We start from the raw sequence: 57743 nt of genomic DNA, 5'->3' as shown, positions 1-57743 counted from the left end.
GGAAAGAGTATTTTGAAACAGGGCAGTTCCTATTAAAAAATACAGGTGATAAACCCCCATCAAAATTATCATTTGTTGTATTGGAAATTTGTAAAGTGTGCACCGTTAAAGTACTTTGTAAAGCATTTAAAATAAAAAGGTTCCATATGAGTTCTGAAATTTATTCAAGGACTCATGCTTAATTGAGCAGAGCTTTTGAACTCACCAATCTTACTGTGAGTTCTCGAGTTTTTTTGTGTTTAATGGACTACTTGAGTGTCTGTTTCAGGTAGGAAAAGGATTTCAAACTGATGAATCAAGAGTGTATTTTTTCTCCTGGTGGCATTGATGCGGGTTCAGAGCTAGAGCAGGTCTAGTGAAGGATATTTGGTGCGTAGGAGTGACCACAGCGAGCTCTTGATCCAAAGAAGATGGCACATGAGAGAGGGGTGTAAAGCAGTGAATGGTTATAAAGAGGTTAAAGCAAGGTTTGCTTTTCATATTTTGTCATAATAAAAGATCAAGGAGATGTTCAGTTGAAATGCAATTTAATTTAAATTAAAATTTAGAACAAATGAATATACCTTTCCAGAATGAATAATGAAGTGATCATCTTTGCTGTATGTCGGTACGAATTTTACCTGGATTTAGGCAAAGGCATTAGTGGTTATCTGAGTAAATCAGAACACACTTGAGTGTGCTTTTTTTTTTCTTTTCCTAGATAGATACGGACAAACTTATCTCGCGGACAAATGCTCTGGATCAGAGTATGAATACAACTGATGAGATAAAGGGAAAGGTCTGAACACAGTGAGAAAGCCACAAATATGCATTTGTGATGAGGGTGTGTTAGGAGCATGTAGTTTCTCATAACTGCTCTCCTTTTAGAAGCACAGCTACCCTGCGGTTCGGAATCTGACTCGCAGATTGAACCGGGGCCAGTAACTTTTCCTCTGAATTGCATTCCTGTGTGCGCGCCGGGATGGTTGCGGTTTAGTGATAGCGATCTTGTAAGTTTGTCGATGATGATCGCTGTGGTGGTTTGAAAATCCAAAGATGATGAAAGTGAGAGAAGCTATAAGATTGGGGTGGTCTTGGGAGTATCTAACGTACAGCCTTTATTGAAATTAAAGTGGAAGAGTGTTAGTGTATTGATTAAAATGTGCTTGCCTGTTCTTGAAAGTGAAGTTATGTTTGAAAACCTGGTGAATCAAGATGTAGCTTATGCTGGTGCAATTTTTTATGGTATAGTTTGTCCTGTTCCCTGTACAAACTGTTCCGTCATCAGTCTGTCACCATGCTATGTGTTGAAGTTTTGGCTTGTGTGGCTGTTTTGATTAAGATTTTTGTTTTCATATTTAAAAATGTTGAGCCAAAATTCTAAAAGCACATGAACCTAAGGTGAAACGGCAATACAGACAAAGGGAGAGTCGTAAATATAAAATTTGATCTGATAATACATTCGAGTTATTTCTTTTCATTTATGTGTAGTTTGGGAAAGAGAATATTTTTCTTTGAGTATCTCAATACTTTATCTTCCAGATTTTACCCTTGGAGGTGTGGTTTCATGAGCAGTTCCAGCCAGCATGAATTCCCTATTGCTGAGTTAAGTCTTGTCCTGTTTCTTTTCCTTGCTGATCTGCTCGTGCCGACACTTATGTGGCCATGCAGGGAACTGGACTGGGGAACTGAGCATGTCACAAGTAACGCAGCTTTTCCCTTACTTCTTCTCACCCTGCCCTCCAACAACAAAAAGTAAAAGGGGAAGAGAAATGTTGGGTGCTTTTTTTCTTTTTTTTTTTTTTTAACTAGATGAGCATCCTGGTCATCACAGAATCACAGTCATGTTGCTGTGGATCTTTCTGAGTGGCTTGTGCAGACTGAAGGAAAGAACATGTGAAAGCTGGCAGTGGGGAAGGGTGGGACTGTGTCTTTCAGCAGCAGCACCTGCTTGTAGAGGCTCAAACTGATAGTGAAACTGCACTTGGTGTGCCGGCCTCTGGAATGTGGTTGTAGCTGTTACAAGAAATGCCAAGTGCTGATTCCAAGGCTCATCCCCACAGCTCCTGAGGACAACAACCGACATTTCATGTATGATCAATATTAGCAAAGGTAGCTTTGTAGCCATTGTGGAAGGATGGTGTCTCCTAATGAGCAGCTAATGGAGATAAACACAAATGTGTGTGCTTCTAAGTGCTGCAGATGGTTAGAATGTAACAGGCTTCATTCCCATCTTTACATAACATCCTGGCCTTTTTGAGATAAAACAACCCAAATGTGCATACAGATTAGTAATGTAGTAGAAAAAGCACTGGAGCATAAAACTGAAAACCTTGAGGCTAGTTGTTGTGTGGTGGGATATCATATGCAGCGTTCAGAGGCAGCAAAGTTAGTGCTGTAAGCAGGTGGAGGTGGAGGACTGTGATTAAAGCAGCGCATCAGATGTCAGGTACGAAATCTGCACGGATTGAATGTGGGATTAATTTCGCTCCTATGTTCTTTTTGAACTACTAAGGCGTAATGTGTGTGTACTAATAAAGTTTCATCTCTGCAGTGCAAGTGTGATCAGAACCTTTTATACAGATACTACCCCACCCCTTGATTTTGCTTTACACAGCTGAGTAACCGCAAAACTGTGAGACCTTCTGCATTGTGGAAGCAACAAGAAGGATGGTAGTAGGCTTCCAAAGAGCTCTTTTGCCCTAAAAATGTCATGTAGTCAAAACTGAATTTTCCTCCATGCTTAAATGTGAAATAACGGTAATCTACTTGTGTTCACTGAGAACTGCTGATACAACATGTAGGTTCTGGTAGGGGGAAAAAAGAAAATCACCAAAACTTTTTTCTTTCCATGATTCAAGGGATAACTCCAGTAAGACAGTAACTGTCGTATCAAAGGGAGGGATGGAACAGGTGCTTTATAAGAATAATAAGAGCCTGCTTTAGTTCTGAGCTTTAGAACTAGTACTATCAGTTTTTAGGACTAGAAATAATACCTAGGTTCTTTTTGCAGCTCACAGAAGGTGCCGTGCTGGACAGGCAGTGCTGAGTGTTCCGGGAGGGCATGTACATCCACATCTTGCAGCTCTTCCAGCTGCCCTCGGGGCATTCTGACTTGAGTGAACTGAAATGGATTCTACCAAAGTTTCTTACATTCTCTGTCAGCCTTGTAAATGTCCATTTCTACAATCTTACTAGTTTATCAGCGTTAAAAACCAAACGATGGAATATGTTGCTGCAAGGTGATTGTGTGGTGCTGGGGATAGGGGGAGGAATTGGAATTCACAGCTTTTCACACTGTAATTTGAATATCCCAGTGACAGAGCTGTTCAAACAGACACTTTTTTCCCTGCTGTCTGTTCTCACCCATGTACTGTTCTCTGAATTGTGCCAGCACCATTGTGTTTTGTGGCTGCAGGATGAATGGCATTGGGAAACCAGTCTAGGAGGAGTATATTGTACTTCTGATGGGATTTTCTAACATTGTTCTGCTTCCCGGTCTGGGCGAGCTGCGCAAGTAGTGGTGTCTGTACCCAAGTGTAAATGTGTTGTGGAGCAAGGAAAGGAAGAGGAATTAATAAACTTTTTATTTAGTTCTAAGACTAGTTGGATTTTTTTTCATTGTTGATTTTGCTCATTTTGGGTAATTTATGCAGTTCTACGAAAGTCATGGGGTTTTTTTTTCTATTGGAGAATCTCCACACATTGCCCAATTCTCTTGTCCCATTTACATTTAGATATTCAAAGAAGCCATAACTGAAGGGAATATATTTCAATCCCATGGAAGGATTTGAATATTGCAGTGGGGAGCTTGAATTTGACTTGATTTAGTGAGATCTCAGTGTGAGAAGTGGGCTCTGGTGCTTTGTCAGGAGGGGTGCTACCGGACCTGCGGGCTGTGGATGGGTGCTTCTCTGCCGTGGCTTGGATTCAGGCTGCTCCCGCTTGCAAAGTCAAAGGGGTACATTTTATTACGTTGTCTTTTAATCCAGCAATGTTAGGGGGTTCTCAGGGACCCAGAGGTTGGAAAGCTGTTTTAAGTTCCTGAGCAGATGTTTCACATTGTGGATGTGCTTTAGAGGAAAACACTTTTTCCCAATACTTTCTTTCCACCCAGCTCATTGCGTTCTTCTTTGATGAGAGGTTATGCCACTCAGCATCCCTTATGTTTTGTTTTGTTCTGGAAAATTCTTTGTGCAGTTTTGACACTTACTTTAATAGAGATCTGAGAATCTTTTGAGTATGGAAATAGTAGGAGTCGAGTACTTGGGCTTCAGTTAGGTCAGGACCTGCATGTCTGAAATCCATTATAGCTGCTGTTCAGTCACAATGTAAATTTTTTATCATGTTTCTCAGATTTGCAAGTTTTCAACAGAATGGTTACCTTTTGTTGGGGGTCTGTCAACTAAAAATGGTTGTCAGACGGAGCCCTGATCTGATTTTTGCACCGGTACACAAATTATGTAGTTTTATGTGGAAACTTCCTTCTTCTGAGTTGGAGAAAATCAGAGTAGTAGTGCTGCCTTTTGTACAAGAAGGCAATGGCCTGAACTGATTTTGGAGTTTGGATATTCTGGTAAACCCCCGCAGGAGTTGACGAGTGGCCAAAGTGCAGGTGGAGTAAGGTATGTGGTCGTGTCTGTGCAGTTTATCACGTTTGTTATGTGCTCTGTGTTTATGGAAGGAGTAAAGTGATGAGGCTGAATACTCAGACAAGTTTTGGCTTTCTCGTCAGCAAGGACAGCAATTATTGGAGGAACTGACGGAAATGAACCCTCAGATCTAACCTGAGCTGTGTTGTAACAGTGGATTCTAATGGGCACGTAGTAAAATCTGCAGTAACTGCTATTCCCAAAAGCATGCGGTGCTTCAGCAGTGTTTGAATGGTAACTGCTCAACATCAGCTACACTGTGTTACTCTCTGGCGTGGCTGTTGGTGGTCTGTATGGTGAACATCACCGCGCCACACTAAGGAGTGTTTTCCCTAGTTACCTAAATGCACTGTGAAGACTCGCTCTCCAGTTCCTGTTGGTTCGCTGTCCCTCCAGCAGCTGGAAAGGTTTTACAGTTGCTTTGTAAATAATTAGAAAGCATTTCGGGTCACACCTTACAGAGTTTATAAAGCTAAGGCAATATGTCCCAGTAATGCAGTGTTTTGATACTAAAAGCAGCTTTGCCTTGCGGTGAAGGTCAGGCTGTTTGGCAAACAGAAGGAAGGTGGAGAGCAGTTCCTGTCAATGCCCAGACAAGGTGAAGCATATAGGACAGAAAGAGATTTAAAGACAGTGATAGAACGTTTTCAAATGTTGGAGTTCCACTCCCATTTAGGAAAACTGATGTTACAAGCCAGTTGTTTCAGTCTCTCGTTATCTAGAAGCGTGATTTTTTTTTTTTTTGTATGGATTCACTCAGCAGAAGAATCTGTAAGTTTTGATAGTAGCACTGCAGAGTGATAGGACAACAATAAGCTGCAGAGTTCAGTAGCTTCTATTATCTATGTCAGTTTCTGTTTTCTTGTGCGTAGGAGAACGTGACCTACTAATACAACTATTAACTGATAGTGGTCATGCGAGTGCTTTGTAAAGTGGGGCAGGAAGGTGCAAGTTGTAAGTGGCAGTGTGGCTCCGTTAAACTTCTGTTCCGCTTCCCTCAGGGCTTGTCCTTGGAGAGTGCTGGTGGCAGCAGCGTAGCAGCACAGCACATCTGTATGCTCGAGTAACACTGGTGTCGCTAGGAGTGGGACTGTGTCCAGCTGGGGACTGTCTCTGTAGATGGAGACTGGCCAACCTTTCCTATTGAATATAGCTTTTTATTTTCCTGAAATCTGTAGGAAATGTACACTGAGAGTTCGTGTTCCATTCTCAGTTCTGCTGAGGATACCTACCGGGTTCAAAACTTACTGGGAGATGTGACTGCCATGTTGCTTCCTTAAGGAAAGGGGTTATGCTTGTTTATCAAGAGCGTATTCCTTTGCAAGTGGCTTTTGGGTGATTCCTGAAGTTCTGTGCTCCAGGCACACTCGGCACGTTCAGCTGTTTTCAGCTCTTCTCAGCGTTTTTTAGTGATAGAGAGGGAGCTTCCATCACCTCTCATCTCTGAGCACATTGGTGTGAGTGTGGTCAGTGCCCTTCCCTAGCCTGTGTGCAGATTTCCTTGGGGACTAAATCTCATTTTGTTTTTCTTTCAGGGCACCTCAGTTCTAGAGAGGGCTGTCTGCCTCGCCTTGAAACTTGAACCGCACCTGGAATGGAGTTGCACTTTAATCAGTTGGGGAAATAATTTGGTTTCTTATTTTGTAGCCTGAAAGGATTCAGTTTAAGCTTCAGTAATTCAGTTATGTGCTGCCACTTCAGTAAAGAAGGTGCTTTTGGAGGTGTGGTAGCAAGGAGGGGATTATATTGCTTGGAGTAAATTGAAGTACTCCTTGCCGTGCAGGTATTTCAATACATTAATACAATAACAAAAGAGTTCATTTAGAAAAATTACTGCTTTCTGCACCTGTGCCAAGGAGTCTACGGGCTTTATTTTTACTGAGTTCAGGTTTTAGACATAGAGGAAAGACAGCTGGAGTACTCTGGGTGTTTGAAACAAACACTTTCTAGGGTGGGTACTAGTTATCTGTTGGAAGAAAATCTGAGTACAGGGTTTTTGGTTTTTTTTTCCCTTAGAAGTGCAGTAAGGAAAGACAACTTAATCAAGCTGAAGAGATCTTGAAGTATAACAGATATGACTTTTGCGAAGCTGGCCATAGCAGGCTCAGAGCTCAAGTTTACTGGGGAGTGGGGTGAGATGGTCTTGGACAAGGGATGTTGGAATCCTCAAAAGCTTTTGCCAGGTGTGCTACAGCCATCCAGACATCATCTATCTGTGCTTGCCAGTCATCCCCAGGAACTCTCAGTGGGTTTATCTGCTGTTATCTGTTGTCTTTCCTTCAATCAGTGTCAGGCTTTAGCATATACAAGGTGTTGCACAGTTTAACTGCAGATACAAATCTGAAGAGATTTGAATGAGGGGGATGGAGGAGAAAGCCATGAATGGTATAGCACAGATAAACAGGGTGTGGTTATTTATTATTTTTCATTACCTCAGAGATAGGAGACACCCGATGCAATGACAAGGCAGCGATTTAAAACGAGACTTTTTTTTCCCCTGTTTTTTTTCCTGCACGTTGTTTAATTGTGGAAACAATTGACAAATATTTTGGGTGGTAAAAGTATAAATGGTTCAAGAAGCTTTCGATTTGTAGAGGATATATCTGTTAGGGAAGCCTGTAAACTAGGGAGTTAGTCTGCAGCTGAATGTCAGAATTTGGAAGGTGTTCTAATGGCAATACTCTTCTAAACTTACTGGTTCTTGTAAACCTTTCCCTATAGTTTGCTGCTATTAGAGAAAAGATACGGGCTAATCAATATTTAGTTTGATTTGTTACAGCCATCCTTAAGTTTTACGTAACTTGGCAGTTCCAGAGCAGTTACACCACTGATTCTTTCCTTGCTGTCTCACTCCAGTTCCATTGGGGTTTTAGCTCTGTGATACAGATCAGAATCTTTTATTCCTCTTTTGCTGTTAAATGGTTTCCTTAGGTTTCCCCTTGTCTCCTGAGAGTCTTGTGTGAACGTATTTCGAGAAGAACTTGCCTAATAGTTTCAAAGCCTGTTTTTACAAACAACCTGCATCCTTATTTCCTTGAGGAGTTCCTTCCAGGTGCCGTATTTACCACGCAGGTTTGCCTGCGGTCGCGTATGCACCTCAGTAGTCGCATCTCTGCGGGCTGAGGGAGGCTCAGTGTGTGTCAGCAGCGCTGCTTGGTAGAGAGAACAAAGGGCTTGGAAGTGCTGGGATGGAACTGCAGCACCTTGGGCTTGGTGGAAGGTTGCTGTGAACAAATACTATCCATACAGCATGCTTCTGCTGTGTCATTCAGGCTCACTAAAAAGGATTTCATTTATAATATTTTTTTCCCCTTCTTTTTTTTTTTTTCCCCAATTTCTGGCACGAGTGTGTTCTGAGTAGCTGCTTGTGGTGCTAAACGTGACGGAAAGCTGAGCAGGCAGTCTGGGACTCGTGTGCCGTGCTCCGAGGTGCCTTGTGATTGTGCGAAATGAGGTTGAAGCATCCGGGCTGCCTGTCATTACTCTGTGTTCTTTAACACTGATGCAGTTTTCCTTCCTTATCTGAGATCTTGCAAGACCAGAGAGAGCAGTTGGTGAGATCCAAGAGCCTCTGGCTCCATCACTTTCACACACCATGTCTTTCACGTACCCGATGCGTTCATGGAAGTGGTGTTACAGATGTCAGGCTCTCAGCAGAGCTTGCTTTCAGCTGTGCCAAGTTTGTTTGTTCAACATTACTTCAGGTTTGTTTTTAAAAAATTATATAATCAAACATAGTAGTTGAATTATAAATAGAAACCAAAATGATGGTAAATGATGGTAGATGATGGTAAATATTTCTCAGTTTTGGGGGTGATGAAACAAAATACCTTTTAGTGTCAGTATCTTACTGAAATGAGTAAAGGGAGGGAGGTGTGAAGGTGGTTTGTGGGCTCAAGATGCTAGACATCATGCTAGGAGTCACCAGGGCATGTCAAGTCTCATGAGCGTAGCCTCGGCACGCGGGTTTATAATAAAATACTGAATCCAAGAGATGGCTGCAATCTACTGAAAGTCTGTCTAAATACCTATATGCTTTTATTCTTCATGTTAAATATCATGATACAGCCACAGAAGTGCGTGTATTTTTCATTGCTGGTGTTGCACTTGTTCTACAGCAAATGTAAGAGATGGCAATAGTAACTGTGTTGGAAAAAATTGTGCAAACCTGAAAAGGGCGAGAAATGTTGTTCAGAGACAATAGTAAATGGAGAGTCAGGGGGACTTGAGTGTGTCTCTGAATTTGGGTGGTGCCTTGTGCCTACGGAACCAGCATAACTGGCTGGAGCACTGGATTGCCGCTCTGTTTCTGGTGAACTTTGGTTGATTTTGAAACAATAGCAATGTTTTCAAGTGGTTGATAAATAGCTATTAGGGTATGACCAAAGAATATCAGGATCTGGGTTTCTCTGAGCATTTGAGAAATGAAGTCTTTGTAGGGACGGAGTGCGAAGATGGAGAGAAATCCGACTATCCTTAAAATAACAAATGGGTTGATTGATTGGTTTGTTTCCTCCCATTTTGGGTTGTTTATGAGGGAAATGTGCATCTTTAAATACTGCTCCTCCTATGTAGTAAGGCCTTTCAAAATCTTTGCTGAGGCTTTAACCGTTGAGCGGAGTGGTGCCCCGTTACGTTCAGGTACATGCAGTTCTGTCGGCCCTCGCTCGCTCTGCCTGGCCCACGGGGGCAGTTCAGGAGCATCTTTGCAGCTCTTGGGTTTACATCTGCATAGGACGGACTGTTCAGTAAGTCATTACTGGGCCATTTCTTGACGTGGCAATTACTAAATAATGTTCTCTCATTCTGAGATGTGTAAAATTGGATGCAAACACGACACAGGATTTATACTGTCTGTCTACATTTATGACAGTGCTCTGTGAGCTGTGAATGGGGATGGCTGAACCACAGCCAGCAAAGCTTTATTTGATATTTGGATGAGTGCCATAAATAGAATTCAGCTAACACATGCCTTTGTCAGTTGTTGAAATTCAACTTTAAAAGGATTAATTTCTCAACCCTACCCTGCTGTGCAGAATCCTGAATATTGAGATTAGCAGCTTTTCGGAAGGTTGGTGAAATCCTACTGTAACTGATTTTTGTTTGGTTATGAATTGCTTGCACAATTACCTTTTTAATACTAGCATTTTTGATACTAATATTTGTGCTGTAAAAAATGCAAGAAACAACTTTTAGGTGTAATTTTTGTTTTTAAGTACAAGAAATAATGATATTACAGTTGTGATAAATTTTTAATGACTTTGTGGGTTAAGAATATATTACGGGACATCTTCTCTTTAAGATAGAAGTGGCTGTCTTCCAGCAAACTCTTCTCTCTTCTTCACTGGCCTACTATAATGTGCCAGTGTTGGAGTGGCAGCATTTGCAGGCAAGATTTGGATTTTACAGTATCGAGCGCTGCATCATCAGCACAGAGCACTCAGGTCCTCTGCGGATTCTTCAGAACGGAGCTGCACCAACATAAACTTTTTAGTCACAAAGTTTTCTAGTGCAGGCAGAACCACAGCATCTGCCTTTCCCTGTGTGCTCACGGATCCTGTTGATTTAGGGTTTGCTGCTTTTGTCTGAAGCCAGAGGGAACTGGAAGGAAGATTTTCTGTTTGGCTGTGTAAAACATCCTTGTGTACACTGCAGTTTCTTTGAAAACCTGCCACTGTTGCTGTAGCAGCAATATAGCCCTGCCAGTATTGACAATAACAGGAGCGCTGGCGGGAAGAATTGCTTCCAGTCGTGGGCTGCTGTACCATCTACAGATGCTCTGAATGTGGTGTGGCAGAGGGAGGGAGGGAGAGAATAGTACTCTGGTTTGTCTCCACTGTCCTCTCTTTAGAGGTGCTACTGGGACGACAGCACCAGTGCTGTGTCAGGAAGCCTGCCAGGGGTTCATCTGAGAGCTGTGTGACAAACAGTGGTGTGGGTAGTGCTGGGGAGCTTCCTCAGCAGACCTCAGTGTGCGCAGGAGCCGGGGGAAGTAGTCTTTACATAGTTTAGGTTACACTGATAAGTTGAACTGAGTCCTGTGTTTAGTCACATTATTCCGAGCTGAACTCAGAAATCAAAGCGTTGTTTTAGGACGTGTTACCTTGTGGATGGAGCACTGGGCTGCAGCCCGGGTAAGAGAACCTCGATGGTGTCCTGCTGCTGCTGCTGGCTGGGGAGCCCTGGGAGTTATGGTCTTGCTACGGCTCAGTTTCTGCATTTGCAAAAATAGGAATAATCAGCCTGACAACTGTGTAAAATGTTTTAAGGTGTCTGCATCGAGGCTAAGTCCTGACTTGCATCTTTTTGCCTAGCTTCACCATGTATAGGCTTTCTCTTGCTCTTTGGCATTTGCCATGCAGTTATGCAACAAGTATCTCATTCTTTGAACAGTCCCTGCATTTGATCTATTCTCATGTATGCTTCGGTAGGTTCTTCCCTTTTTGCTCTGTATGAAACGTAAGCCTGTCTTCAGGGCTATTTGCCTCATTTAACTGCTGCTGAGCAAGCCTGTGCCAGGTCTACTGAAGTTGCAAGGATGTTAGGAAATAAAGAAACTATGGTAGTCCATAATATATAATGAATCCTCTTTTGACAGATAAAGAACAAAAGCTGATTTACTGTTTGTTTTCTGTTCCGTCCTTTTTCAAAATCTTTCTTGTAACTACCACACAAAATTCTGCAGCGCCTTAAGCAGAGCTGCTGCTGTCTGCAGTTGTTGTGGGTGATTCTCATTTATGCAAGTGAGAGTCTGGATCTCCTCTGGAGTACTCAAAATAGCCAACCAACCAACCAAAAAAGAAAGGAAATGGGAAAAAAAAAAACCAAACCCAAAACCCCAACAGCAACAAAACCACCACACTGCACTGGAGTAGAAAGTGGTCACAGATTCGTCTGGCTGTGCCTGTCTCGGTCTGTTTCTGTTCTGTTTTTATGCACTGGGTGCTCTGTCTTTCTTTAGTTGCCTTTCTCAGACTCTCAAAGCTTCCTCTGTTGAGCCTCTTACTGAGTCCTCGTTATCCTGCCTTGGCTGCCCGCCTGCGCAGTCCCTGTTCCCGTGCCCTGCGCCAGCCCCTTATCAGTGTGTCCTCTCATGGAGCAGCGATTCTTCAAGTGTTCCACGGGCTATGTACAAACTCTGTTTCATGGCACGAAGGTGTAGGTGTGTATTCTCAATGTACCTGTAGTGAGGTTTTGTCTTGCTAACTCAGAGACGAAAAAGCAATAGACTGTCTATGTTTTCACTGCAGAACTTTCCCCAGTGGGTCCTGATGTTACTTCTCCTGGTTTAGCCGAGACAAAGCGAGAGCAGTCACTGCGCTGAATTGGTTCTAATGCCTCTTACACTTGAGGATGGCCTCAGTTTTCTGAAACGTATCCTGTGTTCTCTGTGCTGTAGTAACCAAACGTGCTCAGTAGATGCTTTTCCTGGGATCTGCAGGAGAACCAGTTTGTCTTTGGTGGGAGGATGGCGGGAGCTGTGGGGAGGACTGAGGACTGGGGTCCTCATCATCATCAGCTGGCTCTCGCAGGTTCTTCCTGACAGGCAGAACAGTTTGCTTCAAAGAATTCCCACACCCAAGCTTTTATACACAGGAAAATCCACGAGGGTCACATGACATGAACATTTTGCAACAAAGCAAGGCTTTGATTAGGTGTTGAATATTTAGAGCTGATGTAACACTCACCCTGTTCCCCCCCCATCATTCTTTAAAAATTCTTTGTGAACTGGGCTATTGTGGTGGAGTCGGTGGCGTACAATGAACTGAACCACTAAACTATATTGTTCATTGTAGACACTGGACTTCCGAGTAGAACGGGATTTAAACAAACAAACCACAAGGTCTTCTGGCAGATTCAGAGGCCTAGATTTTTCAGGTGTAGAATAGATTTTGATTTTAGCGTCTTTTACCAACAAAAGTTTCTGAAACTTACTGGGTTGCATAGGTAGTTCTATTAAACTGCAGCTGCCTTTGGAGGGAGGAGTGGCAGTCAGGCCCTTAGCTGACATTTGGTAATAGTGGTTTAGCCCCAAACTGTGTCTTAACGTGAACTGATCAGCGTCATAGAACCTTTATACATGTGTGTGTGGGTACTCTGCACCTGAATTTGTGTGTTAGCTGGCGATGTGGTGGAATATGGACACCAGTATTTTTTCCTTTATAGAGTTTCTTTTAATTTGCTGACCATGTGTGCTCTGCTTTTCTTGCCTGCCTCCCGTGGAGCTGAGGCTACTTGCAGGTTCATGTATTTTTAATTGTTTCTTAATCTTAGTTCCATATAAACAATTCTCTTTGCCTCTTTGCTTGCTTGGTTTTTTTTTTTTTTTTTTTTTTTATCAGCTTAGAGTACATCATTAGAGGAGATTTCTGCTTGGATGCTGCCAGCTGATTAGAAGAGTACACCAAGGTTTTGTCTAATCTCTGGTGTGACTGTCATGTGCTGCAGCAAGGAAATGGCTTTGGACGAAGCAGCCAGATCTGTACGGGTATTAAAACATGTTGAGGAGACTTGTATCGGTGGGGCTCAAATGGGCAGCCGTTCAGTGCGGGGAGCTTATTAAAAGACAAGGATTAACTTTGCTGTTGTTCTTGAGGTCATGGAAGTGGTAAGGGTTTTCCAGGATGTACCTGCCCTTAAAGGCAAAAAATCCCAGCTGCAAGTGGAAAAAATGCCCTGTCTCTGCCTCTCCTGCAAAGAATTTGGCTGGTTCTCATCTTTGCTCATTTATTGATCGTGCTCTCCCTCACGATTGCCTTTGAGCAGGAAGGCTGTCGTTACCTTTTGGTCCAGTGGCGGGGATGAAAGGGGTGCTGCTGAAGAAGCCCCCAGCGTTAGAGGGGATGGAGTCCCAGGAGCAGATCACCGTGGTGGGACAGACAGACGGGCAGGCTGGGGGAGAGCTGGGGCTGTATTTCAACGACCTCCTCAAGGCTGGGTCTGGGGAACAGCCCGGAGCAGTGGCAGTGAAGTGGGAGTTGGAGCTGCAGCCAGGTTAAGTGAGGGATGACAGCTTTGTTGCTGAGAAGAAAAGAGGCTATTGCATGCACTGGAAGGACGGCTTCAGCTAAAGGCAGAAGCAGTACTTCTTTCTTGGGTTCCTTTTTTGTGTTCTTAACTATGTGCTGTCAAAAGTAAACTTGAAATAATGGGGAAATGTTGGCAGGTTGACTGGTAATTCTACTGAATTTACAGTGATTACTTAAAGAAAAAAGGGAGAGGGAGGGGGAGTTACATACCTAGGAAGCAGACAAGGCTATTTTACTGCATATTCCTCTCAATTCTGTAGCAGGCTGCTGTGAACCTGTAGCAGTGTGAGGCAGATGACCTTTTCAGATGTGGGATCAGTCTCCCTCTGTGTTAGTATGGCCTCGTTTGCGAGCAGGTCAGGGCAAAGTTCTCCAAGTTCGTAACTGGGTGTCTGCGTGTGGGAGCTCTGGGTGGCATGGCTTTGTTTCTGGCACAGAACAGCAAAGCGCAGGGAGCTCATGGGTATAGCTAAAGAACATTCCATAATGCTGAAGGCGTTTGATGGTACTGACAACATGAGGACATCTGCATTCATCATGGGTGAGCCTGCTGTTGCTTTTCACCACTGGAAATGGGTATTCTCTGCTGTTTTCCGTAGCTTCTGCACTCCCAGGGTAACTCAGTGCTTGGTGATGAGAAGCAGCACTTTGGTCAGCCTTCCAGAAGGATCTTCATGAAATTTGCTGGTAGGCTAAGAAAGCCTCCCAGAAGTTTGAGAAAGACAAGTTCTTTTCTAACATGACGAACCAGTCCTAGCACAGCGCGAGTTAATGAGGCACTAAATTACTAGAAATGGCAAATCTGTATAGCTGAAATTCCTATGTAGAGGCAACCAAAAAGTCATTCAAGATTCATTAAATGTGAGTAGCTGCAGAAAAATCTCGCAAGGGCTGCATATGAGGAAATACTGGATCCATGTGTACTTGATTTGCTGCATCAAAGCTGAACTGATCGTTTGCAACTACTTTCATTAGCTATTTTGAGGAAACTACTTTTCTTTCTTCTTCCTGCTGTCCGTTATCTTGAAGAGACAGCATCCATCTCCATTTCGATGTTAAGCTTGTGTTATTTACCAAGAGACCTTTTACTTGAAAGTGCCTGTTCTGACCATAGGAGGTTATCGGAAATTCTGAAATGGGAGTTCTCCTTTTTTGTTAGGAGGGAGAGCGCTCTCCGTGGTGAGAATACACACGCTTTGGAAAAAGCAGGGCTTGCTTTGGTCCGTGTCCAAAGCTGCAGTGTCTTCTCACAGAACCTTACAGTTGCCTTAGCACTCCCAAACAGGAAGCAGTTGTATTACATTCGCTTTGCTTCCATAAGCTTGGCTGCTGTGTTCCTAAGAAGAAAGTCCACATAGAATCCCAGGTTCCCAGTTAGTAAGGAGGAACCTAATGTTCCTGTTCACGAGGCATGGTGTGTTTCTGAACGGTCCTTTGATACCGTGATGAGGAGAATGGTTTAAAAGTTTAACTATAGTATTTTCTGTTGGTGGTGATGGGGAAAGCCTGGAGTGCTTTGATTTTGCCATAAGCCCAGATGCCTGGTTAGTCTGTGTGCAGAAATCTAAAAACATTCTTACAAAAGGGGCACAGCTGTCTGTGCACTAAGGTGAAGTGAGTAAAATAGGAGAGGGGCACTTACAAATTTCAGTTTGCCATCACGCACCTCCAGCCTTCTGCACTTCCGCTGTAATACCATCAGATCAGCTTCATCCACCATTTATTCTGCCTAAATCCTTCCCAGGCCTCTCCTCTCTCTCCCTTGAAGACAGAGCTCCTGTCGCCAGCTGCTGGGACTGATCCGGACACAGGTTGGCCCAAGGATGCAGACGGACTGTAACGCATCCAGCCCTTTCACAGATGGCTCCTGCTCTGTTCTTGCAAACAGACTGATGTCAGCTGTGTGTAGCAGGTCACGCGAGGCGAGCATCCCTTCCAGCAGTGCTGTGTATCCTTTGGTGCAGCCTCAGGATTTGCTGCTGCTCTTGCAGCTCTTTGGAAAGAGTGGCTTTGAGCAACCTGATCCTAGCAGAAGGTGTCCCTGCCCATGGCAGGTAGTTGGAACTCGATGATTATTAAGGTCCCTTCCAACCCAAACCCTCTGTGATTCTCTGAACGCTGTTCACCCGTGGCTGGATGCTGGCTCAGTTCCCGTGGAGAGCCCGGTGTACTGGGATGCTGCTTGTTTGGCTCAGGTGCACTGTTTCTGAGGCGCTACAATAACAAGCAAGTCCAGTGTCATATTACTTGGTTATTTTTCATTAATATTTAAATTCTAAATGTTTTGTGCAGTTTCAAGCAGTACACTAGCAAAATCTTGTCCTCCCCAGCTGTAAAATGTGGTGGTGTGGACACTGACCTTGCGGGTGGTGCCGTTCTGGTCAGTATGGCCACGGGGAATAGAGTTTTCTGAACTGTCAGTGTGGCTGGCAAGAAGATCAAAGCTACAAGCAGCTGATCTCAGATGAGAGATCAGAGGGGTGGGATAATTGGATAAAGGGCAGTTGAAGAAATTTGACACTTAAAATACTTTTTGTAAATCTGCCTGTCCCCATGTGTCCTTGATTTCAGTAGGAGAATTTGTGAAACCTGGGCTCATCTGATTACTCTAGTTGAGGCATTTTGAGGGAAGATAGGAGATTTGGAAGTTTATTGTAAATATGATGTCTAATGGCTGATTGCATGAACGCAGGTGGAGGTTTGTGTGTGGAAGTGCATGTGTGCGACTCTTGGCCGATTGTTAGTATTTTGTTGTTTAATTTGTTGATCTTTGTATTTCATAATAATAGTAATCCTGGAACCATGTTCCTCTCTTCCTATATGGAGAAAAGAAATGTGTTCAGGGCAGATGTTGCTTATAAATGGAGCTACTTCCAGCAAAAAACCCATGAACTTGGATCAATTAATGTAATTGTCAGGTGATTTGAAATCAGCAGTAAGTTACAAGAGTCTCTGTGCTGTCAGCTGGCTGAAACCTGACTTGTTGGTTCAACACACTGGCTGCTGGAGACAGGAATTCTGTCTGCGTATTTTTTCATTCCAGCTTCTTTTCCAAGTGTAAACCTCATCTTCAGTTTCAGGTGTGGTATCCACATGTATTGGGATAAAAACTAGGTGTCATATTTTAGACCTTATTTCAAGTAGTTTGGTCTTTTGTCAATGAAGCATGAAATTAAAGATTTGTTCTTAATGGTCTTGTGATCTTTGGGAATGTGCTTCAATTCTAATGCTAGATTTTCCCTCCCTCCCTCCCTTTATCATGTTAGAATTATTCACAAAGATTATAATCATGTTTATTGTGGATTACTACTAAAATTATTCCCTGAGAAGAAATACGCCCCAGGAGTTCTGGATCTGAGCATCCCTTTAAATCAGTAAATGTGACAGAACCTTCATCACATTTGAGAGTTAAAAATAAATTTCTTAACAACAACAAAATCCACCAACCAACCCAAAGAGAAAAGTTTGCTCTTACCTAATAACTTAGCTTTTGGAGATGAGGCTTTGTAATCAACACTAAATATCTTACATGAGTCATGCCAGCATTAATGGTGATGAGCAGCTCTCTCCTGAAAGAGGATTTATTGAGAGACAACAGAAGGAAGTGAAAATGTGTGTATATATATTCAACATACACACAAAAATAGAAAGGTTTCTGTCCTTACATGCTGTGTCATGATCCCTCATTTTGGGGCCTGTCACTGAACATTTGGCACAACAGAAATACTCGGTGAGTTGCTTCCAGTGCCTGAGGTGTAGAAGAATATTCAGCATAAGCAGAGCTGCCCGTCAAGTGACTGCGGCAGCTTTAAATATTGCTGCTACTGCGGAGCCAGCGGCCATCCTGCTCTGGCACAGCGAAGGGTGCGCGTTTCTTCGCTGGCTTCGTAGGAAGAATTTGCTGCAGGGTGTGCTTTGAGCTCTGGTCACTTGTCCCCAAAGGTGAAGGGGCATAGCTGTCCATGCCAGGGGCTGTGACAGAGCACAGCGGCTGCTCCAGTGCTCCGCAGCTGCCTGTGGCTGGGTTTTCGGCAGAGTTGGGCTTGGATTTTCCTGTCCTCCTGCAGGGAGCAGAGGCTGGGGCTGGTGTACAAACCACTGGCTGCTGGGGAAGAGACATCTGGAGGCATGGGGATGGCAAGCAGGGAGGTGCCCTCTCACCTCATAACTGTATTTTTCTTCATCTGGCATTTGTGCTTTTCATTGTTGGGACAAAATCTGAACCTTTCATTCTTCAATCTCTTGACTCAAAATACTCATATCGAAGGAAATTTGTAGTTCAGCAGAAAATAGACCCACACACATCTTATGGTTTCCAAACACCACGTTTTACTTGGAGAATTTTTAAATGTATTGTTAGCTATGCCAGCGGCCAAGCTTATAGGAGCCATTCAACTTGGAAATAAGTCAGCATTTTCTTTGAGAACTGCTTGGGATTTTGTGGTTCACGGCAGCTTTCTCAGAATGTGGCATGACAAATAACATGCGTCTGCAGAACGCAGCGCTGGCTGCGTGTCTGTGCTTGCAGCGCGTGAGGTGGCTCGGGACCATGAGTTACGTGTCTTGTTTTTAGAAAGGTGCAAACTACAGGTTTTATTCTTTAGTATAACTTCCCTGGGCTTTGGATGTGAGGACTTGACTTCACAGCTTAGGAAAGAAGGAGGAGAACTGAGACTGAGAATCCCCGATAGCAGTCAGAGTAAGTACACTAACAGGGTTCTCGTTCTGATGCTTCCTTGGATTAGAGCAGATCTGAATTTACAAAGACACCTGCTGGTGAGTGGTGGTGTTCCTATAGCGCCAGTGCCGAGCCTGCCTGGCACTGGCTACACAAAGTACTAACCGGGCTTGGCTTTGATGGTCCTGGCTTTGACGCTGTTCTCCCTGTTGGAAAAGCTGTGAATGCATCTGCAGAGTCTGAACTGATGTTGGATCTAATGTGCTCCTTTGTGCAGGCCAGGTAACACACAACGTCCCTGCACTTCTTTCCCATCCTGAAATAGAACTCTGCCTTGATAGCCCCCTTCTTGCCCCCTCGATGGCACAGCAAGCATAAGGAGGTAGTCTTTGGCTAGTAACACTTTCAAATGCAATTTAGTTTGGTTTTTAATTTTTGAATTGGATTCAGGTCTGTATGTGCATGCAACTTCAGTAAAAATTGTAAGAAAAAAAAATAAAGGCATGATTAATCTTCTTTAATAAAGATGAAAATTCAGAGTATGTTTAAACTACATAAGTGCTTATACACACAGAAAGTACACAGTACTGCTGCTTAATAACGTGTAATGCGGTTATCGTATCGCTAAAACAGAACTAACCTTTTTTGGGAAAAGTAAACGAAGTATAAAATGAGAAGCATAATTGTAACCATATTTTTACATCCCAGTTTAAAATTGGTCTGACATATTTCACTGTGAAAGACAGTTTTATGGTGTTGGAAATCACTAGTTAAGAAGAGTGAGAAACCGGGCTGTAATAGCTGAGGAAAAAGTTAACTTTGAAAGAGAACTGATCTTTGAGGGAAATGCTAATGGAGCTGCTCCTCATAGTAAAACAGAAGCAAAATATAAACAAATGTCTGTCTGTTCCCTTTCCCTTCCAGACCTTCTCAGATCTTCAGTAAGCACAAGTAATTTTTTTTCCCCCCAGATTGTTCCAAAGAATAAAGCTATGAATTTATGGTTAGTTAACTTGAGCTGTCTTAAAACGCTGTACGTGTTCATTGTCTCACTGTTACGGGTAACCCTTACAGACAGCCTCCGCAGAGATTTCTGCGTGGGATTCGGTTGGCAACCTCTGCTTGCCAATATTTTGATCATCAGTTTAAATTAAAAAAAATGTTCTGTTTATTTGTCACGGTACTGAAAAGGTAGTTCTCCAAAAGAGGGTGTAACTGGAAAAAATTGTGCCGATGGGGGGAAGGTTGAGCGGTGGAGCTGACTCCGGTCCCACCTCCCCAGCGGTTCGCAGCCCTTTGTTGGTAGCTGTTGTGATTTTGCAGGTAACAGACAAGCAGCCTCCTGTACACAGCGTTACAGTTTTCTTGGGCTATTTTTGTGCCAGTTCATGGTGGGAGTGTTTGCACTCTGGCCCAGAGCGGTAAATGTTCAGGTTTATGGCATACCCAGCGCTTGGTGTGTTTTGCTTTCAGTGCAGTTCCACCTTGCTGGGTGTGTATGTACCTGTGCGTTTGTCTTGAGGATGTTTTGGTTTTTGCAGGGCCTAGTGCAGACAAAGCTTTTTAGTGAGCAGCTCTGGGGGTTTCTAATTTTTACAGAAGAATTGCTGCACGGATATATTTTACTTTAGGATCAGTTGAGTAGAATTGTTGCTTCATAGGGGAAAAAAGAATTTTAAAAATGCACATTGAGTTTTCTGTATCTGTCTGGGACACCTAAGTAATACATATAAAGGAATTCCAGAAAGTTTTGCGGTGTAGAGTTGTTGATTCAGTTTATAGCTGTTCCTCTGGCTTATTTACGTCTCCAAATGGAGCGTTTGAAATGATGCGTCTTTGGCGTGTCCCCTCGGAGAGCTGCGTTCACCACTGCGTGCCCGAGCAGGGTGGTTGTGTCTCAGAGCAGCTGGGTGCTGTGTTCTCAGTCGTGGGGTGCTGTGAGAGCTCTCGCTAACTGACCCCGAAGCAGCTGTCTGACCACGGGCGGTGCCTTGCTTTGAGCTGTCGGTGAGCGTGGAGGAGCAGGTTGAGCGTGAGGCTGTTGACTTGACGTTTTGTCTCAGCTGCTGGAGCTCTGCCAGGTGAGCGGTGAGGTGGCCGTAGCTGTTTCACCAGAGAGGTCACAAAAAAAATTTCTTAGAGGTTGTACCGCTGCCCAGGGTCTGCCACAGTTCTGTCAAAGAGCTTTCTGTGTGAAAAGTATTGGCACCAGCCATGTCATTAGTGGAGACTGCTTTCTTTGGAGCATCTGCGTGAGTTTACAGGAGAGTTTGAGGAAAAAAAAAAAAACCCCACAACCAAAAAAAACCCCAAAAAAGCTGCAGATAAATGGAAATAAGGGATCTTGCATAACCTGACTTTTATTACATGGGAGAACTTTATAGGATGTTCTGCAGATGACAGTACTGAATTAGTCTCTCTTTGGAGGTCAGTTGCACAGTTTGAATTCGGAGAACAGGTTTGTCTTCGATTCTCACGTGAGTCTGCCCCGTCATCCTAAATAAGTACAGTTTCTGTGCAAGTTCATGAATTATTTCTTTGTTTGAACAGATTTGTTTCCTTTTGTTTCCGTCTTGAGAATGTGTATCTTAATGCTATTGTGGTTTGTTTGTTTCCTGGAATAACTTTATTGTATGATATTAAGATCTCCAAGCGCTTAACGTAACCTTTTCAAAAGGCTCTGAGAAGGTTGGATTATAGCTCATATCTTTGAGGCAGAAACATTATTTCTTTTCTCTTGCAGAACATAAATAACTTTTTGATTAAATCCTTCTTGTTCAACAGAATCTGTCTATGACCTTCTCCCAAAGGAGCTGCAGTTACCACCTTCCAGAGAAACATCTGTAGCATCCATGAGCCAAACGAGCGGTGGCGAGGCAGGTTCGCCGCCTCCAGCTGTAGTCGCTGCTGGTAAGCATTCGCATTTATTCAGTTCCTTTGTTAAGGTTTGGAACGTTCTGGCCAACATGAACAGTGCTGGCAAAGTTTTGGTTGTAAAAAAGAGCTTGTGGAGAAGTGACAGAGTTCATTCTAGGAGAATTTAGGTAATATAAACTAAACTAAACGGGGTGATCTAAACTATCAGGTATTCTGTGTTAATGACTGCTGTATTTCTCATCTATATCTTTGCAAGAAATAAGATCTCTGTTTTGCTGTTCTGTTATTCCGCAGCATGGGCCTGTCAGCTCCTAGAATGCACTCTGTCTTCAGAGGTAATACAGACCTAGTTGGAGCTAGGGCAGAATGCTGACCCACTGTAAACCAGCGCATTCTAGCTAGGATAAAAAGTGGAACGGGAGATTGCATTTTGGGCCATGAAGCTTTTACTAAACTGTGAGGAGGAAGAAGGGTCACATTTTCCTTTAAGATGCCCGAGGAAGCTTAGTATTTAAACTCCATTCACACATAGCTCTCTGTCGTAACGTATTACAAAATTCTCCAATAGATGAGAGTATAATATATGTCAGGGTGGCACTTTTATAAACTGATAAGTTTAAATTAGTTATTTTTCTAATTGACAGCATATAAAAATGAGGCATGACCTTTTTATCTTCATCTTTATCTTGCTCCCAGTCATGTTTTAGACCTTAGTCTAGAACGACTGTCATTGATCTTCATTAACTGTAAAAGAGTGAGGATTTAAGGGCAAAGTTCTGAACTGTGAGGTTAATCTTAGTGCTGCTTTGCATCTGGAATTCTTGTCAGTAGCTTTTATACATTAGTAAACATCTGTGCAATGAGGAAAAAGGGAAGATGATCATACTCATGATTGATGCATCTTTCTTCACTGAATGAGGTTTTTTGCATAATTTGATCCCCTTTTTTCTTACAAGGTCATGGTCCACTTTCCTAATTGGCCTTAAATTGTTGCTTGAAAAAAAAGTATATATTTAAGATGAGGATTCAGATAGCTGCATTATTCTTTTTTCTCTCTGAATTCATATGCATTAAATGTTTGTGTGAGAATGTTTCCCAGATTTGCACGGTCCAGGAATCCGGATCAGAAACTGAAGTGATTGTAGCCTTGTCAGAGAAACTTTACAGCACTGCTCACCATTCATGTTTTGCCAGACCTCTTCTGAGAGAACCTGTGGATTTAACTGTGCACAGTGGAACTTCAGTCATTGAAAGAATTTGATGTTTTTATTTATTATAAGAATTTGATATTTTTATACCACTTATTAAAAAAATAATTTGAACATCTATTTCTAAAATCGAGATACTTAATGATCGGTTTGCTTCAAAGACATAGCAGCAACCAAATCCTGCAGAAACATGTATCTTAAAAACAAGCTAACAAAAAAAAAATCTCACAAGCCCTGCTACACTCTAAATCCACAGATGGACATGAACTGCTAATTAATTCTGTATCTAACAGAAAAGACTTAAAAACTTGAATGGAACTAAATGTCTGTTACCTCCAGGTATTTAGTGTCTGCTAACGGCCAGTCCAGTTCCTTTGAAAAATTCTGAGAATATGTTAGCTGTGTTTGGGTTCAACTGCAGCACAATTTTCTTTAATGAAAAACTTAAAAAACCAGGAACAACCCCCCAAAGCCCCACCAGTGTTACGATTTTTTTTGTTAACACTGAAAGGAGACCTACTTATTCAATTAATACTTCTCAGTGTCAGAGATAGTGTAGTTTCCCAAAGACTTTAAGCCGATACCGCTGCCAAAGAAGAGCTGCTCATGTGTGTGCCGCAGAGCGTGTTGGATCAAGGACCTGCACCAGGTTAGAGCTGTCCCAGGTGGGTCACTGCAGGTCTGCACAAGTGCTTTTGGTGGCATGAGGAGTAATGCGGGGAGGAAGGAGCAGTCGGGAAAGGTGGAGCCAGCTTCTCACTGGATCTCAGTAGATTGTTTTATAGCCATAGTCTCCCCTCCCACAAATTCCTGGTTCGTCCCCTGAGCCATCTTGAGCTCAGCACTTCTGAGCTGGTGTTGGTATCCACAGCACACAGCTGCCTGGGAGCAGGAGTTTCTCCAGTGTTCTTCCAGTGTTCTCAGATGACTTCCAGAATCCCAGGAGCTTTTCAGGAGGTTTGCTGTGTGTTTCTGCTGCACCCGAATCTCTCCACTTTCTTGAGAGAATAGGACACAAGTGTTTCAGTGCCATTCTTGCTGTAGCTGTACCGTGTTTCTAGAAGAGAGAGTGTCCTGTGTTTTACTGTTTTCTTTAATTGTTTCAGGATTGCTTTAGTGCCTTTGAAAAGTTGCTATCGTGTTTGTAAGCCCTGTCACTCAGCCTCTTGTAGTCATGAGAAATCTGGCTGAGCTCTGATTTCTTAACAGAAAAATAAGAGGAAAATCTGCCTGGGCTTTGTGCACGTCTGTGTGCTCATGCAGGAAAACATAAAGATATCTTTCATATTTCTGTTTTAAAAGAACAAGACTGCCAATTCATTTGCATATATCAAGTCCTTAATGGCGGACTACAGGTGCTTTTTCGAGGAGCTGGCGCTGTACAGATGATAGGGTGAGGAGGAAAGATGACTTTGGCAACCCAGTGTCCCTGTAGCTGAATTCTTTCCCTTGTTTTGTGTCAGTCAGTCCATCTGTCTCTCATTTTTGTGTCAGCTCTTACTTGCTCTAAAACCCCACTTTTTTTGGAGATGATAGTTTAGTCTCCATAGTATTGTAGGTTATATGGTTTACTCTTGTTTTTAAAAGGAAGGGTGATTTGAACTGCTGCTAGTGACACGGTTTGTGGGGTCAGCTGCAGATATGATGACTCTCGATAGCGAGAGGATTGTGTCACAGCAACGATCAGAAGTGGGGAGAGCTTTACTGCTCCTCTAACAGTTAATACAGTTTGTTCTTGGCTTCCCAAAACACAGAGGAAGGTAGCGTCTGGCTGAAATTCAACTTAGTTGAGGCTTTTCTGTCCCACTTTGCTGTGGGGTTTTGTCCCACATAAATCACACTGCTGCAGTGAACTTCTCTGTTTTTTTTGGAGGAGCAGGATGGGCTGTGTTTAGCAGAGATGACCTTGCAAGGACAGACTTCTAGTTCTTCCATTTGGAAATTTGTTTTGTGATTTACAGAACAGTTTTAAGAGTATTAAAATGGAATGTTGCTGATTGGATTTTCATTAATTTGTTAATAAATGTGTATCTCATATTCATTAATCCAGACAAAAGAGGTATTACCCACTCTCTGAATATCAAACAGGCAAGTATGATTTAATAGAACTCTAGGATTTTGAGCTGTGATGTTCACAACCTGAGCTGCTGTCTCAAGCTTCTAATTCTGTTATTCTTCTGGAAAGCAGAAGGGAGTTTTACTGCTAGAAACTGTTCTCAGCACTTGCTATTTGAATTACAAGTGTCTTTGTTCAGGGGACAGGAAAAGGAGGATTTGCCTGGTGCAGTACTGTAAACACATTAAATATGAATCATCCTTTAGACTCTTGAGATGCATGAGGGTGTCATGCTGAGAAATGTCATCGTAAGCTCTGCCTGAAGAGAGGTCTCTTCTATGAAATAAACGTGCCTGAAGCTTTAATAGTGCCTTCTACACAATAATTTTAAGTTCCAATTGCAAGGAGGGAGACTTGATTCTTTTCAGTTGGTTCTTAAAGGTCGAAGAAATTTTTTGTGTTGATCAAGACACATGGAACAAGTGCTTCAAATGCTTAAAATTCACACTGCTGATTCAAGTCCTTTCTCAAAGATGTCTTTCCAGTTGGTAGGTCAGCACCTACCTGTTCTTGTCTTTTGAGGATGATTCAGGAGTATTTCTGACCATTTACTTGTTTAAAGTGTTGCCTTTTCATCTTTTATCTCCAGTAAGAGGAATACTGAACAACAGCGCAGAACACCATACGAGAACCTGCTTCTCTGCTTGTTCATTCGCTCTGTAGCAGATCTTGGAATTAGCTTCTTCAGCTTGTTGATGATCTCTTAAGCCGCTCTCCATTTTCCACAGAGGCGAATATATTTATCTTTCCATATTTTTTGTATTTTTCCCCAGGGTAGGAATTCCTGTCTCGTTTCCATTGTGACGGTTTCCAGTTCTTATCTCAAATTGAATTCTCCACAAAAAGAGCAGTGTTCTTGCTGTGACAAAAGGGGAACAGATTTTATGCCACTGAAATATGAAAACTGCAAAAAGAATTCAGCAAATATATTTGGATACAAGTAATCTGTGATGTGTTAAATTCTTCTGCCTCCCAACCATCTTTGTATCCTGGGAAGATATTTGTTAAACAATAAAACAATAAACAATAAAAGTTTTACCTTTTTGTGATCATGTCAATTTTGTGTTCCTTTGTAATTAAAGGGACAAACTACTTCTTCCAAACAGGAGTAATTGGCTTTTTTGATCAGAGTGGTTATTGAAATACTTGCTATAAGCAGTTTTGGTCATTTTAATTATGACAGTAAGGCTTTGCTTCTCAATTGCTACAGTAATTAATAAAAATATTGGAATCATCTGTGGGGTAGGGACCAGGTGCTGAAGGGTATGGGTCATGTTTGCTGCTGCCGAGATAAGGCTTTTTCATTACTCTCAAACTAAAGATTCCAATAAGGCTTCAGAATGGAGATGTTGTTTTGGTTTGGGGTTTTCTTTTTTTTTTTTTTTTTTTTTCCCCTGAGTAGCTAGAGTCAGGCTTCTTGATTTTTGTTTTTAATGAAAATATTTTGTCAATTTATCATCCTTCCTGGTGTCATTAGTCAGTTTGTCCTGCTGATACAGAAATAATTACCAGAAATTTCAAAGAGTGTATCAGTGCTGGTACTAATTCTGTTATCCTGGCCTTGTAAGTACATGTTGTAAACAAATTATCAGAAACAAAGATTCTTCTTTGTAGTTGCTCTCCAATGCCTGGAAAAACTTCCATTTCTTTGTAGGCTTTTCCCTTCCCCTTCCCACCGCCCTCCCAGTTGGAAATCCCTTCCTGTCATTTCCTGGGAGGAAGTCTTCCAGGGATTTCTGTCTGTAGCGTGCTTGTTTCAGCCATGTGTCAAATACTTCTTTCTTACAGAATTAATTTAAACCAGATCCTAATGGTCTTTAAAAGTGCATCTTCCTGTTATACTGTATGTTGCCCGCTCCTCTGCATGGAGCAGAGCTTCCTTGTCATCACCTGGAAAGGATTATTTAGGTGTACTCTAAAACATCTCTTTTTTTCTAGATTGACTTTATTTTCACTCTTCCTGAATCTCTTCTAGTTAGTAAACCCAATTTCCCAGAACTGCTCAATCAAACACAAGCTGTTGGATCATTCTGAGAGGTTTTTAACGGCAAATTCTTGCATTAGGTGGCTCCTATTCCTGCATCAGAAAGACCTGAGAACAACTTTGTGAGGAGAGAATTCCCTATTCCTTAGCGAATAATGAAGAACCAAGCGAGTGAAGGGCAAAAAGGGAACATTATTGTCCTGATCTTTGGGCACCTCCTTGCAGCAGCAGCATCAAAGACTTCACAAAAGCCAAGAGGAGCTCTTAGATAAAAACCCAACTGTGTATCTCAAGGGCCAGAGCATCTGCTTCTTAAATGTCAGTGTTCCTTGTGAGGCCCATCAATCCCGACATCGTCACGCGATCGCTCTGTAGGGCAGCGAGCTGTGGAGGTGACAGGTAGAGCTTGAAGAGAGCAGCTGAGGGTCCTGAGTTCTGACTTGCTTGTACGCAGCCAGGTATCGGTCCGAGTGGGACAGGATCTAAGATACATGGAATTGCTGTGTGGGCCACTAACAAAAGTTCTACTTAAGATACCTGGAGTGTTAATTTAATAACGGATGGCATTATAACAAAACCAGGTTGATTGTATTGACCCAGAGTATAATGCACTGCTTGGTTCAGCATGTGAATGTAAGGGGAATTTACACTGTTGGGCTTGATGTCAATTAAATTAACCTACCTGTCTTGAATCTGAGTGTTTGTAATAACTGGTGAATTGGATTGCTTTATTATATTTGCTGGGATGCTAGTTTTTTTCTCTATTAATACACTTAACTTGCATTCTAGCTTCGCCATTCAGAGACAGGCATCGAGTGGTGGGTTGTGTGACAGTGTCTGTCAATAGTGAAGACAAATAGTGCCAGAGACACTTAACCCATCCAATCTCACCCAGGGTATAGGTCGGTCTTGTTTTCAGACTTCTTCATAAGTCTCTTTTCTTTCTTTCTTTTTTTTTTTTGTTTGTTTGTTTTGTTTTATTTCTAAATAGTGGATTGATACTGATTTGAAACTAAACTTTTTGGAAAAGCTTTTGACATTACATCAGTAATACAAGAAGAAAAGTAGAAACCCGAGTTTGGCATGTGAGGTGTTGAAAGCAGGTTTGCAGCCACTTTGTAAGTTCTGGTTTTTACCTTTAAAACTTTGGCAACACAAGGGTTGATGGTGAAAATGTTGCACATAGTATCCACCTGTTTTTGTTCTGAAATTGTTCTTCTGTGTGATTTAAATAAATCAATTACCATACAAAAGTCTTATCAAGAACATGACATGTTAGATAAATCAACAAATTTAATAAATGGGTATACTTCATCTGTTAAGCTTAGACACCATCTAAACCTCGCCCTGTGTGGTGAGTTGTCATTTTTGATGCTTAATTGTTTTCTGACCATAGCATAGGGGATCCCATGGGATACAGGGTAGGTTCTGCGAACAGGGCAAGTTCCCTAATGGCTTGCTGCTGGTCCTGGATGTTCATGCACAGGTGTCTGAAAAACTTGTAAAAACAAATATCTCCAATTTATTTGTGTTTGCAATCTTAAGCTTTTCAGTCTGGGAAATTACTTGCTTTCCACTCCAGCTACTATAAATTCAAAAAAAAAAAAAAAAAAATCAGGACGCTAGTTGTTTCTTTTTGAGAACTTGGTAATCCTTGTATTTAAGGATCTCTTGGGAAAGAATGAACAAGGATTTCAGGACTGGCTCCACGTAAGTGTTATCTAAAGACAAGACTCCCTCAATGCCAACTAGTGATGTTTTTTTTTTTCTTTCTCCTGCCTTTCAGACCTTTTTTTAGAGGCTGAACGCCTTGTTTGACTTCACAAGATAATAGAATATAGAAATATATGTCATTGCCTTAGTTGCTAACTCAGGAGGTAATAAATTTTCTTTGTACAACGCTTTATGTTATCGAAAAGAAAAAGACTGCACTGATTTGCTCACAGGGATGCTCTGATGTTCCGTTAGCCTGTGAATTTGAGCAGCATGCATTTGTGCCACATGCGTGTTGTATCCCTTCTTCCACTGCCTGCTTTTTGGCTGCTTTTTGTTTAGAAAGAACCTGAATTAGTCAGTCTCTGGGTTGTGAATGTAACTCTGTTCACTGCCTGAAGGTGAGCCCAGTGTTGGGGAGCAGCAGGCACCTCGTTAGACTTTCTGGGAAGCAAACGTACCAATGACTGGTATCATGAACACCCGGAATTCCTTTGCTCCTTCTAGGAGCAGTGCGGAGTGACTGCTTATCTTTATTGCCATTCAGAACTCCAGCACTAGCCCCTTAGTTTGGTAGTTCTTGGTTGTTTTCTATCTTCCATTTACACATTGCAGAATTGCTTCTTGTGGATGTGTAAATTATGATGTCCAAACCAGAACCAGGGCTTATGCGGAACTGTTCGATGTCATTCTGCCTCTCTTAGAGGAAAAAAAAGGCTTGTAGGGCAGGCAACAAATTTTAGTTACCTGACATGTTACAGTGATGGCAATGAATAGATTCAGGAGGTTTAGTTTCAACAGTGATCAAAGGTGCTCTAATGTGGAAGTAGTTTTCTTTTCTCTCTCATTTTTTTTATTAAGAAAAAGGCAAAAAAACCCACCTGGTGATGCTAGTGCATGTTTCATTTCTAACAGTGTGGCTGCATACTTGCCATAACATGCACTTGGCTTCTGTTCAGTGTTGTTCTGAAAGCCATTTTTATTTTGGGGCTGTGTTAAAATATACTCAGTCTTATATTTCAGAATGTACATACTCGTTTAAACTATCTATTTGTCATTGCAAGCACTGTTAAATTGCAAACGAAAGAGCCACCTGTAACAATTCCCATTAATGTGTGTCTAAAGAAAATAACCTCAAATAAAAGAAATGCTTAAACTGGGAAGGGCGTCTGTATGTTTCCAATCCTAACCCGCCAGACCAGTGACCAGGTACACCCTCACCCTGCGTGTCCACTGGTTGTACTGGGTTTATTATCTGCACGTTGGGGAAAAGGTCATTCCTCAAACTCAGGACATGCCAAATGCTCTCCCCTTTAAAGCAATACCAGTCGAGTTTGAATTACTGACAACTTTAGAATAAATTCTCCCCCAAAATGCAGCATATTCAACCAAGAGATCTCCTTTGGGTATGGGATACACGTGCTGTCCCTGGCTTTAGAATCAATTGCTAAAACAAGATGGGAGGCCCTGTAAAACACACAGTGGTTCATTCAGTGTGGCAACCTTGTGCATTCTTACTGGGTTGACCTTGTTTATTTATCTGGCACTTCAAAGGAAGATCAGTTGGCTAAGGGCCTCCAGACTCTTTGAGAAAACATAAATTTTACTGTGTTCCTTAGTATTTGTGTAGCCTGAAATGTTACAAAAGCACATACCAATTTATCCCCCCAAACAGATGTTAAATGATGTATTTGATTGTTCTCATATAGCCAGTTTCTTTCATTGGCTTTCATATTTGTCATGTTTTCTTACATATTTTTCGTTATTATAGCAGAGCAGACACTGGCCTGTCCATGCTTTCAAAGCCTTGCATGTTTGCGGGTGGTGATGGCATTCTCTTGGGAAGATGTAAGGCTAAAGAGAGGTTTTCTTGCCATTACTGTGCAGCTTGATATAGTTTGGATAATCTGATCTTATTGCTACGCAGGGTTGTCTCTGGTAAACGGAGGAGAGTATAACCAATTCATAAGGGACAGTGTTTCTTTCCTTTTTAAATGTATAAAGGAAAAACATAACAGATATTCAGACACATACATGCTTTTTAACATCTAGGAAAAAAACCCTGCAGGAGAAATTGTTGGATAGCAACAACAATAGCCGCTTAAATATTGTAAAATGCTGCACCCTAAAATAACGATACTGTTACCAGCTCTTCTAGCTTTATGCTGAAAAGTGGTGTGTTTAGTGATTTACTTCTTTATTTTTCCCAGGAAAGTGAGGGGAAAAGTACAATTGTTGCATTTCTGGCCAGGATGTGCACTGGACCGTTTGCTCCGCAGGGTCGGGGCGGTGATGGGCATACCTGCGCCAGTGCAGGCCTGGGTGGCCATCGTCACTTCAAGTCTCTTAAAAGACCTTTCTAAAACATTCCCGGTATTTGCTGTAAAAAGAGAAGTCTTTGATCTTGATCTATGGGAGGAAAAGTCTTCTGACTCTAGAGCCCTGCTGCCTGGTTCAACGTACATAATCATTGGTTTGTCAAAGTCTTTGTCATGGACAGGCAAGCACAAGACCTGCACACACGGCGTTGTCCTGTGCATGATGCTCCCTTTCCTCCGTTAAGAGGAGACTTGATTTTAGATGGTGAAGGATCAGTGTTCCAGTCCTGCAGCGTTACTGCTGTGTGCTCCACGTATTCTGTTTGCAAACACCTGCATGCAGCGTGGATGCTGTATGCATGCTGCGTATTTCTTTCTGTTTGAGTGTATCGATGCTAAATGGAAACTAATTGTTTTAACAAAAAGCAAACATCCCAAGCGGCAACGATCTTTCTCAACTCAAAGTGGCTGCAAATCGGCTCCTAAATATTGTCACTGAAATGAATACCTAGATTTAATAGTTCTTGCCAATCTTATAAATGTTTTTGAAAAAAGCATTGCGTTAATGCATGATACAGAAAGGATAAATTTGCCTTTAAATTGGAATGCAGTTTAAAGTGGCTGAGTTCTCCAATTTCGGTCACTGTATTTGCCAAATAACAAACTGGAAAATGGAACTGGTATCATTCATCCGCTCCTGGTTCCCTGGGAGGTCTGGGGGAGGGACTTTCTATGAAGATACAAGCAGAGTAGTTTGTTGGTAAGCTGTAATGACCACTACATTTTACAGTCTGAAGTAGTGTACATTTAGTTTTAAATTCATTTAGCAGAGAAACGCTGTAAGAAACAATAATGGTTTAAAAATTCTTTATCGTCAGTCATTGATAGCCCTGGTAAACAGAAGCGGGCTGATTCACTGGAAGGTTTGCCAAGTTTTGCTGTTAGTTAAATATATAGATAATGGCTGAACATACTTTATTCTGTTACTATAAAATAGTTCAACTATCTTCTAAACCTTTTAGACTTGAGAGGTTAATATAATATTTTGGATTTTTAAAAAATCCCAAAGAACAAAAAGGAAAGCATCCTATTCCTCTTAGTAATAGGTATTACCTCAATGGCAGTAGTAACCAGCTGAACGAAGAGATTGTATAATTATGTGTATCTGTTATGTACAATTTGTTTCCAAAATTAGGTTAGGTCTGTGGTTCTGGTTCATTGTCTAAGGTGTGGTCAGCAGCGCAGAAATACAGAAAATAGCATCTCCCTCCTAGGAAGTTTAGATCTGGATGTAAAATTCATCCAGTTACTCCTCAGTGAGCTATGGCTGATGTAAATAAGTACATAAAGAGCTGTTTGTCCCTGCTGCTTCCTCTCAAATGTTTTAAGCTATGTTTTCAGCTGTTTTCCCCTTACGATTTTTCAGTGGAAATGATTCTGTTGTTCTCCAGAAATCTTCAGGGTTTTGCTTTAATCCTTTCGCTGTCCTTTCCTGTTTCTAGAGCAGATTGATCTGTGTGACCTCTGGAGAAGTCACAGTCGCATTGTTTAAAATATCCTGAAATTGCTGAATATGAATTTTTTAGAGGTCTGACCCAAGCTGTCTCTGTATGCGTAAGGGACTCGGCTGCTGATGTCCGAGAGAAGTCAGCCTCAGTGACTGAAGGAGTGAAATGGCAGAAATTTAATGTTTTCTTTTATTAGCACATCACCAATACAGATATTGCATCCCTGTTTTGAACCTTCAAAATAAACAGCTATGTCATAGTGACTGATACCAGTTCCATTTTGCCTACCAGCTCAGTTGATTTGATATTTTATTTCTCATTTATGATGGAATAATCAGCAGCTCTTTTTCTCATTTATTTTCTCATATTTTTATTCCAGGATTTGCCTCTGAAGCAGGGAGTGTCTGCATTAAAAATGACCTGTAGTTCTCTGCTTCATAGGTTAGAAACTTATTTTAATATTTTGTGGCTAAGCACAGTCCCGTCTTTTTCAAAAATAAAAATTTCCAACAAAAAATGGTTGAATTGGCATTGAATGTGGATTATAAGCATTTTGCATTGGGGCTTCTGTTATTTTAGATGAAATGGCTTCTACACAAATAATTAGTCCAGCTGAGGCAATGAAAGCTCTGTTTCCTTGCAGCCATTTTTATGAATTAACATTAAGTTTTTAAAAAAAAAGTTGATTACAGTGGATCATGCTAAGTCTCATTTGGACATTTCCAAAGTCCTGTACCGGTTAGGCTGTGCTGCTTTACGCATTGACCTTCTAAAACTTTCCAAATTCCAAACATTTGCTGGGGGAAAGCAATCGGTTCATAAATCACTTTATTTCAATGGGACTGCTATAGCCAGCACGCACGGAACCATGTATCTTGTATTTACTTGTGAATTATACACCGCAGATGCTTCTTCAGCTCCTTCCTCTTCCTCCATGGGCGGTGCTTGCAGCTCCTTTACCACCTCTTCCAGCCCCACCATTTACTCTACCTCAGTCACCGACAGCAAGGCTATGCAAGTGGAGAGCTGCTCCTCAGCCGTGGGGGTAAGTACCCGAGGGGTAAGTGACAAGCAGTTAACCAGTCACACAGTCCAGCAGCAGCCGTCAACGCCGAAGAGACACACAGTCCTGTACATCTCGCCACCACCTGAGGACCTGCTGGACAACAGTCGGATGTCCTGCCAGGATGAGGGGTGTGGATTGGAGTCAGAGCAGAGCTGCAGTATGTGGATGGAGGATTCACCCTCCAACTTCAGTAACATGAGTACCAGTTCCTACAATGATAACACTGAGGTGCCACGTAAATCACGCAAACGAAATCCAAAGCAGAGGCCAGGGATCAAACGCCGAGATTGTGAAGAGTCCAACATGGATATATTTGATGCCGACAGTGCCAAAGCGCCTCACTATGTCCTTTCTCAGCTCAGCACGGACAGCAAAGGCAACTCAAAAGCGGGAAATGGGTTGGTATCTGCTTTTTTTTTTTTTTTAAAGTTCTATCGCCATATGTAAACCCAAACTAATAAAACTCCCTCCACCCCCCATCAAGTGTTCTGCTCAGGTTCTCACATAAATCCCCTCCCTTCTCTGCTGTTCCCTTTTGCATCCTAGCCCATGATATGTTCTCATTAGACTCGTTAATCTTTATTCAGAAGATAAAGCTAAACTTTCCTGCAACAATTGGACGCAGCACTGATGAGCTCATCTGTATTGTTGTTTAAGTGAAATTCCTAAAAGATTGCACAATTCCATTTATAAAATGGCAGTGAAAATGTTATTGTATTTAAAAAGAAAGGCAGGAGCAGACTGGACGCACCCTAAATCTTAACGTTTTTTGCAGGATTTTGTGTGAGGATTTCAGTCTGTGCACTTTATCTGCTTCCGTTTGTTTCTTTCTCTATTTATCAAATAGAGAGAGCGATGGGAGTAGAAGCTAAGAGCTTGTTAAGATTTCTCATAATTTAAATTAACACATCTTACTTTTTTACAAAATGTTAAGATGATATGGTGAACCAACATTTTGTTTTTTCTTGTGAATTCACTTCTGTATTTGATTTTTTCAGAAATAAATCTCTAATCCTGTTTCTCTCTGTGCTTCTGGGTTGTGTGCATGTGTGTGTCTGTATGTGGGCACGCCTGGGTGGTGGTCTCTCATCTCTCCCACTTCACACTGTTCACTAAACGCATTTCAGTAGTTGCTTACAGAGGAAAATATCCATCAGTTTACAACAGTGTGTTGGTACATTTATTTTTTTTATTTCATTTTTTAGCTTCTGGCTTTAGTACTTTTAGGATGGATGGTCAAGGGGATAGGTTTGGCTTTTTTATTTTGTTTTCATTTAGGGGGGAGCATTTTGTTTCTGTTTTTACTTTTATGTATGTGCTCGCAGTACGTTCTAATGTTCATCACAGTAGTGGTGAATATTAAAACCTCACTGATGGGAAAGATTACGAACTCCTCATATTCCAAAGGGAAATAGCCTGGCGTCTGTATTCCCAGGGACATTGCAGTTCCATACTTAAAATTTCACTGGGAGAAAGTGATTCTGAGGAACTCTCCAGAGTGTGCTGGCCTGGGCAGCGTGTCGGGAGCAGCCGGGCTGGTTGGTACCCGGAGTGCCGGCTCTGCTGCTCGCTCCCGTCCGCTGCTCTCTCCTTGCGGCCACGCTAAGCTTGGCTGTGGCTGTCCAGCATCTCTTGTTTTCACCAGATAAAACTGATCATAAAGTAAAACACAAGTACCTGCTAGACCCAAAGAAGGAAATTAGCATCTGTAAAGCAGCTGCTGGAAGGAGGAAGCTGCCTCCACCCAGCACGAAGGAGGAGGGCAGGCGCTCCCGCACCTTCTGGAAAGGCAGGAACTGTGTGCCTGTAAATGCGATCTCTGGACAGAAAGGAGAGGTTTAGTGAACTCAGAAAGAATATCTGTGATCTCAATCTAACACATCACAAGACTGTAACATTCCCTAAAATATTAGGGGCTAACCAGTGAACATCTGTCAGTACTGTTAGCAACTCAGAACTCAGGGAGAGAGAAGATCCTTTTTTTCCTCGTGTGTCACATGCAGGCTGGATTGAACTGCAGCAAAACTGATGTAACAGCAGTGTCCTTTTCGGTAAAAGCTCTGGGATAAGAAATGGCCAAGATATTAGAAAACTGACTTCTGCTGTTAGAATATGGAGATTTAGCATTACAAATCTAGGTCACAGTAGTGACTGGGTTTTTTTTTCCCCTAACTTTCCAGCCTGACGGAGTTCAGCCAAGGGAGTTAATGCACTTTTGGCTTTAGGAAAAGAGCAAGGAAAGCACCTTTGCTGATCTGTGCCGGGGAACTAGCATTTGCCTCAAAAGGGGCTTCTGGTCGGTTGTCCTTAAGAGGTAGGAAGGAAAGGAATATATTCCTGGGGAAACTTAGAATTTGTGAAAGCCTTTTTAGAAACAGGATTATTGATGGTGATTTAGAGCAACGAGTCTCAGATTTCTGACCTGCTCGGTCTCACTTTCACTTTTGGGTCTTCCCTGGAAGCAGGCCCAGGGAACCTTAGGTCAGGAGATCTCTTTTAACGGAGTCATGAGGTTTGCCACTTGCATTTGTTTTTTAGAGAAGTGCTGACTTTGAGGAGACATTGTCTGGTAGCAGTTAAACTAATAAATAAATGTGTGTGTATGAAATCCTTCACCGCTTGTATGCGCATGGATATTAGTGTTATAAATGAACTAAATTAAAAAGATGTGTAAATGATATATCCTCCTAATTTGAGAGGAAAGACCCCTGAGAAGTTCTGGTGAAGCTCTACAATTGCTGTCAAGTTCAGCTACTCTGTTTGAAAGTAGTGATCTCTTTAGGTTTCTAGAGGGAAAACTTTCAAAATAGTTGTTAGGCAACGTCTCTTCGCATAAATACACGCATGTATAGAACACTAGTGTGTTGGCAATTACGGAAACTTGAGTGTGAAGAGTAAAGTAACGTCAGGAGAACATGGGGTTGCTTTGGAGAGGCCAAGGTGCTAATGTCACACTGCTGAAACTTCGCATTTTGCGTGTTAAAAGTGATGCCCTGGGTTTGCGGGAGCTGAGCGTGCCCAGCGTTCCTTCTTGTGTTCCCTGGGGGAAGCTAAGTGGTTGTAGCTGTGCCATTTAAAATCCTGAGTGAGAAAAAGAGAAGATACTCACTGAAAGTCCTTAAATTTAATCCTTTTAATTACTGGTGCCTTGGAGTCATGTCCTGGCACAAAGAGTAGAGCAAATGATTATCTAACAAGCTTGGGTTTGATTAACTTGTGCAGAAACAGAGAGTATAGTGGTGTCCATTGCAGTTTATTTAGTGTCCTGCAGGTTTGGTGTAGGCTACATTGAAGAAGAATTTTGTCCCTTTTATTTTCCTAGAAGGAGGTATGTTTTATTTTTTTAAACAGTATGTTTGGATAGACTGTGGCAGAGTAATTGGGGCTCCTGGGCAGAACGATGGTACTCTGGCAGTCCGTACCCTCTCGATCTGCCTCACTGCTGTGTGTTGGTTGAAGACGAGGGCGAGGCAGCCAGGGCTGCCCAGGGACGCGCTGGGCGTCCAGCCTGGGCTCAGCCGGGTGAGCGGGAGCCTCGCTGGGTGTTAACCATGAACAGAAAAATGTGAATGAAATTCCTGCACAGCACAGACCTCGTGTCAGCTCAGCAGTGTGCGTTCTAACCCTTTGGGACATGTGTTAAAAGGTTTGGGAACACTTAGTAGAAATAAGAGTGTGACAAGTAGGACTTTTGGGGGTAGGAGGTGTGGTGGAATCGGGGCAAAGTGCCTGAACCCTCCCCGGGCAGGAGGAGGCTGTGCTGCAGGGACAGCGCGGGGCCAGGCTGTGCAGGGGCTGGGAGCCCTTGGAAGGGTCTGGGGGCCGTGTGGCCTTGTGCTGGGTGTTGCATGGCAGGAGTGCTGGTGTGTTTGTTAGTATAAATCAGGTGGTAACTGGGATGAGAGCACTGCGGGCTACCCCAGCCTTCAGGGCAGTGATAGCTCCTGCAGCGACAGGGCACACAGTAAATGATTGTGAAGACAAAGTGTTTCTTTCACCCTTCTCCTTGAGAAGAAAAAATCTGGGATGAGTTATTTCCATATGTTGCACATTGAAACAGGATTTGTTTTTTAAACAAGTCACACCTGTCATTTTAAACTGCTTTCTTCAGAGTCATTAGCTGTTAGAAACTGCTTTTTGGTAGTAAAAGAGAATATGACATTGGCATAAATTCCTTGAGCCTTTTCCTGCCTGTCCCGTTTGCCATGCCGTGTTAAATGAGCTTATGAGACTTTGGTTCAGGTTCATTATACAAACCTGCTCTGTACAAGATCAAGAGTTATTTTTCCATTGTGCCTTAAAGCAAACACAACATCAATCACGTGATGTTATACTTTGGAGGGCTTCTTCATTCAGGTTTTAATTATGGAACTGAGCACAAGACACAGCTTACAGTACGCACCAGGGAAGGAGCAGTCCTTTTGCATACGCTGCGGATTGAAAATTGGTGCGAATATGTCAGAGCTTTTTGCAATAACTAATTTGATTTTAACGTAAATTTATCAATCTGTTTTGGCAGAAATTAGTATTTGAGTTTGCATGGATATGCAAGTTCAGGCGGAGACAGGCATGAGGCTGTTTTCCTATTTAAAGAAGTTCCATTTAACCTTAAATCCATCCCGTGTGTGTGTGTACATCTCTGTATTTGTTGCAGAAGCAAAGCAGTGTATTCAGATAATATCAGGCTGTATCACGTACTATGAAAAAGCAGGTTATGAGCCTTCTTCTGTTTGTTAACATAGTTCAATGCTAATTGCTTTTCCCTTCCTTTATGTTTGCTCTCTGAAAAGCAGTTCCTATTTGTGCTGGCTGGAGGAGGCAGGGAAGCACCGTTCCTCTTCATCCTGCAGGTTTCCTTCTCTGCCAGAAAGAGAATTCCAAAGTTTGCTCTCAGCTGTGAATCTTCTATCTGTTAATATACACTCTTTATCTTTCTAGCTTCTCTGTATTTAGTTTCTTTTTATTGGGAAGCTGCTTCTAACATCTTCTTAATGGTCTGCTTTAATTTCCCAGAGCATCAGAGACCCAGAAGGGAGCTGGAGGGAAGAAGACCCCAATGTTGTGTGGTCAGTATCCGACCAAGAGTGAGGGGAAGGAGCTGAAGATAGTGGTACAGCCGGAAACCCAGCACAGGGCTCGCTATCTGACCGAAGGCAGCCGAGGCTCAGTGAAAGACCGGACACAGCAAGGCTTTCCAACTGTGAAGGTAGGCTGGGTAGTGACAGGCGATATGGCGACTCCTTTCCAAGGGATGCTTTAGTAGAGCGGGAGCTGGGTCTGTTCAGATCTAGAATCTCTATTTTTAGAGGGAAGAGGGGAGACTTTGCAGTCTCTTTACTGTAGAAACTGTACTGTCTCTCTTCTTGCAGGTAACAAGAAGTCTTATTTGCATCACAAAGTTGTGGGAGGAAGCAAGCTTTATGTCAAGGCAATGGTATATAATCTGTGATGTGTGTCCCGTTAGACTCTAGGAACTGTGTAAATAGACACTTGAAGCATACAAAACTAGGACAGTGAAATACTCTGTTTGATTGCTGATGACATTGTGTCATCATTATGCCTTATTGGTAAGGACATAAAATTAGGTTTGGTGTAAAAAAAGAAATAAATTAGAAGTGGTTTGTTTGGTTTGGTGTGTTTTTTGTGTTTTTTTTTGGTTTGTTTTTTTTTTTAGTAAGAAGTACCTGAATCCATGTATCCGGTGTCTGTCTTTCAAGTAGAGTCACAAAGATCTAACTGGGGTCTGCTTTATGGGTCGCACTGCTCAGTACGGTCAGCAGCAGTGAAGTACCTGTGGGGCAGTAGAACTGGAGATGGGGGAAGAAGGGAGGAAGCAGTTGTATGCACGTTTCACAGACACAGCCTGTTTCCTGTGTAGACTTTGATGCCTCAGAGTTTAGGTGTTGATGGTCAATTGCTCCGAGGCAGAGATGAGTGGCACGCGGGACTGGATGGTGTCCTCAGTCCTTCTGGTCAGATGGAAGGACTGGGATAGAGCAGATGCAGTCTGGAATCCTGGCTGTGTAGCTGGTTTCTCCAGCAGGCAGTTAGTTGCTTTGTTCGCTTTGCTTCATTTGGAGGGGAGAAAAGGGCGACTGATGCAATTCACCTCACTCAAAGGTCACGATTCAGAATCGTTGGTGATGAGGCTTGCCAGCCTGCTGAGGAGGGCTTTGCTGTGAGTTTGTGAGAGGATGGGGACCAAAGCCCAGAAGGGAAGGAGGAGCTACAAATGGAGGAGGAAGACGAGGCAACAAAGAGGTCTTTCACGTTCCTGCGCAAAAGGGAGGACGTTCAGAGGCTGCTCTCCAGTGGCTGCACACCAGTGCACAGAGTGGGAATTTGCAAATCTTGTTTCTTCCCTTGTGTAGTCACAGGGCGGTGACTTGATGGGAATCGCAGAGACTTGGGGCAGCGTACATGGCTGGAATGTGCCCGTGGTGGAGGTGCAGCTGCTGTTGAGAAAGAAGAGAGCACATGCACATCGTGTGTCATAAGGAGCTCCCCAACTGCACAGACCTCCAGCATTCAGTTGGAGACTGGCCTGTTGAGATCAGAGGAGGGAGGAAGCTGCGGGATAATGTTTTGGTGTCTGTTACAGGCTGCCTGACTGAGAAGATAATAGAAGATGCTTTCTATAGGTAACTAACAGAAATCTCCTGCTCACAGACCTCGTTGTGAAAGGTTTCAGCCATCTGCAAAGATACCTGGTGGAAGCAATCCAAGAATTTAAGAACTGTACTCATGAAGGTTTCCTAGTGCAAGTGGTAGAGAGGCTTACCAGGAATAGTGCTGGACTTGACTTACACAGAGAAAACCAGAAGAACTGATGTGAAGTATCATCACAGAAGTTGCAGCGACCACAGTACGTGTGAGAGTGGACACCAAGCTGAATGCAAGCCAGCCTTGCACGCTCGTTGGAACTAAGGCGGGTGGTGTCCTGGTTATACTGGGAGGAGTGTGGGCAGGAGGTTGAGCGAGTAGACAGCTGTATTTGTTATCATACAAATAAGAAAGATAAAAGACATTTCTTTTCATACACTTTCTTAGCTATGCACTTTGAGAAAGCAGCAAAGCGGTTCTCAATCCAAACTAATTTACTAGGTCCACAAAGAAATGTTTGTTTATGATACAGCCCTTAAAATTTGTGCTGACTACTGCTGACAGAGTATAGAAGTATGCTTATCTTGAGTGTTCAACACTGTTGGAAACATCTCCCACGCTTTATTCAGTCCTCCCGAATAATGTAGAAATCCAGTAAAGTTTCATGAGAAAAGAATCCATTCATATAGTCCTGTTGCTATGGCAATGTAGTGCTCATTTATGTGAATTTTCTTAATGGGCCTTTGTTCCTCTGCATTTCCTTTTAATTTCATCCATCAGTGAAAATTCTGTTTGGAAGAGTCTCGTGTTACTGAATTCCTGGAAGCTCAAGCTTACTTAACCAGTAGGCAAACTGGTTCCTACCCTGCATAGACACTCTGCCAGGGCTGGAGTCAGTGGATCTTCAGGAAATCTGAGCTAGTGGGAAAAGATAACAAGTTTGCCTGGTTGGACCATACCATCCTTCATCCCATTCCTCCCCCGCCGTCCTCCTCATCCTGCTCTGACTCATCCAGTGCTTTTGCAAGTGTTCATCAATTTTAATCAGGTTTCACAAAGATCACAAGGTGCAGCTGGCATGAAGATGGGATCCTGGAAGCGTAGCATGCTAACTGATTGATCAGCGTGCACATACTGACCGACAAATGCTCATCAGCTTTGGAACCAGCCACAGCAAACGTTCTGTTTCTCGGCTTGTGGACATAGATGCTGGTGTGGAAGGAAGGTCCTGGGAAGAGATGGGGAAATAGTTACGGCTGGGGTGAGAGTGAGGGGTCGTAAGAGAGCTGAAAGTTGTAGTTGGGGTAGTTCTGGATGAAGATAGATAGGATTCAAGCTGGCTTAAAAATAAAATTAACAATAATAGTTAAAAAAATAATTTCACCTGTGTATTAAATGACTGACTTGTCTCTTAATGGAACAACAAATGACAAAAAATTTAAAATATTAGCTTTTTTTTGTTTTATAAACTAGGTGAAATTTTTTATTCCTGCTTCCCTTGGGATTGTTTCCAGCAACACTGGGAGCAGATTCCCTTCAAGCTCAGCTGCATAAAATGTGTCTTGTTTTAATGAAGAGGCATTGCTGGCCAGTTGCAATATTTAACTTGCGTTGCTGTGTTTCAGCTGGAAGGTCACAACGAGCCAGTGGTGCTGCAGGTATTCGTGGGGAATGACTCCGGTCGAGTGAAGCCACACGGGTTCTACCAGGCCTGCAGAGTTACTGGGAGAAACACTACCCCCTGCAAGGAGGTGGATATTGAGGGGACCACTGTTATTGAGGTTGGACTGGACCCGAGCAACAATATGACACTTGCGTAAGTAGCTCTTTTTTTTTTTTCTTTTTTTTTTTACAAAAAAATTAATCTATTAGCTTGTTTTCCGCAACTGATTTTCCTTTTTCGATTGGATTGTTTGGCAGTTAAAAGTCTGACCATCTTGGTACACACCAGGCACTTAGTGAAGCTACATGTACAAGAAAAACTTTTGAACTGCATTCCCTGTTTGTGTGTTATAATTAATGCTTTCTCTGGTCTTTCCTAAAACTTTGTCAATTAACTTTGTTATGTTAGATTCCTGTTCATTTGAATAATAACAAACATATTCAAGCACTATGTGAACTATAAATTGGTCACTGGTTGTCTTGTCTTTTAACAAGTGCAGAATTGCTAATCGGGAGAGGGAAGGAGAATATTGGCACCTTTGGATGCTGGGAGGTGTGCGTAGCGAGGCTGAACTCTGGCTTTTCTCCTCTCGTGCTTTGCTTGTTCCACTTATATCATTTCCACCGGCCAGTCCTCTACCAGGGAAGGCTCCTGCTCTGCTCTCTTCACAGAGCTGGTCTGGGCAGGTCCAGGCAGTGCTCTGGATCAGTTCCAGATGCAGGCAGGGCACGGAGGGAGGGATGTGCTCTGTCTGATGGCAGGAGCTAACTGCAGTAGGTCTTTGAGCAGGTGGCCTCACCTGCCTGTGTGGTTTAGATCTCCCAAGAAACTTTGGATAGAAGCAATTCCTTAATAAGCTTTGTACATGTCTCTTAATATACAGAAAGGGAGTGATCTTCTTTCAAAGCCTTCTTTTCAGTAGAGCATCTTTTAACACGTGTGTGGTTGAAAGCTGCCACTCTTTACTTACAGGTTTGTCTTGTGTCAAGAAACTTTTCTTCAATTGACAGTGTCTGCTTCTTAAGCAGGATAATACAGTTTACTAATAGACTGAATCAATTTGTTTTTATTAATATAAAATATATTCCCATGGTATATTTGGAAACTGCCTCTTATAGAGTGACTTTATAATTGTCCTCAAGTCTTAATGTCAAACCATGTAACTATAGAGATACCAGAAAGATGAATTTGGATTATCTAGGAAGAAAAGTTTTGCCCTGACTGTTCTCTCAAAAGATATCTTGATGTCTCAGCAGATCCTGGTACCTTTACAGTATTCTTCTTCTTAACACACCAGGCTGTGTTTGGGGTTGGTTTGTTTGTTTGTTTGATTGCTTGCAATGATTTTGCATCTAGCATGTCTTGCTGCACGTCAGCACTGCGTCACTCTCACCCTGGCCCTGTGTACGTTTCCCGTAGGACCACACTTTTGGTATGACCTATCTGTCACTCCCAAGTTCCACTGAGCATTAAAAATAATGTGACTACAGTAAGTTTCCTTCTACTACTGCTTTAAGTGAACGCAGAATGTTTTGTAGTAATAATCCTGCAAACCCAGATCTAGCCCCAGGAATGAAGAATGGAGAGCTGTGATGATAAATTGGGTGCTTACCAGAATTACTTTGTTACACTGCATTTTCTGTTTTGTTCATATGACTTTCATATTCTTTCCTCCCGTGATTCATCATCCAAATTATGTAGGGTTGAATTGAAAACCAGGCTGTATAGTGAGAAAGGTCATGTAGAGATTTAATGTAAATAAAAAAAAAAATCTAATCATATTTCAATAATTACTTCAAGAGTTTTGACTTTGTGGCTTACGTAACTACTTGAAAGATTATTAAAAATGCTGAACTTATTAAACTATTAAACTCTCAACTATTTTGTGTTGTCAGGGTTGATTGCGTGGGAATACTAAAGCTGAGAAATGCTGACGTTGAAGCTAGGATAGGGATTGCTGGTTCGAAGAAAAAAAGCACACGTGCTAGGCTGGTATTTCGTGTTAACATCACCCGCAAAGATGGTTCAACTTTGACTCTTCAGACACCTTCCTCCCCAATTTTGTGCAGTAAGTATCAAAATAAAAAGTTGGTATTAGAGGACTCTGGATTTTAGCATGATTGCCATAAAATGCCTTGAGGGGGAAGAAAGAATGTTAATGTGTGATGGTTTCAGAATTGCCGTGGCTGAGATCACGTGCATTGATCTTTATTTGGGGTGGGGTGTTAGTTAAATGACTGGCCAGTATTTAACAGGAGTTACAACTTCTATTAAATGAATTTTTGCCTTTTAAAAGATAAGAATTTTTGTCATCATTGCTTTGAAGTTATTATATGACATTTTTGGTACACATTGTAACCTCTTCTGTATGGTCATGTTCATCTGCCAGCTTTCAGTGGTGGAAGAACATCTGATAGTGAGCATGGCTCTTGATGGTCGTGGTGGTTTGTTGGACCAGAGGCTGAATCTCTTCTGGTTCAGTGCAAGAATGAAACCTTTTATAGCAGTTCATACAAATGCCCTGTTTAGCACAGGGCACAGATGGCTGCATGGGCTGGTGAGGTTACACTGAACAACGGGGAACGTGAAACCAGAGGAGGCTGCAGGACATGGGGGGCTGCCTGTGCACATGGCTTCCAGTTACAGGAAATTCTGCTCATCTGGCAAAGAGAACGGAGAGGGAGGTGTGTTTGGTACAGCTGTTGGTGGGATTACTGATCTGTCTTGATGAACAAGATGATGGCAGAGCTTTTTCTCCATGCATGGAACGTAGTATGATTATGCAAGCTCCTGCGTGCTTGTGTTGTGCTCTTGTCATTGTGTCAGAAGTTACTGGGTTTTGGTGTTTTGTGCGTTTTGTTTTTTTCCCCTTAAGCACTGTCAGTACCTATTGTGTCAGGACTCCTATTCAGCTCCTCAGAATCTGCAGCTTTGTTGCCAGCAAGGGAACAGATTGGAAGAGAAGATAATTAGAAACATGTGAGCTTCCACATCAGCTTCCACCAAGCGGTTCCAGTGCTGCAGGCAGCAGGCGGTTCGGCAGATGTGCCGTGGAGCCCGTCTCTCCTTCCGGCGTTCTGCCCTTGCAGAGACTCGGGGAGGGCAGGAGCTCTGCAAAAGCCCTGAAAAGGCTGATAACCAAAGACACGTCGCTCTCCTCCTCTCGTCAGCCGTGTTCTGTGCTCTAGGCAATGGTTTGACATCTGGGGTGCTCTTGGTTGTCTCTGTACCGCATTCCAGTCAGTCTAGCACTGTAGTACCTGATATTAATTTTCATATTTGAGAAAAAAACATTTTCTATAAAATCTCCAAAAGCTATTTCTGTATACATTTTGTTTGTATCATTAACTTACTGGTTAATGAAAATTACATAAATCATAGCAGAAATGGGAACGGAAATAATCTGGTGTTTTTTTAAACACATAACAATCCAAAACGTGCTATTGGAAGTAGAAGCTGGGACTCTGAAATCTTTTAGAGACCGAATTTAAAGTAGGGTGTTTAGCTAAAAAAGCCGTGTGTGATGCGCCTCCTGCTTAGCGTGTTGGTAAGGGCATCCCAGAGTTGGTTTGTGGGGGTTCCTGGTGGTTTCATACTCGTTGTTGAATGCATCCATTTATACCCCTAACACTAGTAGCTATGTTTGATAAGAAAATCTCCCTGATTGTGCAAGTAGCTAAGAGATTGCCCAGGAATTTTGTAGCATCTTCATTTCTGGAAGTGAAAACTGAAGAAACAAAATCCTGTGGTTAGACATGTGTCTTTGAGGAGTGATGTGGGTAAACCTGATCGTGATGTGAAGGTTGAGAGGGGAATTCCTGAGGCTCTTCCCAGGATTCTGTGCTTCTGCTCCCTTAACTTACTCCAAAGTTCTAGTGACTCACAGTGGACTTTAGCCAACCAAATACTGTTGGTACATAGATACTGGCTGATCAATGCGGTATAAAATGTTGTTGTTTATTGTTTTATATAAATCATCTCCTTCAGCACATTACATCCTGTTTGTCTGCTACATCTGGGTACCGATGTGGGCTCTACCCTCTCGTAAGGTTCCCATTTTCACTCCTCAGAGCCTGCCTATGTTGTGTTTCATAACGAATATTACTGTCAAAGCTGCAGTAATGATCCTGAAACCATAGGAAAGACATTAAGTGGATGCAGACTCTATTGAAATTCTGTTTTCAATAGAATTTGTTAACTTGCTAGCAAACCTAAATCCAGTTCCTCTTTGCCGAGGTTCATGTGCCTTGAGCACATTCGGTAGTTGCATAATGGTTGCCTGGGAACCCGTGGCAACAGTTGTAGAAAAATCCTTTCTGAAAGGTCACTAAATGATTTGGAGTGTTACAGTCTGCGTGTTCTCCTGTGTAGTAAGCCCAGAGCGTGCTGTTATTAAACACTGAAAGTGAACCACAGAAGTGCAAAGCACAAGTACAAGCTGATGCCACGAGGATTTTTTGGTGAATAGAAAAGGTGGTTGAGAAACCCTTATTAGAAACTGGAATTATTTTATAACATACTGGATGTGACCAAGTCGAAATACGTTATTTTAAAACATATGTCTGTAGTTAAATTGTCTTTGTGCTCATTTTCGTTTAACACACATGGTCTTACTTCATTTATGCTTTAGGAAGCATAGCACTAGCTTGCCACAGAGACTATTTGTGATGTTACATAAACCATCGTGTGGATCGCCGGTGGAGGGACAGAGGGTTTCAGGGACGTGTGTTTGTGAGCCGTGCTCTCGGCTAGTTTTTAGGATATAAATTGCTGTAATCCCCATCTACAGCAAGGATTTGTATTGGCTGCAGTGTAGAGGTCTAGGAAGTCATAGAATCCCAGAAGGGTTTGGCCTGGAAGGGCCCTTAATGGTCATCGAGTTCCGACCCCGTGCCATGGGCAGGGACACCTCCCGCTAGCCCAGGCTGCTCAAAGCCCTGGGTCAGTTCTTGCACCAGCTGGAAAGCTGCGTCATGTGAAGAAAATCTGAAAAAACCCAAGAAACATGGAAATTACTACATCTACCCTTTTGCATAGCAGAACAAAATAACTTCCTAAAAAATGTTTTTGTGAGCTCAGGGATAAATGTGAAGGTGTGCTTTAGCTGGAGATTAAGGGCTGATGCCTTTGCTCATCACAATCTATGCCGGGAAATTACAGAACCAGGCTTTCTTCTCTCCTGAATGCTCCTTGAGCTTTAGCTCAAACACTGAAAAATTTGTTTTGAAGATTTAATAAATGGAGGAGAAAAGGGAAAAGATTCTTAGTGGATCTAAGTGTGATTTTTGTGAGGTTGTTATATTTAGTGAGGAAATAATAGAAGCAGTTATCTTCTGAAAAGTTCTGTCACAAGTGATATAGAAAAAGGAAAAAGCTCGGGAATTATTTTGTTCTTTCCTTTATAATCCTGTAAGTAAAAGCGTTTTGTCTTGGATGTTGATATTTTCTTGATTTCAAACTCTGTTTTTTCAATTGCAGCTCAACCAGCAGGAGTTCCAGAGATCCTCAAGAAAAGCCTGCACAGCTGTTCAGTGAAGGGGGAGGAGGAAGTTTTTCTGATTGGCAAGAACTTTCTAAAGGGAACAAAAGTGATTTTCCAAGAGAACGTTTCTGGTTAGTGTGAAAGCAATAATGGCTGGGGGTGCTGAGGGGACCGTGGTGTTCGGGTTTACGTTGGTTGATAAAGTTTAGTTGTAGAGAGCGAACTGAGCAGCAGAATCAAAGGCACTAAAATAACTTGCGTGATATGGATGTGCAATAAATTATGGTTTTAACTTTCATTTAGATGAGAATTCTTGGAAGGCAGAAGCTGAAATAGACATGGAATTATTTCATCAGGTACTTTATTATTATTATTTTTATATAAAAAAAATGAATAAGCCTTTCCCTCTTCCTGTCTGCTTCTAGCAATAACATTCCTTTTCTTCAAACAAGTTCTCTAGTGAGTGTGGTAGAATGTCACTGGTTTGAGTTTACACAAGTCTAGTTGTTCCGTTTCTAGCTGAGAACTCGGATACCTCAGCAGGAGCGTGGTGTGTGACGGGCAGGCAGCTGGGGGAATAGGCAGATCACTCATCGCTGTTATTGCTGATGAATGATTGCAGGACTATTTTTTGCTGCCTGCTCAGTGTTAAAGCCACTTAGGTGTAACATGAAACTGCATCCTCCGTCTGTTTGCACTGAAGACGAGACTCGGCAGAAGGGTGCAGTGTCTGCGTCCGGCAGAACTCGGTGGCAGGGTGATTGCAGTCAGGGAGGTGCGTTAGGCACAAGCTTCTGTTCAAAGTGCTGGACGTGATGTGTCTCCTTTCTGCGCTTTCCATTTGAGCTGTAAGCTGCCAGTGAGCATCACACTGGCAGGTTGTTCAAGTCTCTCTTCCAGCACAGGTTGCCGGTTTACTTCACTGAAAGTGTGACTTGGTCACGTTTCCCCCAGTGTCTTTGGTTTTTGTGGTGTTTTATCAGTCTTTGTTTTGATGGATGTAAATACAATTAAGGTCAATAGTAATGAAATAAGGTTTCTAATGTGATTTTTTTAAATTACTTTTGCATTGCAGAATCACCTTATTGTGAAGGTGCCACCATATCATGACCAGCAAATAACCTCCGCTGTTTCTGTGGGAATATATGTGGTGACCAATGCTGGACGATCACACGATGTGCAGCCGTTTACGTACACTCCAGATACATGTATGTCAAATACAGCACTGGAGGAAGGAGTGGGCACTTTCACCTGCTAAGCATCTAATTTCTGATTTCATAGTCTTTAGTCCATACAAGAGAAATGTTAAGTAATGTGGATCTTTACAAACTCCTCTTGCTGGCAAGGTTTGCTCTGTTAAATAATAAAATCTGAAGGCTTGGCTTTTCTCACTCATGTGGTGAGTATCTCAAATTTCAGCTGCGTGGAGACAGCTGTTTTTATAAAGCAGCATCCATTTCTAGTGTAAGGTTCAAAATGAAGCTGACACATTACATACAGTGCACCAAATACACCCAGAAAATAGCACCAAGCTTTGTCCTGGGGAAAGTTGAAGTTTGACCGTATCATGTATTTTTCTTGCTGTATTTATCTATATTTCAATACACAGTGCACAAGTTTGTGTAGGTTTCAAAGAACCTTGATTCCTTAATCCTTACGTTACTGTTTTGGTTTGCTTTGGGTTTTTTTGCTTGTTTGCTCTTGTAATACAAGGAAGTTCTCAATGTGTTTTGTCTCAACAGCTGGTACTCTGAATGTTAATGTGAAGAAGGAAATCTCCAGCCCAGCCCAACATTGTCCTTTTGAAGAGGCGATGAAAGGTACTACGTTGATTCTTATCATTGTTGTTAATAATGGAACTATAAATTCCTACCCAGATTTGGAGAAATGAATCAGGCATCCTGGGAAGATAAATCTTTGCATATAAAATCTGGCCATATTCTTACAGTGAGGTTTGTTTTCTTATTCTGAATATTTTACATTGTATATTCAAGTATATTTTAACATGAGGTAGTATAGAACAAAAACTTTGCAAAAAATAATTTTTAAAAAAAAATTTTTGTTTTTCATGCCTCAGGCCCTGAAGTCTAATCTTCATTTAATGTATTTGTGAGTGAAGAAGAAAAAAGGAAGAAGCCTGAGATGGCAGTTAATACGAAGGATTTAGAAACTGTGTAGTGTTAATTTAAGGAAAAACACACATAGAGGTAGTGGTGGGGATCAACTGAGTACTGAAAACCATAAATGTGCCAACTTACTATTCTTTGGAAGTTGTCTCGTGGTTTTATAAGACTGCTTTCCATGGGTCTAGGGACGAATGCTAATTCTGGCAATTTCAATTTATTCCCTACAATGAGTTTTATTTTTTTTCTTCTGACCATTCTGTCCATGCAAAGTTTGCTGTTTTGTTCCAAGGGAGCAAGTTTTAGGTTGGCCTGGATTGTAAGTCTACTTTTGGAATAAAGTAGAGGAAGGAAGTCTTACTTGATTGTTCAAACTATGGTAGTGTAGAGAGGTTAATGGAAATTTCCATCGCCTGCTCTGGAGAAGGCAGGTTGAAAGGTAAGCAAATGAACAATGTGATCACAGGTTTGATAGGAATCCATAGCTTCAGGTTAAAATCGTGAAGCTCATGTTTGAAGTTAATAGCTTCGTCTTGGCAGGGGATGTATTTACAAGTTGACTTTACAACTTGTTAGGGAGGATGAATACAAGACATGATGAGTTTCAACCTGCAGAGAATAATATGCAAAAATATTTAGGGCAATGAAACAAGCTAATAAAAGGACTGTTGAAAAGACTGATAAAAGGACGGGTAAAAGATGAGGAAAATAATAACTGATGTATCAGGGCAAGCCTGACACCCATCTCATTTAGTGTGGAGGCTTAACCACGGGAAGACACCAACTGCTTCAGGAGAACATCTGCTGTTCATAAGAACACGCTGCGCTGCTTCTCTTGCTTCATGTCCTCCATTTAATTTATGCAGTAAAGCTTAATTTACTTTCTTGTGTGGGTTTCCTGCTAGCCAGCTCTTCTTTGATGGTTCATTCCTGTACCTGTTCTGCTCAAGGTTGATCCCAAACCAGAGGTCAGACACTTGTGTCTGCTTTCTGTACTTTGTCTCTGCGTATGTCCCAGCCCATCCTTCCTCACCGTTCTGAAATGCTAAAAACCCGGTGGGGATCCAGTGGCTTCCCAAAGCTGTTACAGAGTCTCAGCTCTAACTTAAGAGTCTGCAGATTTGGCAGGTTTCAATGACAAGTTACGTTTCAAGACAGCAAACTCGTATAATTCTAGGGCGCTCTGTACAGCCTGGGGAGCTGCGGCTGTAAGGACAGCTGTTTCGTTCAGGTCTTTGCCTCTCACATCAAAGCAGCGCTGGGGCGTTGTTTTTAGGTGGTTAATGATGGTTTCAGTTTCCAACTTTGGGGGATTTTTTGAGGGTGTGTATCCCTTGATAAGATGGTAACTGTGCAGAAGTTCTAAATTAGTAAAATAGTAAAACAGCAAAAGCACCAGTGTTTCTCTGCTTTTGAAACTTCTTTATTAATCTCACTTCTGTTTTTCATTCTTCCAACTGAGTACGTCACTGTGAACGAACATACCGTTGCTAAAACTAACCATGGGGATTTTTTTAAAATTACTTAAATTTTTTATTGTTTCTGATGAACACAACATGATTAAGCCCAAGGAAGAGAAAAGCTTATAAATTTTGACTGTGGTATAGAAAAACACTGACTGCTGTCTTTAAATCCAGTGCATGACTGGCTGTCCTGAAGGAGATGTATTTTCGAATACACTCCCTGCCAGCAGCACAGCCCAGCTCATCGTGTCCTGGGGTTTGGGTTTCTGGAGCCACCCCAGACCTGTGAGTGAGCAGAAGGAGGGAAAGGGTTTATTTGCCTGTTGGTATATGGACAACTGTTGCCCTAATGACGGCTGAGAATTTATTGCTGAAGACAGAAACTAACATTTCAGGAGAGAGTCTTTGGTTTTCCATAGAATAAACACACAAGGACTGTTCCTGAGGACGTGGCCATCTTTCTACTTAAAAAAAAATAAATAGAAGAAATCTGTTAATTTGTGGAATGATGTCTTAAGCTTTTATGTTTGTAGTTGAAGCAGTTGGTGGATGGCCGTCCTGGTCTAGAAGGATATGAAATGGAAGAAAGGCAGAACTGTGTTAGTCTTAAAAATAACCTCTGAAGGGTTCAGGTTTTCTGGGATTATTTGAAGTATTCAAATGTTTGCGATGATTTCTCTGCATATTAGCGTCTCACGTGAGGATGAGGGCTCTTATGGCAGGGCTGAAAATGAACCGGGAAGCAGGCTGCCATAGTGAATGTTAACTAATTACACTGCCCTTCTTTTATCTTTATTTGTGACTGCAGCAGTGAAAGCCACTGGCTGTAACCTGGAGAAGGTGAACATTCTTCCTAGTGCCTTGATAACGCCACTCATGCCAAGCAGTATGATTAAGAATGAAGATGTGGCTCCAATGGAAGTAAGTGCGGAAAAAAGGTCTCCTCCTGTCTTCAAGGTAAGTGTGGTGGTCACCTGAAGACGGTAGCTTTAATGGTCTTAATTACATCTACCCATCAGCCCATGTTCTCATCGTGGAGAGGAGAAACACAGGGAAAACGGCATGTCCGAGATGGGTCTGGGCAAAGCGTACGATCACAGAGCATGACTGAAATAACAGATCGTTTCCTTTGAAAGTAACTTGTTCCCGCATTCAAACAGATCGATTGGGTAGTGGGACTATGATGGGTTTGTTCCTTGTCCTGTGACACAGAACTAGTAAATTACTGTAAGAATATTATTTTAATCACTTCCTAGCACAGCTTTCATTAAATTGTACCTTGACTCCTTCCTTGAAGTAGCATTTCCACTGCTGGTCTTTGCTTCCTTGTTTGGTTGTGTTTGGAGAGACACCAGATCTTCAGTCTGATCTTTCCTGAACATAGTGGATTGGAGGCAAACATAACCTGAGTGAGCTTACAGATTGCTTAATGCGTTGCTCTTTTCAGGCTTCAAATGTGGTTGGACCAACTCAGCAAACATTGGAAAACAGTATGTCCGGCATATCAACTTCTGCTTCCCATTTACCTTCTGAAAATGAAAACCAGCAGCAAATACAGCCGAAGGTGTATAATCCAGAGACACTAACTACTCTCCAAACACAGGACATTTCCCAGCCTGGTAGCTTTTCAGGAGTCTCTACTCCGGGTCAGCTGCAGAACAGCGATGCATTAATGCAGCAAGCTGCACAGTTCCAAACCAGAGATTCCCAGACCAGGGAAGTGTTGCAATCAGATGGCACAGTAGTCACTTTGTCACAATTAACCGATGCATCACAACAGCAGCAGTCTACTCTCTCAGAACCAGCACAGGCATTGCAGCAACAGATTTCATCAAGTATTTTCTCATCAGCGAGTGGTGTGAGTCAGTTACAGAACACTATACAGCAACTGCAAGCTGGAAATTTTCCAACTAACACTGCCACTGGCAGCAATAGGAATGTTGACTTGGTGCAACAGGTATTGGAAGCTCAACAGCAGTTATCTTCTGTTTTATTTTCTGGTTCAGACAGCAGTGAGGATGTTCAAGATCAGCTAAATGCAGATATCTTTCAGCAAGTTAGCCAGATACAAAATAGTGTCAATTCTGGGATATTTTCCTCATCAGACACAGCTGTCCACTCCAGACCAGAGAGCCTTTTGCCTGGACGAGCTGAAAATGTTCACTCACAGCCTGAAAATGCGTTGTCCAATCAACAGCAGCAGCAACAGCAGCAGCAGGCGATGGAGACTTCAGCAGCAATGGTGATAGGAATCCAGCAGAACATCTGCCAGGCTGCAACTCAGATGCAGTCTGATTTGTTCTCTCCAACGACTTCAGGGAACGGGGCCCTCCAACAGTCACCTGTTTACCAGCAGGCTTCTCACATCATGAGTGGCTTATCAACAAGCGAAGACATGCAAATGCAGTGTGAATTATTCTCTTCATCTCCTGGTGTTTCTGGAAGTGAGACTGCTCCGGCTGCCCAGCAGCAGGTCTCCACCAACGGACCTGCTATGTTTCAGGCGTCAAATTCTGCAGATGGAGAAGAAGCTTCAGGTCAGAGTAAGCAGATGCAAAGTACCGTATTTCAGACCATGGTTCAAATGCAGCATAGTGGAGAGAGTCAGTCTCAAGTTAATCTCTTTTCATCTACCAAAAACATGATGACTGTTCAGGCAAGTGGAACTCAGCAACAAGGAGGTGGTCTGTTCCAGCAGGGTGGAGAAATCATGTCCATTCAGTCCGGGAGCTTTATGCAGCAGTCTCCACATTCCCAAGCTCAGCTTTTTCACTCTCAGAATCCAATAGGTGATGCTCAAAATATATCACAGGAAGCACAAGGCTCTATTTTTCACAGTCCAAATTCCATTGTCCACAACCAGGCCAGTACTAATTCCTCAGACCAGCTGCAGCCCCCAATGTTCCACTCGCAGAACGCCATGGGTGTACTGCAGAGCTCTCCGGTTCCCCAAGACCAGCAGTCTGCCAACATGTTCCTTTCCCAGAGTTCAATGACCAACCCTGCAACTCAGGAAGAGCAGATGTCATTCTTCACAAGCCCAAATCCCATTTCTCCTCTTCAGACAGCAACAAACACCGAACAGCAGACTTCTTTCCAGCAGCAGACACAGATATCCCATATCCAGAGTTCGATGCTTCCGCAGGAACAGCCCCAGACTCAGCCTGCTCAGCAAGGTTTGTTTCAGCCTCAAGTGTCATTAGGCTCCATCCAGTCCAGTTCCATTCCCCAGAACCAACAAGGAACTATCTTCCAGCCTCAGCATTCAATCGTTGCTATTCAGAGCAGTCCTCCATCGCAAGAGCAGCAGCAGCAGCAACAGCAGAACATGATGTTCAGTAATCAAAATGCAATGAGTACAATTGCTCCTCAAAAGCAGAACATGATTTTCAACCCAAATCAAAGCGCGGTTACCAGTCAGGAGCAACAAGGCCAGTCCATTTTTCATCCACAGAGTAACATGGCGTCGATGAACCAGGAGCAGCAGCCCATGCAGTTCCAGAGCCAGACCACAGTGTCTTCTCTTCAGAATCCTGGATCCAACCAGGCTGAAGCTCAGCAGCCAGCCATCTTCCATAACTCACCCCAGATTCAGCTGGTCCAAGGGTCACCAAGTTCTCCAGAGCAACAGGTCACCCTCTTCATCTCCTCAGCTTCCATGTCAGCCTTGCAGAACAGCATGAGCCAGCCAGAGCTGCAGCAGTCTCCCATGTACTCGTCTCAAAACAGCATGGTGCTGCTTCTCCTCCACAGCAACCAGCTGCTTTATTTCACAACACGGCGGGAGGTGCTATCAACCAGCTGCAGAATTCTCCTGCTTCATCTCAGCAGACATCAGGAATATTCCTGTTTGGCATTCAAAACAGTAAGTGCTAGATGCCCGATTCTGAGTTCACAATTTGGAAGAGCTACTAGTCAGAGTCCACAAGACAATGTTTATTCAATTTAAGATATTTCCTTACAAAATAAAAAGAAAATCCTGAAATAAGGTAGCACTGCAATTGAGAATATACATACTCATCGTGTTGCTCTGAATGTACACTTACGTTGCTGATTTTGCATGAGAACTCCTAGCGTAAATGCCTGTTGGTGGTCTTACATTTAGGATTAACATGTGACAAAACCATTGTAGAGCTGTGTGTATATTTATACAGAAGTATTATTTATAATATTGTTAACAATAGGCATGCAAATAATAAAATACATGTACTCACATGTATTTACATGCACTATGAAATTAATAAAGACGAAAGATGGGCATGCTCAGCACTCATGCCATGTGATTTGATTTTAGAATCACACAAAGGTTTGGGTTGGAAGGGACCTTAAGGATCATCTTGTTCCAACACTTCCCACACAGTTTGTAGTCAGTGTGGGTATAAGTAAGGAAGTTGGCTAATTCACAGCATGTATTAAGCTAATTTAAATTGTTCTTTGTTCTTCACTTACTGCTTGACAGACTGCGGGCAGCTGCTGCCGTCTGGACCAGCGGCGTTGCCGGATGAGCTGATGGCGATCAGTCAGCAGGGCCAGCCGCAGGGCGAGGGACAAGCAGCAGTGCCAGCGCTGCTCTCCCAGCAGATATCCGAGACTCCTCCGCTGCCATCGGCTATGGCGCCCAACCAGAATATTGAGAAAATAGATGATCTGCTCGTCTCATTGCAGAACCAGGGGAACAATATGGCTGGCTCGTTTTAATTAGTCAAGTAAGTGATGTGCTTGGGCTTGGGGGTGTATCCCCGTGCTCAAAGAGATCAGCTGAAATACCAGCACTGCCGAATTCAGAGTGTACTCCAGTGGCTAGAATGAGGAGTTACTGAAAACAGTGAGAGCTCAGAATTGGTGTGAAGCGGTTGGTTGAGACTGGGTCTTGTCATCCGGTCGCTGTGTGTTTTGTTGTGGGCTGTCACAGTCTGGTGCGTTATTGGGAGGGACGGTAGAGCACTGACAGCTTGGCAGCTTCCTGAGTGCCAAGAACCAGGAATCTGGTTTTGTCCACAGTGTGTGACTTGGCTCTCGTTCACTGTGTTGCCATCCTAAATTCCCCAAAAGTTTCACTTCAGTGATAACTTCATTTTCTCATCTAAACTGCTTTGTGTGTGAAGTTTTGAACTTCAAAAAAAAAAAAGTGTGGAAGGAGAGTAATCCTGCGGTATGAGAGTGCTGCGTTCTGATACTCATAGTTTCATGTCTGCTTGTGAAGGATGTTTTCAAGATGAAGGAACTACATAAGAGCATGACTTCTGTTAGGTATGCCTAACTTTCTGCTTGCTTGTTTTTTCCTGCAGAAATTCTGCGAAGAAGAAAGCGATGATTTCCCAGATCCTCTCAGACCTTCCAGCTCCGGATTAGGCTGTGTGGAACTGATTGCTTCTCTCGAAAAGTGGCCCTTTTCTCTAACGAGCACACACGTGGCCAATTGCAGCATCTAGCACCTAAGGCTAGGAGCGTAGTACTTGGGATTTGTAGTGCCAATAATGCTGACAAGCTATGCTTTGTTTTCCTAGGGCATGGGAATGTCCTGTTACTAGATTCCGAAACCTCCTTCACAGTGGGGTGCTCTTTCAATTTAAAGCATATCTGATCAGTTATTATTGCTGGTAGAAGGTAATCCATGTTACCACGTTTACTTTTTTTTCCTCCTCTTGCTTCCCTCTTGACTAGAAAAGCTTGTGAAGCGGAGACATCAAACGCCTGTGACATGAGCCATGCCTCGTGGCTGTCAGGAAGCGAAGGGATCGCGGGTTTCACCATTGAGCGGGAGAGCCAATACCGCGATTTGGTAATTGCAGTAGGTGGCAGTGAAAAGTGTTGGCAACTGTAATAAGCAGAGGATTGCTTGCTACTGTAGACAGCCAGAGGCGGGTGCTTCCCGTCTGAGAATGTGATTAACGGTTTTCCATGTCCTTTATGTGTAACTGTACCTAGAGCAAGGGTTGGGTGGCTCTAACACCATGAAGAAATGAGGGGGAGCTTAAATTCTGCTCTTAAAATGTTATCCTCTGAAATACCTTCAGCTTGAAAGGAGCGTTCTGCCTGGCCAAGGAAAGAACTCCTCTGTGGGTCTCAGGCTGTACGGGTTAGAACTCGCTACAGCTGCGTTATCTGTTCTCAGACCAGCCTTCTCCCTTTCCTTCTTCTCATGATTTCCCTTCTCTCTCCCTCAGTTTCACATTGTGTTTTTAAAAAAAGACATAAATATCTTACTGGCTTTGAAGATGAGAAGCAGCTTTTAGGAATCCATGGCATTATGTTGCTTAGTCAGGAGAAGCTTTGACAAACGATCAAGGATTAAGGAAAGAGGAAGGAATTTCTCCACCTCCTTCTCGGTGCAGGAATCCCCCTTAACCAGTCATTTTCCAGCTGTTACTGATGTAAATCTTCAGCTTGACTTTACTGCAAGTAGGAGGCAAATTCCATCACTTTGAAGCGTTCTTGAAAATTTCACTTCCTCCTGAGCTGTTGCATCTTTGTAGCATATTGAGCTCCTTGCAGTTTTGAAGTGATTTTTTCTTTTTTTAATACCAACAGTCCCCAAGTCTAGTTTCTATATTATCATGTCTCAGTTAAAAAAAAAAAAATTGTCTGATGTTACAGAATGTAGAAAAACCAACCCACTCCAGACCATGCAGTTGCATTGTGAGGCATGTGAATTTTTTGGGTGCTCCGACTATCCGGACAGTTTTGTGATATCTCACTACAGCCTCCTTCAGATCTTCGTTTCTTCTCCTCCTGCACGTAGAAAGCTGTTGCCGCAGTTAGAGCCCAACAGCCGTCACGTATGGCTATTCTGCCTTGTAGGGTGTAGTCGGTATCACGTAATTTTTCATTTTTGTTATTTTAAATAACAAAGAATAGTCTGTAAATGGTTTTTGAGTTACTCTAGTCTGTTTACTGTGTGTTCTCCCCCTAACTCGTGTGCTTAGTTGAGCCGTGTAGAGTTTTTTTGTTTGTTTTCCTGGTTTTCCCTGTTTGTCGGTCTGTCCTGACGTTCGCGCTCTCGTTCTGTCTCTCTCTTTCTCTCTCATTGAGAGGCATTGAATTACGTTTTCAGTAGTAAGGCTTCTTGCCGATATGAAGGGAACTTTTCAGAAAGAGACCTGCTCTGGGTCATTTAATTTTGAATACAGTTTTCAATCGTTCAAGTTTTGGATGGTTTATATCTAATGTGTGTTTCATTTTTTTGGAAAGCTATATTTTGTATTTAGGAAATGGTATATACTATTTTGCTATTTGTACTGAGTGAGTACATTGGCATAAATATAAAAATTTATATATATA

At 42.5% G+C, this 57743-nt stretch overlaps 1 protein-coding gene across 1 annotated transcript; it reads left to right on the top strand.

Moving 5' to 3' along the window:
• Positions 1 to 21127: 21127 nt before the first annotated feature.
• NFAT5 (nuclear factor of activated T-cells 5, tonicity-responsive) lies at positions 21128 to 55799 on the top strand. Its single transcript, XM_010079815.1, is given in 14 exon segments — positions 21128 to 21248; positions 32968 to 33526; positions 38142 to 38334; positions 41357 to 41547; positions 43290 to 43462; positions 46873 to 47007; positions 47180 to 47232; positions 47952 to 48084; positions 48619 to 48696; positions 51271 to 51419; positions 51910 to 54190; positions 54193 to 54327; positions 54922 to 55168; positions 55751 to 55799. Coding segments are annotated over 13 exon segments (4377 nt in total). The 5' UTR covers positions 21128 to 21190; the 3' UTR covers positions 55161 to 55168; positions 55751 to 55799.
• Positions 55800 to 57743: the final 1944 nt, after the last annotated feature.

This window comes from Pterocles gutturalis, unplaced genomic scaffold (genome assembly GCF_000699245.1).
Source record: "Pterocles gutturalis isolate BGI_N339 unplaced genomic scaffold, ASM69924v1 scaffold27489, whole genome shotgun sequence".
Classification (NCBI taxonomy): domain Eukaryota; kingdom Metazoa; phylum Chordata; class Aves; order Pterocliformes; family Pteroclidae; genus Pterocles; species Pterocles gutturalis.
Note: the sequence above shows the minus strand (reverse complement) of the source record. Positions and strands in the feature narration are given on the sequence as shown.